Source organism: Carassius auratus, chromosome 16 (genome assembly GCF_003368295.1).
Source record: "Carassius auratus strain Wakin chromosome 16, ASM336829v1, whole genome shotgun sequence".
NCBI classification, from domain to species: Eukaryota; Metazoa; Chordata; class Actinopteri; order Cypriniformes; family Cyprinidae; genus Carassius; species Carassius auratus.
In genome coordinates, this window is record NC_039258.1 from 16,294,595 (window position 1) to 16,366,683 (window position 72,089).

At 36.9% G+C, this 72,089-nt stretch overlaps 1 protein-coding gene across 2 annotated transcripts; it reads left to right on the forward strand.

Moving 5' to 3' along the window:
• The first annotated feature begins 3,703 nt into the window (after positions 1-3,703).
• LOC113116313 (ankyrin repeat and IBR domain-containing protein 1-like) lies at positions 3,704-33,674 on the forward strand. 2 transcript variants are annotated; one of them, XM_026284400.1, is made up of 21 exons: positions 3,704-3,868; positions 9,433-9,697; positions 10,722-11,022; positions 13,577-13,759; positions 13,951-14,068; positions 15,921-16,129; positions 17,450-17,538; positions 17,646-17,790; positions 19,439-19,605; positions 20,475-20,563; positions 20,686-20,816; positions 22,740-22,874; positions 23,022-23,108; positions 23,393-23,459; positions 23,707-23,852; positions 23,941-24,119; positions 25,305-25,356; positions 25,541-25,615; positions 29,105-29,216; positions 31,980-32,023; positions 32,114-33,674. In XM_026284400.1, exons 2-21 carry the CDS (start codon positions 9,510-9,512, stop codon positions 32,882-32,884), a joined length of 3,288 nt encoding a protein of 1,095 aa, XP_026140185.1. In that variant the 5' UTR covers positions 3,704-3,868; positions 9,433-9,509; the 3' UTR covers positions 32,885-33,674. The 2 variants fall into 2 exon arrangements, with proteins under 2 accessions (XP_026140185.1, XP_026140186.1); XM_026284401.1 differs by lacking the exon at positions 25,541-25,615.
• The last annotated feature ends 38,415 nt before the right edge of the window (positions 33,675-72,089 follow it).

The following is a 72,089-nucleotide window of genomic DNA, read 5'->3' on the forward strand; positions in this document are numbered from 1 at the left end:
CAAGGAACTGAAACAAGAATTTGAAAACTAGAAACTAACACAGAAAGGCTTATGTATCGCAGATATCGCTAGGGGAGGGATATGTGCAGAACAATATTTCTGGAGAAACCGCAGCAGACGGCATCGCCTCTGGGGACACAGCAGCAAGTGCCACTACCTCGGAAAGTTCTGCAGCATTAGCTGCCACCTCTGGAGAAATCATAGTGGACTCCACCACCTCTAGAGTGTCAGTAGTGGTGCATGCAGCCCAAACACAATATAAAGCAATCCCCATCATGGGAAGCACTTCAGACTGGGGAATTAGTTCCTGAACAGGAGGGATTGAGCGCGCTGGTTTAGGGATAGCGGCTGCTCTTACCGATAACAGCGGTGGAACAGACAAGATGCGACGAGACTCCGGAAGTTGAGCTGAGACATGACGAGACTCCGGAAGTTGAGCTGAGACGTGACGAGACTCCGGAAGTTGAGCTGAGACGTGATGAGACTCCGGAAGTTGAGCTGAGACGTGACGAGACTCCGGAAGTTCAGCTTAGATGTGACAAGACTTCGGAAGTTCAGCCGAGACCTGACGAGACTCCGGAAGTTCAGCCGAGACGTGACAAGACTCCGGAGACTCCGGAAGTTCAGCCGAGACGTGACGAGACTCCGGAAGTTCAGCTGAGACGTGACGAGACTCCAGAAGTTGAGCCGAGACGTGACGAGACTCCAGAAGTTGAGCTGAGACGTGATGAGACTCCGGAAGTTGAGCTGAGACGTGACGAGACTCCGGAAGTTCAGCTTAGACGTGACAAGACTTCGGAAGTTCAGCTGAGACCTGACGAGACTCCGGAAGTTCAGCCGAGACGTGACGAGACTCCGGAAGTTCAGCCGAGACGTGACGAGACTCCGGAAGTTCAGCCGAGACGTGACGAGACTCCGGAAGTTCAACCGAGACGTGACGAGACTCCGGAAGTTCAGCCGAGACGTGACGAGACTCTGGAAGTACAGATTCCTTCGATGAATTCGTTCATCAGAACAATATTTCCCCGTGTGTGAGGGGGCTTTCACACTGGCAGTTTAGTGTGGAACAGGGCACGGTTCACATGAAAAATCGCTAATGTGAACGCTGTCATCGGACCCTGGTGCGCACTGGGGTACCGAACCCGAGACTACCTGGAGAAGGTGATCTGAGTTCGGTTGCTCCCGAACTGTGGCGCGGTTCGCGTGAATGTGCAAGCAACACGGACTTGGGTGCGCACTTGTTCAGGAAGTAAAGTATCCCGCGCATGCATAACACTGTTGATATCATTGTTTCCTCAACACAAGAGAGAGCCGAGGTTGATTCCACACACTCCTCAAAGCTCCAGCTCGGACCACAGCAAACGAGTCCAGTGTAAAAGCCCTCTTAGAATAAGTCCAATGCTTATAAGCATGTCTGATGATTTTGCTGTGTGTGTTTGTGTGTGTGTCTGTCTGTGTGTGTGTGTGTGTGTGTGTGTGTGTGTGTGTGTGTGTGTGTGATTGTTCTCAGGCTCATGGTGTGATTGTTATCAGGTGAACGTGTGATTGGTTCAATGGATCATGGGAAATGTAGTCCAGGGTGTACTATGTAGTGTGAAAGTCTGTGTGGTGAATGATGATCTCTGGTGGTGAATTAACAGAAGTTCAGTGACCAGATCATAACACATACATGTACACCAATGGAAAGCTTATTTATTCCACTTTCAGATGATGTCTAAATCTCAATTTCGAAGAAGGTTTTGTGTTCCAGGGTCACAATATGAAAACGTTTGTACACTGTTGCTACTTGCACATTCAGTTGATCAGCAGTTACTAGCCATGCAGCTGTTCTCTCTGATTTTATGACAGCTGGGCCTTTTATGGTTATTAGTAGAACATTTAAACATTACAATCTAGAATAAAAAGTTACAATCATTTAATTAAAAAATTATTTTATTTATTGTATTTAAAGTTTATTTAACAGGGACCATACAAGCAAACATAGTTACAATACAAAGCCTGTAACTGATGTGCAGCATATAGAATTTATAGCTAGTGCTAATTTTCAACTCCTGTCCCTGGTTGGGCATTTCTAAGAACATTATAAAACAAATACATACATAAAAACAAGAAATACTACAAAACTATGTATATACCTGTATAGACATACACATATATACACATATACACATACACACACATAGATACATAATCATACACAATTATAACAACAATTAAAAATGTATACAATTTTGATTTGTCTTTAGCCACAGCTTAATCCTGGAAGTGAACTTTTTGAAGTCAGATATGGCCTTAATATCAGATGGTAATGCATTCCATAGCCTACAGCTCTTAACAGAAAAGGCAGTCTGTGCAAAGCTTGTCCTACAGTATGGTATTGTACAGTTATGATTTGTACTACTTCTAGTAACTTTTTGGTTGATCTGTATTTCAATAAATTTACTAAAAGGCTCAGGTGCTAAATTATTAATACACTTGAAGATTAATTTTAGGAAACATAAATTACTTAAGCTTTCAAAGCTTAATATTTTATATTTCTCCAGTATGTAACAGTGATGATAGCAGATTGGCTTTTTATCCATAATTTTTATTGCTCGATTGTAAAGTGAACCAATGTGTTTTGATGCAGACGGAGCTGCTTGCCCCCAAACTGTCATGCAGTATGAAATATGTGAAAACACCATAGCATGCATGTACAGTAGGGCTGCCTGATTTGGTATATAGTGTCTGATTAATTTAAAACAGTTGAGATTTCTTTGTATTGTTTTAGAGATTTTCTTGATATGTTTAGTAAAATTAAGTTGAGGATCTATAACCAATCCAAGGTATGTGAATTCTGTTACAGATTGAATTTTTTCATTTTGCAAGTTAATTGTAAATCTTTTATTATGAATATACAAATTGGACTACATTTGAGCTAGTAGGGCTGTATAACCCAATAAAATTATAATGTAAGCAATGAGTTTTCAAAATATTTTTTTTATGCATTTGATGAATTTTCAGTTTATTTACAGCGTGATGCCGTATGAGGGTTTTTTTCTTACAACACTGCCATCTGGTGTATAATTTCAGCATTATCAAATTTTCAATCTAATCTCTTTTGCTTTCTAAAAATTGTACTTAGTTACGCAAACGATGTAGAGTTACGCACACAGTTAAACATAGTCTTAAATTTCGAACAGAACGATTATTCTATGTAGTGTTTAATCTTAATGTTTCATCTACTGAACTGCATCATAATTTTAGTCTTGAGGGCAAGAGCATTCTGGTGATGATGTATTTTACATCTGGGGTGAAGATGAGATTACAAATATATAAACAACATTTAAGACTTAATGCAACACTGCTATTTATTAAAATAGTTCCCGAAGGATTAAAGTTAAAATTACTTTTAAAGCAAATTCCTATTACCATTACCCATTCGTTGCTAAGGGAACAATAAAATAAACGGTTGCAGTTGTTATATAAAAAAAAAAAAAAAAAAAAAAATATATATATATATATATATATATAATTAAACGAATAACTTGGAACATATTTCGCTTTTTAGTACCATGTGTCTGTTGTGTGTGGAAAACTACCTTAGGTTCTAAAAAGCCATGCAGAAAAGAAGATCACCTTTCCTTTACGTGTTTCTCAGAGCTCTGTATTTTTCTAACAGGAGCGCAACTGGTGGGGCTTTTATTTTGAAATACTGAATTCTAACGAAGGCAACGCCGTGATTGAGGAAGGCTTCACGGCGGCCGAGGACCGTTCACAACAAAGGCGAGAGGCAGATTTTTGTTTAGAGTCAAAACAGTTTCATCAGATAAGCGCTAAATTATTCAGGGTCAGAAAGAGGAAAAACGACCGCTGTCGTGCTAATTGGGTAAGTAGGATATGTACATTTTGTTGCGCTTCATCGGAGAAAAGACTTGTTTGGAACGACATGCAGTATTATTAATACGCTTAACGTTATTATGTCACAACAACAAATCGACTGGTTGACAGCGATGAAATTGAATTTATTTGTTATAGTTATACGTTACATATAAACACTCTGTATCTCTTTATATGATGTAACATCTGGATATTGTCAAGTTTCCAAGCTAACTCAGTTAACGAGCTAAAAAAAGCGGACAGCTCCTGTATTGATTTTATAATTACAAGTAACATAACAGATGCACCATAAGGAATGCATGGAAAATAAAACCATGCACCAGTGGCCAGCTACTCCGCTGAAAACACGCCTCGGTGACTATTTTTGTCAACGTAAATAATAATGTTTTGGAGCACGTGACAGCACAGTCCAGTGGCTATTTTCTCGTGATTCGAGTGTGTAATCCAGGTAATGTGTATGTAAGAAGCGGACGCTGTAAACACCTCGCCCAGCCCCTTCTAGGAAATCGACGGTTATCTAAAAACAGCGCAAAGAATCTGGAACAGCACACAAACAACAGCTGACTTCCTGCATGCTGAGCATCTCACTCTCCAACTGCAGAAATTAAACGTTAACGTATCACAATACCCTTGCAGAAGTTACCATGGTAACCTTAGTTTCCGCGCCAAAATGTCATATTTGCTACGGATATTGTTGCTTCCGTAGAGGCGTAACGTTAATTGATTGAACTGTGACACAAGTGTTTTTTGCGCGTTTTATGCTAATAAAAAAAATACACCCATAGAAACGCTTTTGAGAATTTTTATTGAAATTATCCACATAAGATGAAGGCCCAACATAACTTGGGCTTCAAGAAAAACTGTTTTATTCTTCATGAAGAGGGTCTCCCACTTGTCGGTGCTGCCATGCTTACGTCACGTGATGTGTGTATATATATATATATATATATATATATATATATATATATATATATATATATGTATATGTATATGTATATATATGAATGCGTGAGACGTGAAATGGAGTAAAAGTATCAAGACTTGTTCTGCAAGCATTCAACAAGTACAGCTGTAAGTACAACGCTTTTGTGGGGGATTTTGAAGTTATTGTGGTTTTATGTCATACTAACTCTCAAACTCATAACACGGCTCTCATTTTATAGTAGGAACTATGCTAACCATGGCAATATATTTTTGTATGGTTAGACATGACAAGTGTATTACAATGCCCTACAGATCTGGGGCACTTGGATATAAAAAGAAAAGAATCATGTGTGTGTTTTAATCTATCATAACTGACTGGCTGTCTGTTTTCTAAATGTTTAATTTTTCATTGGCAGTTTGTTAACTAATGAATTAACTAAATGTTAAAAATGAAGCCCTATTGTAAAATGTTAGTTAACAAAAACATTTTAACAGTTTCAAACTATTTCTATGTCATGTTGTAGTCCATATTAAAATAGTTTATTAAGACTTAAAGGCCGAATTTTAACGAATTTGTGCAATTTGCTTGTTGGTAATAAACATTTAAACTGTTATCCATTGTATTTTATGTTGTTGGGTATCACAAAACGGAATATAATATGAAAAAGTAGGTAATATCTTACAGCGGTCTCCTTTCCCCCACAATGCATTGCATCATGTCACGTTGGGGAGAGAATTTACCAAAGCCCGCATTGAGAGTGACTAGAGAGACAACAGTATTCAGATAGCGCAGATTATAGATAGATAAATACATAGATATATATAGATAGACTAGATATATAGATAGATAGATAGATAGATAGATAGAGAGATATCGACCAACAGTGACCCAAACGCACTCACTTCCCTACAGCACAAGCTTTTCAATGTAGTTTCCATGCAACAGCACCTCCCACACAAGCACCTGCCAAACACAGCGACACACACGCGGCTACGTTTGCAACAACATTTTCACCAGAGGAAGAGATAAACTCTTAGAAACGTCCATATAGCTAGCATGGTGCCTTTTATTTCTAGATGACAAAGACAAAGTTTACCAGTTGTGCGACACTCTGACAAAGGTTACCGGTACTTATCTGAACTAACGTCATGATCACTGCCACTAGATATAAAGAAAACGTTGATTTTTCACTCTGTGCTATTCAGTGACAGTAAAAAATATATGTGTTGTTATTGTGCACTGCTGCTCGTAGACTAGCTCCAGTGCTGATTGCTGCGATGCTAAATGATAGCAAATCACCAGGACACTTCACCAGCTCTCCTCTCATTCTCCTCGGACCATGCATTTAATTGGCTTTGACGGACATCAGTTCTTGGCAATTCCTCATTTGCCCTCTCATGTCTGGCAGGTTCGAAATTACACGGCTGCGGGCCATCATACATGTTGGTTCTTGTGACCTCTTCCTCATCCCAGTCAATCGCTATAGTTCTGATGCTGCGTTCCAGGCAGGTTTTTGAGCTTGTAATCAGTATTTCATACCACGACTAACGACTTTGTACCATTCCAGGCAAGTTACGCCAAACTTTCTGAGCGCAAGGAATTGTAACTCGATTATTTATTTTATTGCAACGTTACATTGACCTAAAATCGTTTTTTCAACGTGTACCACTTGCATAAACACTGCATCCGTAGGCAGTATTATCCATAGGGGCTGCCATCGTTGTTTCGCGTGCTGTGTGACCTCGGAACTCGGAGTACATCGATCTAGTACGAGACACAAGTTCACGGGTGGGAAGTCACGGGTTTGACTGTCGTTCCAGTGCACTTTCAAGGGTTTAAGGTTGGAAACACACGGGTTACGGGTTGCCTGGAACGCGGCATCATATAGGCTGAGGCTACCTTTCCTCCACTTCTCCCCAACGTGACGTCATCACAGAGTTGCGTAAAAAAACTTTAATATCAAAAACGTAAAAAACTGGTCTTTAAGATCATTTTTGAGACATTTTAAAAATTATAAACATATCTTGAGTGATTTATGTACCCATTAATCGAAAGTGGTGGTTAACCTGCAACATGGCCTTTAATACTTAAGTATTTGGCACTGTGATGAACATCATAGCAAATACACAAATCTGATTGGCTATTTAAACTTATTAAATATGTTTTAGAAATTAGGGCAGCTGATTTATTTGTGGTGTTTCAAGGGTAAGGACTGCATTTTCTGCAGTTTAGCCCCATCTGTTGTGCATTTTGACCAGCTGATGGGAATAGTATTCTTAAAATGCATTCCAAATTCTGAATAATTTGTAATATATAATTATTCACGGTATTTAGAAGTGCCCGCAATAACAAAATTGTGCATATTAATTACCGTAATATATCGCATTACTGCATACTGGCACAAGTCTAGTGCACAATGGTGCACTTTGAGCAAGATGGAGTCGCAGTGCTTATGCGCATCTAGGGTGCAGAATGATGTGCTTGAAGAAACTACACTCCACACGGTACAAACAAAGAGAAGAGAAATGAGAGAGCAATGAACTCCATCAAGATGTCATTTTATGTGAATCCTCATACCTTTATCTACGCATCAAGTATTATAATGGGAATATATCATCTTGGAGGGAAAGTTTTACCATGCTGACTGTCATACCTAAATGTGACATGCTGTTTGAACGCTGAGCGAAAAATAACTGAGCTAAAGCTTGACAGCTAAAGCAAAAGGAAGATCAATTTCTGTAAACTTAAATTTAACAATACAAATATAATTCTTTCCTTCACATTAAGATATATAGGCTATTCAGTGCATGAAAATCAAACTGGTTCTTTTGGTGTATGGATCTCCCTTGTGCCGTATAAAAAGCACAGTAATCGCGGTTTTCTGAAACCACGGTTAGATGAAATAATTGCGATTAGACCGTTATTTAAGTATCGTGACAGACCTGCTAAGAAGTTTATTAAGAGAGATTTTTAATACTTCCTGTTTTACAGACACTCACAAACTTTGGAACAATTATATTTATGGAACTCAGAAAGGTATTTTTTTGTTTAATTATTTTGATATAGGAAAACAAGCTATGATTCTAGTTTCAACATTATTTCTTATATAGACATTCCCCTTTAAATACGTTAAGTATAAAAAGTGACCAACATTTGGTTTTTGATCACTGAAAGGGATAATACCAACAATCTGGACATTGAGACAAATTGAGATGCACCTATCTCTGCGAGTGAACTACATAGGGCCTTGAAAATTAAGATTCAAAAAGAAAAGTTTATTAGGAACCATAATCTTAAAGGACATTAAGATAACTTTCATACTTCTTGAGTTACATGCACACAACTTTGGAAAAGCCTTAAATGAAGATGTTAAAAGGAGAGTTTGTTAAAACCTAGGAGAAAAAAAAAATGTAAGTGTTTTTTTTCCAATTTTTTCTTTTCTTTTAACAGTACCCACTAAACAGTGACAGATAATGCAACATAGATTGCTAAAGTCGACAGATTTTACTCACTGGCCTACTGATCTCTGCGTTAAAATGACATAATGATGCTGCCATCTTTATTAGATCGTCATTATTAACCCCCTGTAATCTGGCTCCAAATCTTAGGTGAAAGTTGTAATATTTGGTTGTTATTTTTTGGTAACTCTTTGGTTACCAACATTTTATATTTCACAGAAGAAAGTAAGTCAAACAGGTTTGGAACAATGTCAAGATGAGCAAATAGTGACAGAAATGTTTATAGTTCACACTTATTGTTCTATATAAACCAATGCAAGACCAACCAAAAGAGGTTAACCATGAAACTAGGCCAGGCGAGTTGTTTTACCCATGAGGTTGCCTGTCTGTGATGAAATTGAGTCAGTTTTTGTAAATGGCCCTGTTTATTATTTCTGCAGTTGGGATACTATATTCATAAAGTTGGTGTAAATATGAATACAGCTGACACCTCCGGTGTCCATGTTGACAGATGGTATTTGTGGGGGCATAACTTTTGCCCTGCTGAATCCTGCCCCTCGACAGAACCTATTCGCAGTATGTCGACAGAAGTTGGCGAAGGGAGCCGGAAGCCCCTAGTGTTCCTGGAGGAAGTCTGTTTCGTTCCTCACCATCTCCTGTGGAGAATGAGTCAGGGTGTTGAGACAATTAGCCGTCTGCTTCTGATCCAAGACCTGCTTTCATTTTTCTCTCTGGAAGGTTGACAAGGATTTGCATAGATGTGCTGGTTTTAGATCAGCTCTTAGAAGCGGCTATGCTCTTGCAGGTCTTCTAAAGGGCCCACATGTAAAGTGGGACATGTTAAGCATCTGCTTCTGTCAGGCCTCTCTCATGTGGTTAAACACGTGATTTAGTTTTGTAAGTGCTGCTTGGATATGATGGAGAGTTAGTTTTCTTCTAATAAGCACTTCAGGTCTGTTCCTGCAGATTTTTACTGCACGTGACGTGGTATTAAAGGTTATACATTTATCACAACTTCAAATAGGATTTATTTTCCTTTGGCTCGTGTTTTGCTTATTAACATGCCTTGTGGTGGAGTTGGAGATTTCTCCGATGTTTACTGTATGATGAAGCTGACTCCTATCTGATGAAGTACAGTGGACACATTCTTTGCTTTATTCTTGTTTCCAGTAAGCGCACAATGTCAGCTATCTGTGGACCCACAGGCTGAAGAGGTCTGATCGTTCAGGAGAGCTGGGAAGCGAGAGATGGGGAACACGGCCACCAAGTTCCGCAAAGCACTGATAAGTGGAGATGAGGTTCTGGCCTATCAGCTCTACGAGGGCAACCCGCAGTTCAAAGAGTCTCTGGACCCCAACACCTCATATGGGGAACCGTACCAACACAACACCCCGCTCCATTATGCTGCCAGACATGCAATGACGCGTATACTCAGGTAAGACGTAGTTTTTAGTAATATTTAGTATTTTGGCATTCTGCTTATTTTTTATTTAAGCTATCATTGCCGAATGGCTTTCTGACTTCCAGATGTTTAATGATCTAATATTTAACTTAATGGCTTTGTTTCTTATTTGTATGTAAATTTTCATTTACAAATAATAAATAAAAAGATTGTCATTTATGTGCTCACCATCATGTTGTTTCAAAACTGTATGATTTTATTTCTTCTGTGCAACATAAAAGAAGATATTCTGAGATATTTTCAAAATTTTTTGTAGTTCATAGTTTTTATTTATCTGTAGCTGTGATTAATGTGTTAATAGCACTGTTTTATCATCATCCATTATTTTATTGAAATACATAAAAAATCCAATTTACATACAACGGCTTGAATAAACCTATGATATGCAGAATAAATATATTTAAAAATAATTTACATAATGATTATGAAATTAAATATTTTTTTCTTGATGGATAAAGGGATAGTTCACCCAAAAATGAAAATTCTGTCTCGAGTTGTTGTTACATCCTTCGGAAAAAAAATAAAAATATTTTTGATGAAATCCGGGAGCTTTCTTACCTCGCTTAGACCGCAATTTTAGAACCATTACTTGTTATTTACATACAGTGTAAAGCACACGCATGGTTCGTGGTACTCTCCAAAATGGCAGAAGACGGGATGAGGAGGAAAATATTTTTGTAATAAAAATAAATAAATAAATAAATTGTTTCTTTGTGCACAAAAAGTATTCTTGTAAATTTGTAAAATTATGATTGAATCACTGATGTCACATGAACTGCTTTACCTGTTTCTGGGCTTGGGAACATTTCAGTTGCATTGATGTCTATGCAGGGTCAGAAAGCTCTCGGATTTGTGAAACTCTTTGGCCTAAAATTGTTATTGTCAGAATTTCATTATGAATACATCCCTAGAATCTGGTTTCTTAAATCAAAACCAATTGAGAACCAATGACTGCTAATTTTTTTCGTTTGTCATCCACCATGCCATAATTTCACAGGTCCTTCCTGTTCAGCAAGGACGGGAACCCCAACAAACGTAACATGCACAATGAGACCACACTGCATGTGTTATGCATGGGGCCAAATATCTTCCTATCCGAAGGGGCTCTGCAGCCGCGTCTAGCCAGTCCCTATGAAGATGAACGCAGACGTGCTGAGTGCCTCCAGATGATCCTAAAGTGGACCGGCGCCAAACTGGACCGTGGTGAATATGAGAGTGCTGACATCAGTGCCACCGATAACAAGAAAAACACTCCACTACACTACGCTGCTGCCTCAGGGATGAAGACATGTGTGGAGGTACATATAGCACAATTATCAAACACTGTCGATACATTCACGGACACAGTTGTTGGGTTCAAAATCATACAGAATCACTCTTTCCATTATAGTAAACTCTATATAGTGAATGGGGAACAATTTTTGGACACAGTTTCTGACTAACCCAGAATAGGTGCAGCACTAGCAATCTCTCTGTAATGACAAAACTGTGGAGACATTTTAACTGTTCATGTTAATATCGTATTGCACACCCTTATCTCCAGTCACTTGGTTATGTATTTTTGACCACCTGGCTAGTTGGCAAAAGGGGATTTGAAATTGAGATCCCTGGAACATTTGGGAATCTTTGTTCTGACAGTAGAAATGATTAAACAGTTTTAATTATAAAAAGTGTTTATTGGGCAACACTTTATAATAAGGTTCAATAAGGTTAACATTAGTTAATACATTATACATAAATGCATTGAACAGCATGCTTTTCTTTTAATTATTCTATAGGTAATGTTAAATAATAAATATAATATTGTTAATTTTTAGTTTGTTCATAACGGATTAACTAATTCAGGGTTAAAATGTATTCATGTATGAACAAATAAAAAAGGCAATTTAGATTTACATTTTATTAATAAATGCTGTAACGTTTTTATGAATTTTCATGCTGATTGTTGCATTAACTGATTTTAACATATAGGGCCCTATAATACACCTGGCGCAATTCGACGCAAGGCGCAGCGCAAGGTGTGTTTGCTAGTTTCAGTCTGGTGCCGTTCGCATTTTCCAGTCCAGCACCACGTCGTTTAATTAGCAAATGCATTTGCGCTCATTTGTGTGCCAATGGGCGTGCTGGTCAATAGACCAACCAAACCTGGTCTAAAGTCTGGCGCAATTTTTTTTTCTTTGTGATTTAAAGAACGTGTTTGTATAGGCGAGTCCACAACGCGTCTACACGCTTCTAATTAAACACAGGGACGCACAGCAGCACACAAACATGCCAAATATAAAAAAATTAAAGGATTGCAATGCATAAGAATTTTTTGTAGGCTAATTAAATATATATACAACTGGCTCTTAAAGGGAATGGAAAATGAGACTCTGATTGGTTTATAGCATGTTACGCGCAAAAAACACATTTAGAGAATAGGGACAACCCATTTAGACCATGCGCCCGGGCGCGCCAACTGTTTTTCCGCCGTTAAAATGGCAAAAGTGGATTTGGACACGACCTGAGTGCACCTGCGCCGTGCTCTTTACACTTTGTGTTTAGATCGTTAAAATAGGGCCCATAGAACTTTAGGGTTGGTCAAGTGCTGGCGAAAAAGTAAATTTATATTTAATCATTTAGCAGACGCTTTTAGCCAAAGTGACTTACAAATGAGAACAATAGAAGCAATCAGACCAACGAGAGAACAACAACAGTATACAAGTGCCATGACAAGTAGTGGTCAACCAATATGTTTTTTGATAGCCGATGCCGATATCTTGAAAAATAGAGGGCCGATATAAAGCCGATTTTTTTTAAATTAATATTAATATTTAAGAAATAAATATGTAAAATAAATGTGTAAAATAAACCTACTTTTGATGACAAAGTATTTTTCACAAATGAATAAATATTTAATAAAATGTTTATTAAATAGAAGTAAAAAAATGTAATTAAAAGGAAGTAAACACTGTAACAAACAGAACACTCAGTATTTTGGGAAGTTTGTGTGCATTGGGAATCATATTTTTCAAATAAAGCAAGGGTAATACTGGATAAAAATGCATACTTCACAATATCTCACCGCTGGATTCGACTTAGTTTGCAAGGTTTCTGAAATTAAATGTTCATTAGTCACTCAAAGACTTGTTTAAATTACATAAATGCATATTTGTTTAATGCTGATGGCAAACGAGAAAGTATTATAATGTTTGCCTTTCTATTACTAATAAGCCTAAAAAAAGCAATCATTATAATATTTTCTGTGTACATTAATTCCTTTGTTCAACCATTCTATCTGATTATTAGACAGACTTCTATCCGTATCAGACCAAACAATTAACGACGATGATGAACAAGAGAGAGAGTGTGAGCAATGTGTGTGCTCCGGTGCTTCTGCTCTCATAAAAGTCCTGCCTCGAACTCATCGGCCAAGCAGAATAACTTTTTAGAATACAGAATACAGATTTGTAAAATGCCAAATATCAGCTGATATATCAGCCTTAGCGATATATCGGCCGACCACTAATGACAAGTCCCATTTAGTCTTGCGCAGTACACAAAGCCGTTTTTTATTTTTATTTATTTTATAGAATAGAAAACGTAAGTGCTAGTATTAGTTCGTCAAGTACTTTTCCATATTGTAAAATATAACTATTTATGTTTTGAAACTTCCTCGAATTGATCTTGACAATTCTTCCACATCTATATTTAACAAGAAAATGTGGCAAATATTGATATTTGTGTTTAATAGCGTATGTTCCAAAAGGTACTGTATGCTATCTTAGGTCAGTTAAACCTTATCTGGTACCTCATGTCATGACCCTGTTAATCTTTTCTCTGTATATTAACCATATTTTCCTCTTTTTGCAGCTTCTGGTGAAGCGTTGTGCAGACCTGTTTGCAGAAAATGAAAACAAGGAGACCCCATGTGACTGTGCAGAAAGGCAGCACCATAAGGAGCTTGCACTCAGTCTGGAGTCTCAGATGGTCTTCTCCACTGACCCCCATGCAGAGGATATTGAGGCAGAGTATGCAGCTTTAGACCGCAGGGAGGTGAGCTCTCCAAATAAACTCTGGAATTTCTTGTGACATTAACATTTGCCTCAAGCCCTGGTGTCCAGATGTGTCAAAATGTAACCTGCTTTGTTTTAAGACCAATAAAAATAGAAGAGTTTGATGCAGATGTCTGAATACTGATTTCGCTATGATTCAATGTTTAACATGTAAGCGTGTTACTGTTTCAGTTTTATGAAGGTTTACGAGTGCAGGACCTCAGGAGACTGAAGGACATGCTGATAGTGGAGACGGCAGATATGTTGCAAGCTCCTCTCTTCACCGCAGAGGCTCTTCTTCGGGCACATGGTACGATTGTGTCCAACACTCAAAGATATATTCAGTGCTGTTGGCTGGCCCAAATTAAATTTTGGTCAAATTTGTTGAGAGTTTGGAGCTGAAAAACTTGGTTTGGTTTGGTTTGCTGGTAACACTTTAGTATGGACCAATTTTCATAAACTAGTTGCTTTTTAGCGTGCCTATTATTAACATATTGGCTGTTTATTAGTAGTTCTAAAGCACATATTCTGCATGACCATATTCTTCATCCCTAATCCTACCCCATACCTAAATTTAACTACTATCATACTAAATATTAATAAGCAGCAAATAGTAGTTTTTTCGTTTGTTAATAGAGAGAATTTGACCTTAAAATAAAGTGTGACCGGTTTGCTTGGTTTGGTTTATTCCTGTTCATTTGTTTTTTTTTTTGTTTTTTTTTTGGGACAGCCAGTGACCATCATGCATTTGTATTTAATGGAAAAGAGCAGCTGTGACATTTTGGTTAGACTTTATAATAGGGAACACTATTTATTATTAACAAGTTGCTTATCATCATACATATTACTAGCATATTGACTGTTATCCACGTCCACTTTACTCAAAAACCTGATAAGGCCTGTAATTTGGTTTGAACGGATACAGTGCTTGTTCTGACTATTAGGGAAATTATTTAGCAAACAAATATGCGAGGGGCAGGAAATTTATAAAATGTTGTGTGGGGTCATGGCCGTTGAATTCTGTGTACATCTGTGAGCACATATTCTGTGCAGGCCTACTTATTAGGTTCATTCTGACGCAATCCTTCCAGTTCCTAACTCATGAAGAATATATCTTCATGTCAATTTACAGCTGTTGGAAACCGGTATGGCATTGTCCTTGGAGAGATCTAAAAGCATCCATGCTCACAAAGCAGACCTAGATTCCTACAAGAGCACTCATGTTTAGAGCTGCTAAACTCTCTGGCAAAAGACTCATAATTGGATCAGTGCTTTCTTTTTTTTAATCTCCAGCAGCCTGTCTAGCAGGCCTTGTTCCAGATGACTAGAGCCCATGGGAGAAAAGGGCAGAGCTCTGATTCATGTGCGCTGCTATTATTGCCACGGCTTCTCTGGAGACCGCCAGGCGAGGCTCAGATATGCAGTTTCACCTTCTTTTAATCTTAAACCCACATTCACACTCTTGACTCCTGAAACTACGACGGTAGAGCTCAAACAACTGGTGTAATGCACTTTGAGGATTTTCATTTGGGGAAATCTCGCACTTTTCTTTGCAAGCAAGTTTAATTTGGTAGTATTTTGTCTGTGTTTTGCCTTGGACTTTAGTCTGTTATCTTGCCTTCAGCGTCTGGAATCTGTCTCCAGGATTTCCTTTTGGAAGTGTCATTTCTTATCTTTTCTTACCCCAGCACACTTCATTGATGTTGACCGATAAGTTCATTCAAAGATATCAAAGCATATGTCCTTTTTAAATGCCGCCACCGTCTCTTGAACTAGAGGAAGAGGAAACTGGAGCCTAAAAAATAAGTGAATGTCTTTGCACCTTTTAAGTAATGAATGTCTTAACATGCATTTTAATGGTTACTCATTATTGCTAAAAGCATACTTCCTTTTTTTCCCTCCCATGTGGGTGTATACCAGCCACGACTGGCAGGTTTCATATCAAGACAAATAAGTGCTCTCATATCATGTGGGAAAACAGCCTTCTGAACATCTGGGTAGGTTTTTCCACCCGGAAGAACAGCTTTGTTTAACTCTCGAATCAGTTACAATTCCACTGAAAAAGGCATTTGATAGGTGAATTAATGTGTATTTTTAGAATCGTGTAGCTCTTCATTTTTTTTTGCCATGCATACTTACCCATGTTTCCCTTTGAAATTTAGACTGGGACAGAGAGAAACTCCTGGAAGCGTGGATGTCTAATGCTGAAAACTGCTGTCAGCGCTCAGGCGTTCAGATGCCAACTCCCCCGCCCAGAGGCTATAACACCTGGGACACCCTGCCCTCGCCCCGTACGCCTCGCACCACTCGCTCATCCATCACCTCCCCTGACGAAATCAGCCTGACCCCGGCTGATGATGATCGCTCCTTGGTGAGGGTTCAGATTTGGTCCTCTATTAGTGATGTAACAACCTCTTCTGTGGAGAATGATGTACAATAGTTAGTCTTAATTTAATTAATTTTAAGTTTTGTCTCGAGTTAATTTAAACGTTTGTGAAAGTAAATGCACGAGTATCTGGATTTGAACCGTGCATTGTGTCCAAAGCTGTGCTATTGTCACTATTGTCATTAATGTTAATCAAGCAACAAAAGAAAGAAAATCACTCGCTTGCTCTTGACTGAATAACTTTTGTAACTTTAATCTGTTTTTAATTTACGTTTTATTCAATTTTTGTACCTAAATACTGTCGCTGCTGTTAGACCAGAACAGTTTTCAGGTCCTGGGTTTAACTGACAATATACAATATTCAGTGATGTGGTGATATGTTCTCTGCTTAAAGTAACGTCTGGCCCAGTTTTAACCTGTACTTCTTATTAAAACCAAATAGAAAGCAAACAAGTACCATTTAATAGGCATTTCAGTTCACATGTGCAATCATACATTTGAATGCATTTTTATTCTTATTGTAAAATAATGCATCATTAGGTACCGACTGTAAACTGTCACCACGTTGTCTGACATCATTAATTTTAAAATGATTGGCTAACATTTACATTTATGCATTTAGCAGATCCTTTTTATCCAAAATGACTTACAGTGCACTCATACTTTTTTTTTTTTTTTTTTTTTTACCAGTATCTGTGTTCCATGGGAATTGAACCCACAACCTTTTGCGCTGCTAATGCAATGCTCTTCCACTGAGCAATAGGAAAATTAATTATTTGGTCATTTAATATTGTCTCAAAAGTCATGGAAATTCATTGGTTAAAATGTGTATGAACCTTGAGTGTTAAAATGACAGATTAGTTAAAAAGTACGTTGATTTGGGCACAAGCTTACTGACATATCACACAACATTGACTATAATTTCCAAGAGACCCGTAGCTTTGTGAGGCGAGCTTGGTTCATGAGGGATCAGACTCAGTATGTCGTAGCACAATCAGTTCTTTCGTGTATCAATAAAAAGCCTGACCCTATAGCCTAAAAATAGGTGCATGATCACCACTTTCACAATAAAGCCACAGTCTATGCTAGAAACAAACTTGATAATTGTTAAATAAGCTCGAGGAGTTAGACAAAATCTCTTGGCTAGTGTAGTCTGTCACTAAATGAAATGGCCAAACTTCATTTTATCAAATGTTTATAATTCTGACCCATTTTATGCTGCTTCATGTATAGAATGAATTCGAAAGGTATGTATTTTATGTAGATATTTTCTCACAAATGTTTTTCTTTGTTCTCCGCTGTCAGTGTGGCATTTGTATGTGTGCAGCCTCCATGTTTGAGGAGCCTGTTGATATTCCATGTGGTCATGAGTTCTGCAGAGGATGCTGGGAAAGGTGAGGGTGTTTTCTGTGGAGGCTTTGATTCAGTGCTTTAGTTCCATTACAATCACTGTCAGTTCTCACTACTGCTTTAATGATCATTTGTACTTTGCCCTTGGCAGTTTCCTGAATATGAAGATTCAGGAGGGGGAGGCCCACAATATCTTCTGCCCAGCCTATGACTGCTTCCAGCTGGTTCCTGTCGAGGTTATTGAGAGCATTGTGTCCAGAGAGATGGACAAACGTTATCTGCAGTTTGACATCAAGGTATAATTACAAGATTAGATGCACATTAGTCTTAATTATGTTCATGGATACTGTTGTAATTGTATTGTTCAGTGATGTGGTGAGTTAAACAGAAAGATAGATTAAGTAATTCAGCAGTCAGTCAATATATTAGGCCCCAGTTTTGATTCAAACCCTGTGATTGTGAGTTCATAGGTGGTTTTCACAGACACACAGATCAGTCCTCAGTGGAGTTTACGTGTTTAGTGTTATTGTGAAGTCAGTCCAGAACGGTGGAGCATTGAAATGGGAGCTGAGAGGGTTGAAGTAACTGTAACAATGGCAGCTCTCATCTGAGAATGTCTGAGAATGACACTTCTCACGCTGTGGAGTCCCAAGGCTTTCATTATGTTGCCATGGAGATGTTGAATCTTCCAGGGGCGTCTGAGCTCTGTTGTTGCCATTTTTAGGGTCAGAGTGTACTAACGGACTTCTGGAGTTGTTGGTAAAAATTAACTCCAACCCCAGCATCATAACAAGACCCAGCAAATTAGATGAAGCGAATCGTTGCACTCAGAAATCATTCAGTTTCATCTGAGAATGATTAATGTTTAAGTAATAATGTACAGCCAGCTGATTATTTTATTGTAGAATAAATCCTGAGAGAAACCTGGACTATACTTTATCCTACCTATTATTTACATGTACTTACCAAATAAATAGATATACACATGTGGGAATTTTACAAATTACATTTTTAATGTATACACACCACAAATCAGAATTTTGGGGTCAATTAATAATAATAATAATAATAATAATAATAATAATAATAATAAATTATGAATAAGAATTAATTCAGTTGATCAGAAGTGATTTAAAAGTTAATAGCAATTTTTTTTTCAGGTAAATGCTGTTATTTATAACTTTATATTCATCAAAGAATCTTGATTTAAAAATGTACCATTGTTTCCACAGAAATATTAAGCAGCATAATAAGACATGTTTCTTCAAAAATCAGCATATTAGAAAATTTTTTGAAGGATCATGTCACACAAGACTGATGATGTAATGGCTGATGAAAATTCAGCTTTGCCATAACAATAATAAACTACATGTTATAAATGAAAATATAAACCAGTTAATTTAAAGTGTACTAATTTCCCAATATTGCTGTTTTACTGAATTTTGGATCAAATAACTTGGTCAGTCTTGGTGGGTACAATAGACGTATTCAAAAACACACACACAAACACAACAATTTGACCCCCAAACTATTGTACAGTAGAGTAGTATAATATAACAATATAAGTTCATATATTTTTAAAGAGAATTTTAAGTTACCCCATCTAGCTTTTTGTATCTGTTGCTGATTTGTTGTTTTTAAAACCAGTGATACTGTTTTCTTGCTATTTACTAGATACACAAACCATTAAGTAAAGAATTCGCTATGCTATTCAATATTTTTGTTGTTAAGAAAAAAAAAGAGGACATGAGATAAATGTTGCATATTGCCGTTTAAAATGGTCGAATATGCAGTTCAGTTATTTTACATCAGAATCAGAGAATTGCAGAGAGCCACATATTAAAAGATAAGGCAGTTTCTTGCATATTAAATGCCCCCCTTACTTGTTTTCTCCTTTATTGTTTCTCCATCCTCATCTTTACTGTTTTTCTTGTTCTTCTTCAGGCATTTGTGGAGAATAATCCTGCCATCCGGTGGTGCCCGCGGGCTGGCTGTGATAGAGCAGTGCGATTGGCCGGACAGGGGCCAGGTGCCAGCACCTCTGACCCTCTCAGTTTTCCTCGCCTCCAGGCCCCTGCTGTGGACTGTGGCAAGGGCCATCTTTTCTGCTGGTCAGTGCCAGTCACTGATACAAATCTCTCAAGTCATTATACCATTATACCATGTGGAATTCTGAACGAAACCTCCAGTTCACTACATAATTTAACATGATTTAAAGGAAAGATGTTAATAGTATTGAAATAATATTAATCGTATTTCTAAAGGACTCATATTCTGCACTTAATTATTTTAGTAATGCAAATTCTGTTAAAGATACATTGTCAAAAGGTCACACGTGTATTACATATATATAAATGAAGGAAGAATGTGTGTTTGTATGCATGTTCTGCTCACAGTGGTCTCTAGCGATGCAGCTGGCTGAGTTTCTCTTTCCCACAGCTCTGGCCCTTATGTCCCCAACACACAAACACAGACATGTACACACACCCACACAGTGGGCTCGTATCTCATCACTGCCTGTGCCAGGTCTGAGCATTGCATTTGAGTCAGAACACCCTCCCCTCTCTCACATATTTAATCTATCTGAGTGAATATGGACTTCATCTAATACGTAAGGAGCTGCAATTTAAAAGGCGTCTGTGGTCAACAGTCTGCCAGCATTGTTTTGTTTCAGTGGTTCTCAGCTGGTAGGTCACCATCCTAATTGGGTAGTAGATATCAGGGAAAATACCATGGTAAATGTTAAAAAAGAATGCCTCAAACTCCTGAACCTGGTGTGTACAAGGAACCGATTGAACTTGATAAAGTACATTACTTTAAAATAAGTTAATCTTTCACTCATGTTTGAAACACATATTTATCCCTACAAGCCATTCCGCTATCAACAGCTAAAATGCATGGAATAGAAATAAAATATTCACTAGGAATGGAATTTCCTTCAAGATTAGGCCTGACATCACACTGGTGTTTCTCCCCACAGGGAGTGCCAAGGAGAGGCCCATGAACCGTGTGACTGCCAAACTTGGAAGATGTGGCTCCAGAAAGTCACTGATATGAAACCAGAAGAATGTGAGCCTGTTTTGCTGTACTTTAAGTGACTACTAAGATACATTTCCTAAAGTAATGTTCCTACCTGTCCAAAAATGGTTTTGGACCTCAAGCAACTTTATTTCGGTCTTTTTCCATTTCAGTGGCAGGTGTAAGTGAGGCGTATGAAGATGCTGCCAACTGCCTGTGGTTACTCAGCAACGCCAAACCCTGTGCTAACTGCAAATCTCCCATTCAGAAGAATGAGGGCTGTAACCACATGCAATGTGCCAAGGTTATTTGTGTTATAATATTATGTATATACCAGGTTAAGAATGGGCGGAGTCATTGAGTTTTTCCATATCAAAGGTGTAGAATGCAGGGTTGACAAGAGAGTTGGTGTGAACTTTGAAAGTGAACAAAGGGTCAGATATGATACCAAGGAAGTTTGAAAGGGATTGACAAAAACTTTAAAATCAATACACAAATCTGAGTTTTGGCCAACTTATTTTTAAATCTCCTTTGTATGTGTTTAAGAAAATTCCCAGTGCCACTGACCGAAATGAGTGGGAGGTTGTGTATCAGAACAGGTGGTAGAATAAATCTCAACAAATCAGTGATTACTGAGACCATGATGGTTGGTGATATGACAAATAAAAGGTTTGTAGATTATGAAAATGAAAGGGCCAAGAACATAACCCTAGGGGACTCCCTGAGTGGAAGAGTTGTGTTTCTCAAAAGAGATGAAATATTATCTTCCAGTAAAAAGTAAACTGAGGGAATTGTACCAGTATGGCTTGTGAGCCTTGTGAAGAGTAAATCAAGACTTTTTTGGATGAAACCCTAATTTGAAGGCTCAATGTGGATTATTAGAAAGCATTGAATTTAAGTTTTGCTGCTTGTCTTTATGGCTTTTTATGCTAGGACAATCATAATTATTAAAAGGTTTGTTCACCCAAAAAGGCAATAAATTACCCTCAAGGCATCCTAGGTGTATATACGACTTTCTTCTTTCAGACGAATCCAGTCCGAGTTTATCTTTGATCTTTCAAACTGTTTAATGGAACTCAGCGTGTGCTTCAGTCCAAAAGAAGTGAAATAAGAAGTGCCCATCCAGTAAAAAAAAGTGTCTCACAAAGCTCTGGGGGTTGAACATCGGCCTCCTTTAGTGAATCGATGCGTTTTTGTAAGAAAAATGACCAAATTTAAAACGTAATAATCAGTTTAATCTAGTTTGTGCTCTCTGTTGTACATGAAAGAAGTTCCGGGCGAATGACGTACGAGGTCGGTTTTGCACATGGGCCGCTCAGAGGTGATGACTGCGGAAGCGCAGGGAAGAGATCAAAACAAAACAACGGTCACTAATTAGAATAATTACAAAATGAGGATTGTAAAGAAGAATGTCAAGAGGATTTGGATATAGGCCAAAAGAAGGTTTTCCTTTGCTAAAGTAAGAAAACTTTGCTTCCTTTGCTCCATTTAACAAACGTTGGTTTTCACGAGATTAACTAGCACATGCACAACACTGACATATTACATCATCCTCCCGGAGCTGCTTCCGTGTTCTGTTGTCCAACCACCCCTGAGCAATGTGATACAATGTGATACACTTTTTTTAATGGATGGGCACTTTTTATTTCACTTATGCACTGAAGCACTGCAACACCTGCTGAGTGCCTTTAAACTTGAAAGCTTAAAAAGATCAAAGACAATTTTTTATATAACTCTGACTGGATTCGTCTAAAAGAAGAAAGTCATATACACCTAGGATGCCTTGAGTAATTTATGGCCTTATTTTCATTTTTGGGTGAACTAACCCTTTAAGATTAAGATTTGTTTCTAAAGTTCTGCCTCTGTAACGGTGGATTGATATTAAATCATTAAAAAAAGATTTAAATTAAATAAATGATAAAATTCAAAGATTCAAAGAAATGTTCAAGAAATGTGTGTGTGGTTTAGGCAGAAATGCATTACTGTTAATTCAATCTTGATAATCCTGCAACAAGGTTACTAAACAGGGAAAGATTGCAAATACTAGCACTCCAAAAATAAAAAGTGAGAGATGGTTTCCTAGCAACACACTTAATCCTTGCTCTCAGAATCCCACAACTCCCAGTGTGATGCCTGCTAGACCGCTATATGCATTTGCTCGTGACATAAAAGTAGTCCAATGGTTTGTTTTAATGTAGGTGTTAATCAAGAATGTATGTGTGTGCAGTGCAAGTATGATTTCTGCTGGATCTGTCTGGAAGAGTGGAAAAAACACAGCTCATCTACAGGAGGTTACTACCGCTGCACACGCTATGAGGTCATCCAGCAAGTGGAGGAGCAGTCTAAAGAGATGACTGTTGAGGTACATATATGCTCGTGCTGTTTTGTCTGTAAGAGTTATTCTAGAATTTTTAATAATGAAGAAAAAAAAGATCTCACAACTGTGTATGTCTGATCCTGCACATTTACACACCTTTTTTGATGTTGTTGTTTGGTTTGTATTTTGCAGGCTGAGAAGAAACACAAGAACTTCCAGGAATTGGATCGCTTCATGCACTATTACACACGGTTTAAGAATCATGAGCACAGCTGCCAGGTAAAAAAAAAAAAAAGGAGTCTAAATAAATCTGCCTGATTTGACATAGTCTCAAAAAGTAATTGACTAAATGCCATGAAGTCTGGTTTGCAATGTTGAATGGTCAAAAACCGGAAGAAATCATCTGGATATAATTTAAACCAAATAACCAGCCACCATTTTTTTTTTAACCTGCCGTTTATGCATCATATGGTCAGTAAACAGACATTTGGCAGTCTGTGGATTGACATTAGTTGTGACATAATGACTCAGATGGTCTTTATTTGTATTATCTTTTCCAACAGCTGGAAGAACGCCTGCTTAAAACGGCCAAAGACAAGATGGAACAGCTTAGCAAAGTTCTGAGTGGAAGTAAGATGCAAAACCTCAAGCATATAATCAATGTTTATAAATTATTTCTAAGCTATGTTAATGCATGGTCAACCTTGTATCGGTTGGTAAAATGAGTGAAAGTACTCTATAGAGAATTAAACCTGCTTTTCCATTCACACAGTGATTCCTTCTACATTTAGCAGTAGATCAAGTTAAATACTTGGTGTTGTAGACTTTTTTTTTAATTAGATTTTAACTCCAATATTGTGTTACTGTGTTGTTGCAGGAGAAGGCGGACCTCCAGATACTACTTTCATTGAAGATGCAGTGCATGAACTACTTAAGACTCGTCGTATTCTCAAGTGCTCTTACCCATATGGGTTCTTTTTGGAGCCCAAAAGCACAAAAAAGGAAATATTTGAACTTATGCAGGTTAGTAACACACATGGTAGTTATGGGAAATGCTTACCTTGGACGTTCTAAGTTAGCGACAACTTAATACTCTTATTCTTACTGTTAGACTGACTTGGAAATGGTGACAGAAGATCTTGCACAGAAAGTCAACCGGCCTTACCTCCGCACACCTCGTCATAAGATAATCCGCGCGGCCTGCCTGGTGCAGCAAAAGAGGCAGGAGTTTTTGGCCTCCGTGGCAAGAGGTGTGGCACCCAATGATTCGCCCGAAGCCCCTCGACGCAGGTAAGAGCCTTTTCCTGAAATACAGACTGTTAAAAAAAATAAAATAAAAATAATGATGTTTTAATGGTCATACTACAATTCTTTTCTTTTTTTTTTTTTGAAAATGTAAACTCTTGTTGAAAACAGAAAAAAACAACAACATATATAAAACTAGTTTTAAACTATATTTTTTAAAGAAATCGAACACAAATTTCTATGAAGTAAAAGGGATATTTCACAGAAAAATGAACATTTCGTCAATTACTCACCCCGGTGTCGTTCCAAACTCGCAAGACCATCGTTCATCTTCAGAACACAGATTATGATATTTTTTAAATCCGAGAGCTTATTGATCTTCTATAGACAGAAATGCAACTGAAATGTTCAAAGCCCAGAAAGGTAGGATGCATCGTCCTAACTTTGATGTCACACAACTGATGTCACATTGGACATCGTTATAATATCATGTCACATCAGTTGTTCAACCTTAATGTTATGAAGCTACGACAATATTTTTGCACGTAAAGAAAAGAAAAAGAATGCATTTATTTAATAATGTCTTCTCTTCTGTGTCAGTCTTCAATGCGCGTTCATGAGAGTACAACAACACATGCGTTTACGTTCCTCTGATTGAAAACATGGCACTGCACATCCAGGTTCTATTTCAGAACGCCGGCTTCTGCGTTAGTTGCATCATTCGCATGCATCATGATACTCTTGTGAACAAAGACTGACACGTAAGAGTATAAATTGTTGATTTAAAGTCATTTATTTTGTTCTCTTTGCACACAAAAAGTTGTAGGTTGTAGCTTTATGACATTAAGGTTGAACCACTGATGTCACATGGACTATTTTAATGATGTCCGTAATACCTTTCTGGGCCTTGAAAGTTTCAGTTGCGTTTCTGTCTATGGAGGGTCAGAAAGCTCTTGGATTTCATCAAAAATATCACAATTTGTGTTCCGAAGATGAACGAAGATCATCTGGGTTTGGAACAACATGAGGGTGAGTAATTGACAGAATTTTAATTTTTGGGTGAACTATCCCTTTAAGTTAAATAGGGTTAATAGGGTTTATTTTACTACTGTATTTTAGTTTAACAGTAGTATTGTATTTATTTAGTTACTTTATTTGTAACACAACTGTACCTGCAGACTAACAGTGTATAGGATCACATGGAACCTACTTTTTTGTTTGCGTTTGCAGTTTTGCCGGTGGGACATGGGACTGGGAGTACTTGGGTTTCGCTTCTCCTGAGGTAACTCTTTTGTTTGGTTTGTTTTGAGACTTTGGGAATAGCTTGTGTCTACGTTAAATCTACTTAGCTGGTACCTGAAGTTTTGGCAGTGCATATCAGCCTATAGAACAAGTTGTAGTCCTGTTGCAGCAGTTGTGAATATGTGAAGACCTGTAATGTACCGCTATTTTGTTCTAATCTAAAGATCCAGAGGAGTCATGCCTTTCTCGGGGGAATTGATCCGAGAGAGCACTATCAGTATACAGGAAGCCATCCCCAGGTATTAAAGAATCCTCATTAGAGCCCATCTCAGGAACGGCTAATCAAACAGTGGAATGGCGCCTATCATGTACACTCCATCACTTATGTCCTTGTCCACTTTTTTTGGTCGCATGTTTTATTTGTTCTGTTTGTTCATACTCTATTGCAGGGTTATTACAATCTTGCCCAGGAGGGCCAATGCAGTGCAGAGTTTGGCTCCAACCCTGATCAAAGTTTTTGGGATCATTAGAAAATCACAGGCAGGTGACTTTGATCATGGTTGGAGCTAAACTCTGCACCGCATATGCCCTCCAGGGCAAGATTTTAATAACCCTGCTCTATTGCAGCTATTCATATATTCCAAATGATTGCGGTGCATTCCAGATTATGAATTCTGATGCCGTTCATCTGGAAAGCGAGATATTTTTCTTTTCTGTTAATGTATCCCGACACGGTCTTCTAAAAGATGCCTTTGGTGCTGTAACTTCAAAAGGAAGTTTCCTGCTTTGACTGTTCCATGAAAGGTCATGAAATATGTTTTTTGCAGACGTTCCAAGGTGAACCAGTCTACCACTTCAGTCGCTGCTCTTCTTTTGAAATCATGTATGCAGGCTATGGCACAGTTTCATTTTGCTATGGATTTATGGCTTGTAGAAAGATGAATTTTATTGATGCTTGAGCGGTGCCTCTCAGGAATGTTTTCCTAAATGTACGTTTTCTTTGAGTATGCTGCCGTTATTGCATGCTTACTGCATGCAGCTTCAGTTTGGTTAAATTTAAGACTTTTTATTTTTATTTTTGGTAGTTTGTCGACCCATGGTGAAAATACATTTGGAAGAAGTGCAGTTTAGAATTAGATTGGTAATTCAATCTTAAATAGATTATACTGACATATACCCCGTATTTTGTCGGACTATAAGTCGCACCCGAGTATAAGTCGCATCCCACACAGCAAGCAATTTCGGCCCAGAACCGGCCCACATCTGGCCAGTGTTAAATCCATGCGGGCCAAATGTGGGCCAGATCTGGGCTGAAACTGCTTGCTGTCTGGGTATCAGTCCAAATGTCATGATGAGGTAAAACATTACCGCAAGAGGGCGCTCTATGCTGCTCAGTGCTCCTGTAGTCTACACTGAAAACATAGAGCGCCCTCTTGCGGCTGTAGATGGTAATGTTTTCTATCGTTAATTTCTCTTGGTTCATTTCTCTCGGTTCTTGTCTAATTAATTTTGATAAATAAGTCGCACGACCAGCCAAACTATGAAAAAAAGTGCGATTTATAGTCTGGAAAATAGAGAAGGGTCTGGCTGCAGACTTGCACTTGCACTCTCAGACTTGCACTCCCAGACACTTGTGCTTCCGCTAGCGACGTCACTTGCAGTCTTTATTATTATTATAATTCAGTAGGCATAGCCTATATGTCTTGTTGTTGACTCAAAGTATATACAGACCAGCAAATATGAACGTGCATTATGAAATGCGTTAAGTGATTTTAAAAGGATCAGCTCCGTACAGGCAAGCAGACAAGTACAGAACGCAGTGCGTTAAATTGTACATTAAACGTTTTCCTCCTATAGAAAATAATTATAAATAAAACACATAATGTAGCTTAATGGACAAAGACAGTGATATAAATGAGTTGTAGACAGTTTATTCTATATGGAAAAATACTTAACGCGAAACTTTGCGCATTGCGTTTATTCACCACCACAGCTTCTTGTCATCATTGGCAACATGAGCGATTTGTGTCCATTGCAAGTGTCACAGGTAGCAGAGAGTGAAAGTAGCGATTGCAAGTGATATTGTAATTTAGTTTATTTTTTTCTTGTCTTTGCCACCTGGCTACTGTTATAAAATGTTGGGAAATTCAAACAAAATGTAAAAAAAAAAAATCAATAAAATAAAAAATAAAGACTGCAAGTGACGTCACTAATGGAAGTGCAAGTGTCTGGGAGTGCAAGTCTGAGAACGCAAGTCTGAGAGTGCAAGTGCAAGTCTGCAGCCAGACCCTCTTGGGAAAATACGGTACACTGAAATGCTATTTCATGTTGGTTTTGTAGTAAATTTCATTACAGAGTGATGATCATACTGCTCAGGCCACACCCACGGCCGCTGACGGTGATTTCTGTATTAGCATATTTCCGTCTTCAGCCAGTTGTACTGTTTTGGCTTCCTATAATCAGAGCCGTTTTTGACAAGGTAAAAAATAATGTTTTTTACATGATCATTGAGGAAGTTTGAACCAAAGTGTTTTGCAGACATTTCACAAAGATCCTAAAGAATCATACCAACTTGTGGAAAATTGCCATCAGATTTCCCCTTTAATAATGCTGGTCACTATTTTCGATGCTGTTGCACTACCAGTCAGAAGTTTTTGAACTGTAAGATTTTTTAATGTTTTTAAAGAATTCTCTTTGGCTCATCAAGGCTGCATTTATTTGATCCAAAATACAGCAAAAGCAATGATATTGTGAAATACTTTTATATTTAAAATAATGAAACCGTAACTTATCATGTGGTCAAAGCTAAATTTGCAGCATCATTACTCCAAACTTCAGTGTCACATGATCCTTCAGATATCATTCTAATAAGCTGATTAGCTGTTCAAGAAACATTTTGTATTATTATCAATATTTAAAACAGTTGAGTACATATTTTTTCAGGATTCTATGGGGAATAGAGAGAAATTATAGAAAGAAACTATTATTATTATTATAAATTATACTTTTATGATATTATACAATTATATAATACTTTTATTTAGCAAGGATGCTTTATATTGACCAAAAGTGATGATAAAGATCTCTATAATGTTACAAAAGATTTCTATGTCTGATAAATGCTCTTCTTCTGAACTTTCTATTCATCTTAAACACCTGAAAAAATTGTACTCCGTATTTTTCCAATATAATAAGAATAATAAATGTTTTTTGAGCAGCAAATCAGAATATTTGAATAATTTCTGAAGGATCATGTGACCGGAGTAATGATGCTAAAACATTCAGCTCTTTTGAAATCCCAGGAATAAATTAAATTTTAAAATATATTCAAATAGAAAACAGTTATTTTAAATAGTACAAAATATTTAATATATATTATATTATATTATATTATATTATATTATATTATATTATATTATATTATATTATATTATATTATATTATATTATATTGTCTTCTGATGCCATATTATAGGTTTGTGAGATTGTTTTTTTTTTTTTTTTTACATTATTAAAAATTATCCTTAAGGGTTTTGAATGTAATAATGCCATAATTTTCATTTTAGTTTTGAACTATTCCTTTTTGACTTTACTCAAAGCATCTGTCTGTTAATCTGACATGACGATGCCAACAGCCCTGAACTTTGATGCTGCTGCACAGCAGATTTCCTGTTGAGACATGTAGGGTTCCTCAGAGATTCTGAATTTTATTCACAGGGTCCAGTGGGAATATAGGTACTCCTTCTGAAGCAGCTTTGAAATGCGGTTGTGTGCGTTTTTGTGTTGTAGGCGTATGCTGAGTTCCAGTACAGACGCAGACACAGGCAGCACAGGAGAGGAGACATGGCCAGCCTCCGCAGCAACACACCCGACCCTGATGACCCAGACCACAGCACTTTAGGTATATCTTCAGAGTTTTCATTTTGGTGCCCATATTTGCTGGTACATATACATATAAGAATAGTGGTGCTCCATAGTTAAAGCAGCTGCAAGTAAAGTTTCAGGATTTTTTTTGCTGTCCTCTGCACACTGGAGTAAGCAGAAATTTCACCATAAACCCATTTATCACCACTTTCTTTTGCAGTATGGACTTTTTTTGAGAAATCTGTATGAATGAGGTGAATTTCTTTCACATTGTTTGAGAAAAGATGTCTGTTAGGCCTGATGTTCTGCATATGATGATATGGCACACTAACAACACTTTGTAAGTCTGTAAATCTGACTGAATCCAAATCCAAAACACTTCTTTTGTCTTTGAAATAAGGCTGACGTGTACTGACAAATGTACTGACAAGCATTTATGAAAACTAAAATGTACTTCATACTTTATGCCATTTCTACTGAAACGAGAGATATAAATATACAGGTGCTGGTCATATAATTGGAATATCATCAAAAAGTTGATTTATTTCACCAATTCCATTCAAAAAGTGAAACTTGTATATTATATTCATTCATTACACACAGACTGATATATTTCAAATGTTTATTTCTTTTAATTTTGATGTTTATAATTAACAACTAAGGAAAATCCCAAATTCAGTATCTCAGAAAATTTTAATATTGTGAAAAGGTTCAATATTGAAGACACCTGGTGCCACACTCTAATCAGCTAATAAACTCAAAACACCTGCAAAGCCTTTAAATGGTCTCTCAGTCTAGTTCTGTAGGCTACACAATCATGGGGAAGACTGGTGACTTGACAGTTGTCCAACAGATGACCATTGACACCTTGCACAAGGAGGGCAAGACACAAAAGGTCATTGCAAAAGAGGCTGGCTGTTCACAGAGCTCTGTGTCCAAGCACATTAATAGAGAGACGAAGGGAAGGAAAAGATGTGGTAGAAAAAAGTGTACAAGCAATAGTGATAACCGCAACCTGGAGAGGATTGTGAAACAAAACCCATTCAAAATTGTGGGGGAGATTCACAAAGAGTGGACTGCAGCTGGAGTCAGTGCTTCAAGAACCACTACGCACAGACGTATGCAAGACTTGGGTTTCAGCTGTCTCATTCCTTGTGTCAAGCCTTCAATAGGACTGGACTGCTGCTGAGTGGTCCAAAGTTATGTTCTGTGATGAAAGTAAATTTTGCATTTCCTTTGGATATCAGGGTCCCAGAGTCTGGAGGAAGAGAGGAGAGGCACACAATCCATGTTGCTTGAGGTCCAGTGTAAAGTTTCCACAGTCAGTGATGGTTTGCGATGCCATGTCATCTGCTGGTGTTGGTCCACTGTGTTTTCTGAAGTCCAAGGTCAACGCAGCCGTATACCAGGAAGTTTTAGAGCACTTCATGCTTCCTGCTGCTGACCGACTTTATGAAGATGCAGATTTCATTTTCCAACAGGAGCAGTGCCACAGACTTATCGACTTCATGCCATGCCGCATTGCTGCAGTAATTCATGCAAAAGAAGCCCCAACTAAGTATTGAGTGCTGTACATGCTCATACTTTTCATTTTCATACTTTTTAGTTGGCCAAGATTTCTAAAAATCCTTTCTTTGTATTGGTCTTAAGTTATTTTCAAATTTTCTGAGATACTGAATTTGGGATTTTCCTTCGTTGTTAATTATAAACATCAAAAATAAAAGAAATAAAAATTTGAAATATATCAGTCTGTGTGTAATGAATGAATATAATATACAAGTTTCACTTTTTGAATGGAATTAGTGAAATAAACTTTTTGATGATATTCTAATTATATGACCAGCACCTATACATTTAAGGAGAGCTGTACTTACACATTTGTACTGATGAAGTTTTCATTTAGTAGATTTTGGATATATTAACTTTAAATGTAATATAACGCTGTTTAAAATTATATAATGATTTAAAATATAAAACATTTCATTCGACATAATTACAAAGTGCAAGTGTGTTAAGAAACGGTCATGAACGAGCAAGTACATTTAAATAGTTTTTTAATTGTTTAATTAATATTATAGTATCTGCGGTACAGTTTTTGAAATATACTTTTAAGCTTTGAAGTGTACTATTAATTGTGCATTCAATACAGGTAAATGCAAATTTTTCATAAAAGATAGTTCAGATTAAGTACATTTACTTGTTTGATTGACCAGTTTAAATTAGTGCTGTCAAACGATTAATCACATCCAAAATTGTATCCCTGATTTTTGTGAAGTTTTTCATCAAATATTTGCCAATTTGTCAATATTAGTAATTATATTAACACGAAATAGCAATGAGCAATATATTTCTACAGGATTTATTAACCTTTGTTAATGTTACTTGGTGAAAATTTTCATATTCATGTTAGTTCCCATGCATTACTGTTTGATTTTAAAATGTATTAGATGTTGAGATTAATAAATGCTGTTCATTGTTAGTTCAATTTAACTGATTTATTTAAAGAATGTTATCAGATGATACCTTATTGTAAAGTGTTACCGAGCTCGACTACACAAAAACACCTATAAAGATACTCAAGGTCACACTACCGATGTCAAATTTATGGCTGAAGGAAATACTCAGTGTGGTAACTAAGAAATCATGGCTTGCAGTGGGTATCAAATCCTTGCGTTTTTCGCACCATCATTATAGATATCAATGATTTTACAGTGAGTATATAAAAAAAAGCTTTAAAAAAAACAATACTGCTTTAGTAATCAAACGAAGCAAAAGATTTTCTATTTCTCTTCTCTTACAGATGCACAAGAATTTGGTGGTGGTCAGAGATCGGGTTTGCCTATGGTGAGTTGAGACCCTTTTAACAGAAGTTCTATGGTGGAACGTCACAAATCCTCCGCTGCGAGTAACGGAGTCTTATCTTATTCCCTTCAGCTTCACGGTTCTCTAGATGAGGATGATCCCAATATCCTGTTGGCCATCCAGCTTTCTCTGCAGGACTCTGGGCTGACTGCAGGCGGTGCTGGCATTGATGCTCAAGAGATCCTCACAAACGAAGCATCTCTTGGGGCCATCGGAACATCCCTGCCCACACGGCTGGACCCAGTGCTGTGTGAGATAGACGTGCCCCGTGCTGCCCTGAGCAGCTCTGAGCTGTTAGAGGTGGGTGACAGCCTAAAGAAGCTCGGTAATATCAGTGGCCAGAATGTCCCTCCGCGTTATGACAATCTCAACAATCCTTCCTGTGAGGCCACTGAGGGCCCCTTTCAAGCTCCTTCAGGACATACGGAAACCTCTGATTTCAGTTCAGACAACGCCAACCTTCTAGGCAACATCATGGCTTGGTTTCATGACATGACTCCGCAGAATATCAGTTTGGTTCCTTCGGCTGGTGATTTTGGCGTTCAGTCAGCGAGAATGATGACAGAGCCGACCGAGTGCGCCATTCCACAGTGGACACCGGGGGGCGATAGAGAGGCGGAGCACGAGTTTGACTCCGCTATCGAGCGTGAGCCCGTCAGGCCCACACAGTTAGACCTGGTAGGTCTCCATATGTGTCCGGTGCCTCCTGCGTCGTCCGTCGAGTTGGGCGAAACTCCAAGCGGTTTGAATCTGTGTCACTCCGACACCCCAAAATGTGACTCGGACCCTGACCAGCCTAGCAGTAGCTCCCCTGAATGGGAGGGTCAAGTACATCTTGTATGAAATACTGACTTCACTTATTAGATAAGGCACTTTTTTGATGAAGTAGCTGAACCCGAGGAACAAGATTAATCATGATGAGAAGCTTTGCATTGTCAGATATGTAGTTTTTGAGTATCCGCTCAGGCCTTTGTGCTTACGAGGCATGTGTTGTTTGCTCACTAAAAAACTCGTTCCGATCCTGGAGTGTTTAACACTTTTTAAAGAGTCAGCAACTGAACCAGAAAGCGCTATGAAGGCGTGACAGGAAGTGAGATAGTCTGAAAAATCTACTATTTAGTACAGGATGGTATTCAGCGCGAGTTCGACTGATGTAAAAGATACTGTAGGTGCCAAAAAACACTGGCTAGCACATGCCGAGTGGACAGTGTGCTGATTGTGCCTGCTGCTGAGGGCCTAGCCGCCCTATCAAGTACACTATCCTTCCTTTAAACTAGACCTGTAGTATTAGAGAAGTTCACAACAGCATCACGCTCAGAAGAGCTAGGCTGATAATCACAGTAACTAAAAGAAGAGTAATTCTAGTTGCAGTCGACTTTTCTTTTTCTGGTCAAACGTAATCACTGTAATCCGTCACCGGCTAATTAGAACGGGAAAGTACCGGCGAGTTTAAACGCCGCGCCGGATCTGGAAAACGTTTCGTCTTTGCAACTTATCACAGTGCCTTTTCTGTGAAACTTCTCTTTATTTATAGCCGCTCTCTTGTGCTCGAAGCCCAGAGTGTGGGAAGTTTCAATACACATCTTACTTGTACTTTCAGGTGGCGGTTAAGCAAACTGAGCTCAATGTTTTTTTTAAATACATTTTTATACACGTTCGGTTGTCCTTTAGCATGCCTCTTGCCTCTTCTCCCAGGTTGTTTTTAAAGCAGTTGTTTAAATGAACTTGGACACATTTACGGATTAAATTGATCTATATTTAATAAGATGCTATTCATTGTGTGTTAAGATGTGATTTCCACATGGCCACATCTAAAAATGTAATTCTCAAATTTAAACATGTTAAAATGTGATGATTTCCTGGTGCATCTCTTTTGGAAAGGTTTTTTTTTTTTTTTTCTAGAATATCTAAGAACAGCCAAAAGCTGTTTTAGCTTCAGATTTACATATGGTGAAACTCAACCACAATTAAGTTTTTTTTTTTTTTTTTTTTTTTTTTTTTTTTTTTATACAATAATTTAACTGTGGTATTTCTCTACACAAAAATGATGGAAATGAATTTTCGATTTATTTAAAATTTATTGTCCTTAAAAATGAATGAAGATGAAGGTATAGTTGGTGATGACGAAATATATATATATATATATATATATATATATATATATATATATATATATATGTATATGTATATATCAGACTGTAATAACACCGTGCCACTTTTCAATATTTGCTTATTACTTAAAACGTGTCTGCAGAAATAATTGTTCAAAGCCTTTTAAACGAATTAACCGAATGTTTTTGATTTTTCAATTTTCATTGCGAACACCTGCCCAACTTTTCATCTGATGTAACCACTAAATCGCAAGTTTTAAGCACTTCAGAAAATTTGCACAAAATTAGCTAACATTTTTCAGCTATGGAATAACAGGTTTTAGCTCATAGGTTTGCCGTTATATTAGCGTTTTGAGTGAGCACGCCTGATGTTTTCCTGTGGGCTTGATGTCATATGTGTGTTGATTCTGACCTATTGTCCGGATGAAGTATTGCACTGCATAAACTGAAAATGAAGGCAAACCTGTCCGTTAAAGGGTATTTTGGTATCATTCCATTTGTTAAAGTTTGGGGGAGTGCACACACAAGTTTTTTTTCTGGATTTACAGTTTGTATGTGTGATCGAAATGGGTTAAGCTCACTAAATCGCAGTATTTCTTCAGACTAATGTATGTCGCCCAAGGTAGAGGTGGGGCTAATGTCTGTTTAAATGAAGCATATGATAGATCTGTCCAAAAAAAAATAAAAAATAGCGAATGACGGAAGTTGTCCTATATGTGACAGTATGCTGTGCATTGAGTAATTATAATAAAAATAGATCATGTTTTCTTGACAAAAGATAAAAGTTCAAGTGTCAAGGCTATTGTTTGGGGGATTGGGTGGCTAGTGTTTGTTGGGGTGTGGGGGGTGGGGCACATTTTGTAACCCATTACAGATTTTATATTATTAAGCACCTAATCATTGAAATGGTATTTGCACTTTCATAATCTTTACTTGATGCATTCCCAGTTTATATGGAAAATACAAATGTGTGATGATTGGCCAATGAATTGGACCGATTTGAGTGTGAATCTTAATAAAGTTGCTAAGACAAATTCAGTTGTAAAAGTGGTAGTATTCTTTAAGCACAACACAGTGAAAGCCCAGGTGCAATGATGATAATAATAATAATAATGACATGTTCTATAAAAACTAGGCCTATATTTAAAGGCAAGGTGAGGCTACAAATATGATTTTCTAATCCTTCTAATTGAGATTAAATTCAAGCGGAAATGTAGTTTCCAGTAAACATTCCAGCTGCTAGTAAAACAGCAGTTTTATGTAAAGAAATTTGATAATATTAATCTGGCACATGCAGAATGATTGTGGCCAAAAGAAAATGCATGAATTGTGTGTCTATTTATTGACTTGGTCTGATGCCTAGGGGTCTAAAGTTAGGGGAATACCATGAGGTCACAAGCACAGTGACTTTGTTGAATAAAATGTCAGATGGGAGGAAATTTCTATATTTGCAAACTGCTATTTGTGAGGGCGGTTTTATCATCTTGTGATCTAAATGTCCGATTTAGGACCAAGAAGAATTTACTTTCCATAATTCACTGGTAATACTACAGTATTTGGATCTGTAAGCTACATTTAAACATGCATTAATATAATTATTACCAAATATATTTTATATAATGTAGTAATAAACCAAGCATTTTTTTTTTTTAAATAAGAAAGAAAAGCATGCACACTATAAAAGCTGTCATGCACCAGCGGTCCAGTAGAGAGTAGTAAGTTCCCAGAGAATGAGGGAAGGTTTCGCCACATTTCTTTGAATTGCTCTGGCACGAGGGCGTCTGTGTTACTGGCAAGCATTGTTGGCACTCTCCGTCCCAGACTCATGGAAGCGATTCAAGACATCATTTAGAGGAGGAGGAGGAACTCTAAGGTTCCTCAAGAGGCCATTAAAACATGTCAGCAGAACATCCTGCTTTAGATTCCCACAGTCAAAACGAATTCATGGTAAATCATGTCGTTTTGAAAGGCACATGAAATTGCTGCTATTGTATTTCTGTGTTTATGGAGATGCATCTCTCATGTTTGCATGGGGCTATTTATAACTGATTACAAAATAGTTTGACAGTCGTTTGTTTGGTTCTCTGGTGTAGCACAAAGACTTTTCACTGGCTCAGTTGGAATTGATACCACAGGAAGCATTTTGGTCACTTATGGAATTCTAGAAACAATAATTCTCACATGAAAATCGCTTTGATTCTAAAACTGGGCTGAACTGTTGTCAGTCATGCAACACTCATCCATCTATTTTTTCATTAAATGGTTCGGAATCACATATTTGTTCACTTTCTAGTATTACTTCATTTTGAGACTCTATACATGATTCAAGATCATCTTTTAAAGTCAAAGACCCGCGGTGAACTGAGAAGTATTGTGCTTGACTCTTACTAAGTGATCCATTCATATCGGGAATGAAGGTTTCCAGACTGTCTGAATGGTTACTGTAATATGAGAGAGATGTCTGAGTCCTTCTCATGAAGTTTAAACAGATAGCTCTGACAAGGCATCTCGCTGGAGGATGTTATCATAAGGATTATCCAAACTTTACTGGCTGTGAGGCATCGTTCGGTAATAGCACAACAGAAAAGCAGCCAGATAAATGAATAAAGGATGAATAAGAATGAATACTTGTCTGAGCGAATTAAGGAAATCCCAAAGATCTTATCTGGTTAATGATTACACATCCTTTGAGACTAATATTGAGTCAGTATTCCATGTTGTATGTAAGGATAGATAAAATTGTTGGCGAATTTAGTGTTCCATTTAGTTTAGGTTACAATGTATGTATTTATTTGCCATTTGTTTTTGGATTATTGTTGGTTTTGTTTTATTTTGTTTTGTGTGATACCATTGACTACTTATGACTGTAACTAGCATACTTCTCTATTTCAGTTTTTCCATGTTTTTCCAATATCTCTTTCATCAATCAATCAATCAATCAATCACCTTTATTTATATAGTGCTTTAAACAAAATACATTGTGTCAAGGCACTGAACAACATTCATTTGGAAAACAGTGTCTCAATAATGCAAAATGATAGTTAAAGGCAGTTCATCATTGAATTCAGTTATGTCATCTCTGTTCAGTTTAAATAGTGTCTGTGCATTTATTTGCAATCAAGTCAATGATATCGCTGTAGATGAAGTGACCCCAACTAAGCAAGCCAGAGGCGACAGCGGCAAGGAACCGAAACTCCATCGGTGACAGAATGGAGAAAAAAACCTTGGGAGAAACCAGGCTCAGTTGGGGGGCCAGTTCTCCTCTGACCAGACGAAACCAGTAGTTCAATTCCAGGCTGCAGCAAAGTCAGATTGTGCAGAAGAATCATCTGTTTCCTGTGGTCTTGTCCTGGTGGTCCTCTGAGACAAGGTCTTTACAGGGGATCTGTATCTGGGGCTCTAGTTGTCCTGGTCTCCGCTGTCTTTCAGGGATGTAGAGGTCCTTTCTAAGTGCTGATCCACCATCTGGTCTGGATACGTACTGGATCCGGGTGACTGCAGTGACCCTCTGATCTGGATACAGACTGGATCTGGTGGCCACGGTGACCTCGGAACAAGAGAGAAACAGACAAATATTAGCGTAGATGCCATTCTTCTAATGATGTAGAAAGTACGGTGTTATGTGAAGTGTTTCCGGTTCCGGTTTACCTAATTAATGCAGCCTAAAAATCCTTTAACGGATTTGGATATTAAAAGCATATTAGTATGTTATGTGTATGCCAGGTTAAAGAGATGGCATGAGTTTTGAGAACGTAGCGGACGTAGAGGAGTATAATGTAAAAGGAGCTCATTCAAATACTGAGGTGCTAAACCATTCAGGGCTTTATAAGTAATAAGCAATATTTTAAAATCTATACGATGTTTGATAGGGAGCAAGTGCAGTGTGGACATGACCGGGCTAATATGGTCATACTTCCTGGTTCTAGTAAGAACTCTTGCTGCTGCATTTTGGACTAGCTGTAGTTTGTTTACCAAGCGTGCAGAACAACCACCCAATAACGCATTACAATAGTCTAACCTTGAAGTCATAAATGCATGGATTAACATTTCTGCATTTGACATTGAGAGCATAGGCCGTAATTTAGATATATTTTTGAGATGGAAAAATGCAGTTTTACAAATGCTAGAAACGTGGCTTTCTAAGGAAAGATTGCGATCAAGTAGCACACCTAGGTTCCTAACTGATGACGAAGAATTGACAGGCATGAAAGCCCGTTTCCGTCACTCAAGAAAAAAAAAAGAAGGTCATTGCAGCTTTTATCACACAATTCTGACTTTTTCCCTTGCAATTGCGAGTCTACATCTTGCAAATCTGACTTTTTTCTCAGAATTGAGTGATAAACTTGCAATTGCAAGAAAAAAATAGTCTGAATTGTGAGGTAACTAGCAATTGGGACTTTTTTTGTGCTAATAATCATTTTTATCATGCTATTTTGACTTTTTTTCTCAGAATTAAATTATATAAATTGCATTTGAGAGAAAAAACTCAGTAGAAAATAGTCAGAAAATAGTCAAAGTACAATTCTGAGACTGAAAAAGTTCTCAGAATTGTGAGTTTATATCTTGCAGTTCTGAGAACAAAAGTCACAATTATAAAAATGAAACGCATAATACTGACTTTATAACTGGCAACTGCAAATTTTTATCACGTAATTCTGAGAAAAAAGTCAGAACTTTGATTCTAGAACTGGGCTGCAGAACGTTATAACTTGCAATTGTGAGTTTATATCTCACAATTCTGAGAAAAAAGTCAGTGATTTAATTTTTTTTTATTCAGTGGTTGAAGCAGGCTTCCATATCATTAGATCTGAAGCTTTGAAAAGCATTCAAAAACACTATAAAAATGGTCCGTGTGACTAGGCCTTCTGAATCTGATAGCAGAGCTGAATATATTACTTACAAATTGTATTATAACTTATTACCTTAAAATCTCAGGTTTTATTTTTTCCAATTAAATTCATAGGTGAACGTAATGATCCAGACGTAATGGATTAGAAACTGAAAACAACTTGTGAAAATATATAATGGGTTTTTGTTGCGTGTCCCTTTAGGCAATCATTTCCATAGATTTTGCAAATGGAGCCATGACTATCACTACCAGCCTCTGGTAAAATTCACTATCCATAGAGGATAGAAAGATCCACAGAGACAGGGTTCAGAATGTCAGTGAAATCAGCTTCAACAGCTGCCTGGGAACAGGTGGTCTACATCGCAAGTATACAGTCTCGGTAACTGCTCTTTTCAAGTTGTAGTAAAAAGTGACAAGAAGGACAAATCTAGGCTGAAACATTGTGATAAATGCATTGCACATTTCTTTCAAAAGTCCACTGAGATCCAGAGACTTGTTTGTTTTCTTCAAAGACAGTACCGACGCCATTAAGGCCAGTGACTAAATGTTTGTATAATCAATCCCAGTCTTGAGAACAAGACTTGTGTTGTTATCATAAATAAAATGATTTATGTAATACAGATTTGTTAATGAGAGACATAATGAGGAGCATAACTCATGCTCCATTTCTATCGCAATCACCAAGTTATATGAAAAAGAAGTGGTCAGACTTCTGCCATCATTACACCCAGTTGTTTTTTAGCGCAGAATGGATGATTCATGGACACTCTTTGAATGCCATTTTAGTTACCTGATTCTTAAATTTCACAGGGTACCCAAAATAAGTGGCACAGTTGGTGGGAAGAAAAAGCAAAAGTGTTGTAGACACCAACTGAGAGGCCCATAGGCAATGCCAAGCCCCTGGAGATGGGGCTCAAGACGTTGTCCCGAATCATGCTTAGTGTTGGATTACTGCTCATAGTGACAACACGATTACCACACAATGAATGTGCCTGGGCAAAGAAACTCAATATCTAATACCTGCCAGGCTTTGTTACATTGAGAAACCTGCAGCGAAGCACACACAAATTCATATGAGCCGGATTCATCCACTGAGGAAAATAGAACCCAGCTAAAGTAACACTGGGATAAACATGCATGCTTTTTAACAGTATAGTTAGTGGATCTATTTCTGAATGTTATGTAATTGCACATCGATAAGAAATGTTTAATAACAGTAACACTTTAAGGACCAATTCTCACTTTTAACTAGTGTGGATATTACTAACATATTGGTTGTTTATTAGTACTTATAAAGCACACATAAATACCTTATTCTGCATGAGCATATTTTATTTGCTTAATGCTACCCCATACCTAAACAACTACTTTACTAGCTATTAATAAGCCGAGGAAAAAGTCAGTTAATATTAAGAGTTGAACCTTAAAATAAAATGTCATAAAATATATATATATATATATATATATATATATATATATATATATATATATATATATATATATATTATGATCTATTAATATAGATAATATTTCTTTTGGAAGCACTTGTTTTAGCAAAGAAATTGAAAAAGTAAAAAATGTTCCAGATAGGCTAATATTTTTGAACATTTCTTACAAGGGCAGTATAAAGACAGGAACAATTAATTTTGTTGTCTTTTTAATGTAACATTTTACAATAACAACCTCCTTGCACGTTTTTATTATTATTATTAATATATATATATTTTTTCTTTTTCTTTTACAATAGAATATACAGTATACACTGCTGCTGGAAAATTTAGGGAGATTTTAACAGATTTTTTAAGAAGTCTCTTATGCACCCGAAAGCTGCATTTATTTGAACAAAAATGCAGTAAAAACAATAATATTTCATGCAATTTAACATTTTCAATATTGATTTTAAAATGTATTTTATAACTTTCAGAGGCCATATCATGATATGCTCATTAAGAAATCCTTTTAAATATGCTGATCTGGTGCTCAAGAAACTATTATTTTTATTATTATTATTATTATTATTAAGAACAGTTGTGTTGCTTATAATAGTTGTGTGCACCATGACAGAATTTATTTCTAATAGGAAACTTTTGTAACATTTTAAATTTTTTTTTTTTTTTTTGGTCTTTTATTTTTATTATTTTTTTTATTATTATTTATTTGTAAAAAAAAATTATCCATTTAATACATCCTTGTTGAATAAAAGTACCAATTTAATACATTTTATTTCAGGAAGTGAAAGAAGATTTAGGAAGGGTCTATCATTATCCTTGGCATCAACAAGTTTAAAAATCACTGACTGAATCAACTGAGAAAGAATGACAGTATATGCGTTTAATTAATATATGTGCCAGATGAATAGTTGTTTGTAGAGCTTTGACCTTTTGAAGAAATATCACTGTAAAGACATCTGAAATGACTGATGTTTATAGCGTCTATAGCTGATAGACTATAATGTTTTTCAAAGGGCAATGTGTAATGACTGATTTATGTCTCCTGGACTCCTGTGAAGGTACCAGGAGATCATTCTCTGCAGGGAAAAACTAAATCCTGTATGTAAACTACCTGGGTCATACCATCTGCTCTCTAACACCAGCCATATGGGGAAATGGCAACCACATGTGGTTTTGATAGGGACACAGTGTTAGTCCTGCTCCATGCATTCTCTGAGCGGTTACCACAGTGCAGGACTGTTACATGGGCAAAACCAGCCCAATCTCACAGCGACCACATGCAGAGAGGACTGAAAAACCAACACACATGTTTGGAGTAATATGAAGGAGATCTCCATGTATTAAGTTGAGGCCCCATGCTTCTGTGACTCACTGAGAATTTAGTTTCTCGGTGGAAGTGCTGTTGATCTGATCATGGGGGTCCATCACTGAAAGCTTGATAATTTGATGGAGGGGAACTAAATTGACAGATGTTAAAAATTTGTTGGAACTACTTAAGGTTTCTGCTTTCCCTTTCAAAGTGTGGTACACATTTACCACATTGATGCTCCAGTCTGGCTCCAGGTTTTAAAGAGCCACACAGATGGGAAATAAAAAATTACCTGTATTACAGTGTATGATGTAGCTGTCCATCAGTGTAAACAATGTGCAAAGTAATTAAACCAAAAAGTACACGATTTATAAAGTTATTGGCTTCTAAAGTAAGGAGTCGACTCTGAATCGCTGAAACGAGTCGTTATAGATTTCAAATATTTTGCCCATCTCTATGTACGTCACTAGAACACTTTGCATAATAATCTCCGCCTACCGTCTTGGGAGAAGCAGCAGCTCTGGTTGGTGTGATAGCATCATGTCGAGGAGACGGTGCGTTTTTAATTGTAAAGGCAAGTTTGTTTTATTTTCACTGCCAAAGAATGAAGATCAGAAGAACCAATGGCTAAAATTCATTTTTACCACAATACCAGAGCAGTACAACAAATCCTTGTTGTGTTCACAACATTTCACTGATGACTGCTTTTCTAATCTCGGTGAGTACAAGGCAGGATTTTCAAAGCGTTTGGCCATAAAAGATGGTTCATTACCAACTTTATTTAGAACAACAAGCATCTCCGCGATGTCTGTTTTTCATGTCTCCCTTCATTCTAATGTAACCACGCCCCCGCGCTGAACGCGCTATTCAGATTCAAACTGAAGCACGCGGCTTGAATACACACACACAGAAGAAAAAGCAGCGAGACTGTTCAAGTTTTTTATTTTACTGTTTGCTTCGCGGTAAGAGGAATAAGACATAATTCACCCCAAACAGATGCTAACGCATTGTTTACCGTGAAGTTGTGTGCGGAACAACCAATCAAAACTGTCAGTTGACCAATCAGAACACAGTATGCTAACGAAAGGTGGGGTTTAAGGAAACTGAATCTTTTGAACAGCTTCGCGCGAACTGTTTGGGGATCTCTGAGAATTGAGGTAATTTTAAAATTATATTTTGACAAAATGACAATGTTTTTTAACCTTGGATGGATTTAAACCTAATGTACAGGACTTATAAAAAGTGATAGGAAGCTTAGAATTTTCATCTTACTGGCTCTTTAATGGGATAAATGAAAATTTGGATATCATTTACTTACCCTCATATCATTCCAAGCCTGTATGACTTCCTTTCTTTTGAAAGACATTTTGAAAAAAACATATGCATGACACTTTATTTTACAGTGTCCTTCACTCTCAGAATAAAAGGTACAAATGTTGTCACTGGGGAAATATACTGTTTATTGCTCAATGACAGCTTCTGTAATTATTCTTACAAAAAAACAAATCCAACTATAACCTTAACCCCTACCCTATGTAGTTGTTGTTAAATAAAATTACTCAGATTTTTGCATAATTGAAAGTCAATGTGGTTAATGTGAAAGTTAATGTGGTCCATAATATCTTTTATTTCTGTAGAAAGAGAATCATACATTTAACCAAAATTCAAATAGTTAATTATTTATTGAGACATATATAAAGATTTTAAAAATAAAAGAGCAGATTCACAATGTTACTTAGTTTATATTGTATGCAATTTAGGTTAAATTGGCTTGCTAATTTTGTCACCTTGAAATTATGGTTCTAGCTGACATTTTTGTCAAAATTGAGTTATTCCCAAATTCTGTGACAAGTTATTTACATTATATAAAGTTTTGGGGCTGTTTATTTAGAAAACAACAAAGTTCTACCTACGATGTCGAAATGTAACTTGTGTTCTATTTGGGACCCAATCAGCATTTTCGAATTCAGACAAAAGGACCAATCAGGATCGGCTTTCTTTGTCATGTCACCAGACTGCTCTGTGACAGCAGGAAAGATTAAAAGTGAAATATTTTGATTATAAAATATTTTTTTAATTAAGTATAGTAAGTGAACATTTCTTTCAATGTTTATTACTTTGTAAAATAACTTTACCTTATAATTACAAATGGAAAGTGATTTTTTTTTATTTGTTTATTATTATTCATTTTAATTTTTTTTTATTAGAAGGTTCTATCTGCATTCCACGTGTTCCAAAAATCTCCATTTACAAATTTGAGAGGATTTTGACATACATTTAGAACACATTTAGGGTCTCTGTCATTTTATTTATGGAAAAGGGAATTTTTTTGCCATATTGAATGCAAAAACTTCGAAGCTCAATATCTCAAAACCACTCAGAATACAGATATATTTCCAAGGTGGTGATTTATGTCATTTTGTGCAGTTGTGGGTTGTATTAATATGTTTATTTTGGGTGCATAAATATCTTTATCCCCAAATGCATAGGATGTTTGAGTGAGTTCGTTGCTAGGAAAGCACCTCAGTTTACCAGGGTTTATTCACTGTTCAGCTTCAGCTCACACAACTCAAACAGATAAATCCTCAACATTATTGACTGATTGAAGAGATGATGCTGACCCCTCAGAGGACTCCAGATGATGCTAACCCTGGAACAACAAACAGAACTAACAAATATTGCTACATGTGTGATTGCATCATATAATAATTGCTGTTAATAATGTTCATCATTCTTCCTGTCATATGCACTTAAACTGACAGTCACCACTTACAAGCTACTACTAAATATTGTAGAAACGTCAGATACCAAAGAACACCTTCACAGGTCTTGTGGAGTTGATACATCAGAGCTGTTTCGGCAATATTAGACAATAGGTTTTATAGTTGTAGCTGATCAGTGTATAAGCATTTTAGATGAGATATTCACATGAAATGCACAAAAACACAAAAAAGATGATGGGAGTTTTCAAGGAAAGTGATGTTTCGTTGGACTCATCGGTCACCGGTCTAATTCTGGGACTTTCTCACAGCTGCAGCATCTGACGTCGCTGTGATCATCTCTTTCAGGCCAACAGCAGCTTCCAGTTTCCGCTAAGCGGTTCAATGAGTTTCTCTAGAGAGGGAGATCTGCACACACTTGCTGAATAAATGAATTGAAATTGTCTCTTCGGTGCTATCTTCGACCTTCAGTCAGCTGTCAGCTTTCAGAGACACTCCACATGGATTACGAGATGGGTGGACCAGGCCAGGTCATGCTGAGAATCATGATGAGAAAATTATCTCTCCAGTTTTAGTTTTAGCACAAAAGACACCTCAATTTCTAAAAACGGTCTAATGATATACTTAAACCATCAGAATACAAAAATCTTGTTCTTTGTGACTAAAATGATATGGACATAACTTGCTTCAGCTCAGTGTATTATATGGAGTTTAACCAAAGTGTTGTTATAAGATTGTTATAAAAGTATTATTATAGTGTTATTATCTCACCTAATTGTGTAATTGATGCATTCATCTAAAAAGACCATCAAAGTAATATCTGAAGCAGTTTTTTCATGAGAGCCAACAATAATCACTGGGCTGTAATGAATCATTGACGTGATTCATTATAAGTCTGTGAAACTGTTGTGGGAAACAGTCCTATCAGACAGAACTATGAGTGATTCCACAGTCATCCTTTACTTTAATCGACTGGAAATTTCATTTTCGCCCAGAAGATGGTTAGCTAGAAGATTGTTCAATAACTTGTTCACAGATGTTGATTTCAGAATATATCATATTTCATATTTATGTGTCTGATGGGACAAAGTTGAACTTCCGATAGCAGATTGTTCAGTATGGCGTGTGAGAACTTCTTTTTACTCATGTTGAGACTAAAATAGTTCTCTGGTGTTTGTTGTACACCACAGCGAGTAACTTTAATTCATTGGGGTATTCGTGTGCAGGTTTAGTGAGGTTTCTCATGTTCGGGCCTCTGTGGCTAAAGTGGAAATGTTGACACCTTAGTGAATGTCTGGAAGTGAGAAAGAAGATGCTTAAAAAAGATCAGGAATAAAAAGAGAAAAAAAAATCAGTTTTGTATTTTAGACATAAATTTCATTTAAGCTAAAAGATAAAGGTCTTATGTGTCATTGTTTCTGTTTAATAGGTTTAATAAAGCTGAAAGTACTGAAGTACCAGCAGTTAAGAATCACTGATGTAGGTCCTTCCTAATGTGAACAAAAGCACCATGGTGTCAGTAACCACTGTCATTGCCTTCGTCATTTTATGACAATGGAGTGTAAATCAGTGTGGTTGTAAATGTGTGGTTGAACAAAGGACAGGCAGGAAGCATTCTTATTATTTTGTTTTGTCCTGGTGATCAAAGCAGCTGGAGAACCATTTGGTAAGAACAAATGAAACTGGTCAGCTGCGGATCTCCCATGTCTTCAGCAAAACCTCACTGTTTGTATGGGAACCAAATCGAGCATTGAGCAGTCATTGTCATTTGTTATAAGCAATAACCATACACTGTAATCAATATAATCTAAACAATATAATCTAAATGTCTAATATTTAATTTCTTTAATCTCAAATAGTAAACCATAAATGTGAAAAAATGACCAAACAGTAATAGTTGACATGTAACAGATGGAGACTGGAATGAAAGACTATGTCCACATTCCTTGAAACTACTAAATACAGCATGAATAACATTTCATATTGGTTTCAAATATATATTTAACAAAATGTTTATAGTTGATAAGCAGAGAATGACCTAATGCATTTTTTGTATTTATTTATTTATTTATTTATTTATTTTTTTCAGCAGCTGTTCTACAAGAAGAATATAAAAATTAAACAATGACAGAATTTTTATTCATTTTAGCACTTTAAGGTTTAGGCTTTGCAAATTGATGGAACCCTTCTACATCAGTTAAATCAGAGACAATTTATAAGAGACATGCCACTTCCTCAATCCTCAATACAACTATATAAGGAAAGCCCGTAACGGCAAAGATGGCGGTTGTATGCAAATGTCCCGCCCCTCCCGCTGGAAAGCCAATCATATGCTTTTAACAGACAGGCTGGGAAACATTTAAGCCTATCGTCTGGTTCAACTGACATATGCGCACAGTTGAGGAACCCTTGCGCATGCGTAAGTATAACCTGTGGGGAAAAAGGCGTTTTAAACCTTATTTTGAGGCACAGTCATCAAAAATTTTCAGCCATTTTTATTATTTTTTACTGCTGTTTCTATATATGCAGTTTTTATGTCCCGGTGACCAGTGAAAGTGCAGTTCTGACTGTATGCCCATTCATTTAGATAGGAGCCTGTTCTTGTTAGTCTGAAATAGCTGCCCGGAGGCGTTGCCAAGATGGCGGCTGAGTGGCACGACTTGCCCAAAAGGACTTTGGTTAAATGCAAATAAGAATTCAGTCAGAACTGAAGTAACTATTATAATGTCAAATTAGGTCAATTCAACGAAGTGTGAATAAACAGTATGTTAATCTTATTTATCTAAATTCCATAAAATCAACCCTATTAATTTAACATTTGACAAACCTAAAAGGATTCAAAAACATTTTTACATCTTTTAAGTTGTTTATATGTAAAAGGCTTACACTATAATTGGACATTGTTAATAATGTCTGTCCCAATGTAAATTTTGTGTGCTCAAAATGTGCAATGATGCAAATGAAAAAATTATTCACAATTTTTTTTAAATAATAATAAATAAAATAAAATAAAATACTGTTAAGTGGATCATAATAAATAGCCAAACTTTGGTCAAAATTGGTCAAAATAATGTATTTGAATCATTTTCATTTGGGGACTTATCTGAAGAAATACATGCATATGAAATTGACATACATAATAATTCTTCTTTTCACATTTTTCATAAACTAAAAGCTCTAAAATGTATTTTCAAAGCATTGTGAACTTTAAACTAATATGTAGTCTAATGGCAGGTCCAGAGAGCGATGGTAAACTGACATTGAATTGTGTCTGACAGAACAATGGGGCCTTGACAAAAACTTTCCTTTAAAAGTCAGCTCTCATGTAGAGTTTTAAAGTGCTTGATTGCCCATCTGTAACTTTCTTATGGCATCTGTTTTCTTTTTATTTCTTCCTTGAGCGTTTGAGAATTGACCTCCCCTATGGTGCTTGGCTGTCATCTTCTCCTTCACGGGATGGATGAGCACTCCCTCGTTGTTTCTGTTCCATCAGGGAGAGATGATCAGAGACAGGAGTGAGGAAATCCAGGAAATTTGAAAGGAAACAGGCAGTGGGAATGTTGTATTTCATGACCAAGCATCAGTGAGTTTTGCATATTAGCAATCGTCTCTTGCCTCCTCAGTCACATTTATCTTTATAGTAACACAATTCACCTAACCAACTGTAGCCACCTGATTCATGCTTCGTGATGCATCGATCTGATGGCTAAACAGAAGGAGACAACCATACATCTATCATGCCCATAACTCATAACTAATTCAGGTTTGGACAGTGCATTGAGTATTGTGGAAACGCTGGTAAGAGGGTTGAACTGGAGGTTAAAATGGAGGTTGACCTAATTTCCAAATTACTGTGCAACCTCAGATGTGTTTTATTTCCAAGACAAGATTTGGGTGGTCTCAGACTAAATGAGGAGAAAGCAGAGAATTTGCAGGGACATTGGTTCCTGTAATGATGGTCCACTGCAAGTTGTAAATGAATTCAAGTACAGATTTATTATACAGAGTGTAGTCCAAAAATACAAACAAAACACAAAGTTTTGACATACAGACATGAAACAACTCACCAAACAGAAGTTGATACGTTCAATACATGACAAGAGACAAAAGCTACATAAGGGCTAGAGAACAATAAGTGTCACAAGACGTAAACCAACCAATGAGAGACACATGACTTGGTCAATCAGTCAGAACTGACACAATTAACAAAGGAATACAATAGCAGGAATACAAGAGGGCAAAGGAACCATGACTAAACTCCAAAATAAAGGACATGAAAACATGAACATGAAACAAACCTCAAAACGAGGCGTAACATACCCCCCCCCCCCACCCATCAAGGGCCACTTCAGATGACCAAACAAAACCCAACAAGTCCAGGAGGGTAGTGAAGCTGTGGTGAAACAGGGGGAGTGATGAAGGGCCAGGCCCATGAAGAGGAACAGGACCAAGAGTCATGGCATCGATCATGGAACAGAGGTGGGCCTGTGATGCACTGACGGGCCTGTGCCGGATCAATGGAGGACCTGGGCCATGGATCAGATCAAGAGGAGCATAAAGCCATGGCGAAGCCGGGAGAGCAGAAATCCATGGTGGAGCAGAGACATGGATAGACCACTTGACTGTGACAGAGCAGGCAGAGAGTTATTGAATGGCCTCCTTGGCAGTGACAGGACAGTGTGTGAGTTTGTGAACAGCCTCCATGGCTGTGATAAGGAAGATTGAGTTTATGAACGGCCTCCATGGCTGTGATAGGACAGACCTTGAGTTCATGAGTGGGCGCCACCACCTTGGGAGGTTCTGCAGTGGAAGCCGCCACCTCTAGAGGCACTGGAGTGGATTTGTGAAAAGGAGAGGCCTCTGAGGCATATTCTTGGACAGGAGAGGCCTCTGGGGCAGACTTGTGGAGAGGAGAGACCTTAGGAGTGCAGTTTGCAGCCCACACACTCCAAATGGTTACTGCCATCCCAGGCAGCACAGTAGACAGTGGCATGCTCGCCGGGTTTGAGTGTGTTGAGACTGTGAGGCTTGAAAATGTAGAGATGCCAGCAGTGACAGTGACACTGACTTCAGTGGCGAGTCCATCACACTGGGGAAACTTGCATGACATCCATGGCATGATGGGGTTCTTGCAAGGAGGTCATGGCATGACAAGGCTCTACCGTGGCAGCCATCTTCACTGTAGGCTCAGGCGTGGTAGCCATTTTGGCTGGGGACTCAGGCATGGCGGCCATCTTGGGATGAGGTTCTTGAGTGGCCAGCATGATGTGAGCAGGCTCTGGCTTGACCGGCATGACCTGAGCAGGCTCTATCTTGGCATACGTGACGTGTGCAGGCTGTGGTTTGGTAGACGTGACGAAAGCAGACTTTGGCTTGACAGACATGACATGAGCAGGTTCTGGCTTGACAGGCATGACATGAGCAGACCTTGGTTTGGCCGGAATGACGTGAGCAGTAATGGCAGCCATCTTATGAACAGACTTTGGGATGGCAGCCATCTTAAGATGCTCTGGCATGGAGGCACAAACTGTTCTTGACATGACAGACCTCTTGTGGGGAAACACTGATGTGGGGGCTACTGCATGATTGTGTATTCCCTCATCCGCAACACCCACAGTATAAGCATATCCACTCAACAACAAAATAATCTGCTGGATTCATTGTCTTGGTCGTGTATTCTGTAATGATGGTCCACTGAATGGCAAGTTGTAGATGATGAATCCAAGTGCAGATTTATTATACAGAGTGAAATCCAAAAATCCAAACAAAACACAGAGACTTGACTTGACTAGACTTGGCTTGACTTGACTACAGACATGAAACAACTCACCAAACAGAGGTTAATACATTCAATACATGACAAGAGACAAAAGTTGCGTTTGGCCAATCGTGAAACAGATGTGTTATCATCAAACAATGCTCTTGAAAAACTATTGCAGTATTTTGATGCCACACGTGACAGTGAATTGGCATTGGTGCCAGTTCATGTCAGAAAAAATATCTAACTGGCATCATAGGCGGAGAATGAACCAACTCTAGGGTAAGGCTAAAAGCAGCCAAATGTATTAAACATCATATTTTTTTGGCAAGAACCAGACATGGGTGTCATGTAGGCAAAAAAAAAAAAAAGTTTAATGGGACTTTGTATTTAATTGTGATTACAATTTAATAAAAATGTTAGAAATCGATAATTATATAATGTTTCCTTTCCATGGTTATTCAAACAGCGATTCAATTATATATAGAAAGTGTCATTATCACTAACATTGATATATCGCAAGTTATAGCACTCTCAAAAAAACTAAACTATCATTATAATCACTGAAGCTGCATACACTGTGAAATGAATCTCTTGCTAACATTGTACATACAGTACATCTGCGCTTTTGATGTTTATGATGAGAGGATTCGCAAGAGTTCGGAATCCAGTCAGCGAACGTGCACACACTCAACAAGTTTGAATGATGACTAATCTGAATGCTGATTGGACATTGCGTTTCTAAGCTCAAAAGAATTGTGTGTGGTTGGTTAAAATACGCAACTCTGTAAAACAAACGCCAAAATTTAATTTAATGTCGCAGTCGACACTGTCTATTCATATTCACATTTTTAGCAACATATGTAATAGATTTAATTTGTTTGTGCAGTTTGTAAATAGATTCATTAATATCAATGATAGTGCGATGGTAGGTTATATTTAAAAAAAAAAATCCAGCCTGGTGCTTCTGATCTGAAGGATCTCCGGGATATTGGTTTGTTTTAACTCAGAGGGACTGTCAGCCACATTAAAAAAGTTAACAGTTTAAGTCATTTGTGGATTAATGCGTATTGGAGACGCGAGCCATTTAAAACAATTCAGTTCGATTTGGTGAACTGGTTCAAAAAGATCCGGTTACATTGAATGATTCGTTCATGAACCGGATATCACAAACTGCTTTGTTTTGAACTCTCTCTCACAACAGACACGGAAGAGAAAACAATGCTGAATAAAGTCGTTGTTTTTGCTATTTTTGGACCAAAATGTGTTTTCGATGCTTCAAAAAATTCTAACTGACTCTCTGATGTCACATGGACTACTTTGATGATGTTTTTCTTACCTTTCTGGACATGGACAGTATACCGTACACACAGTTTCAATGGAGGGACTGAGAGCTCTCGGACTAAATCTAAAATATCTTGAACTGTGTTCTGAAGATGAACGGAGGTCTCACGGCTTTGGAACGACATGAGGGTGAGTTATTAATTACATAATTATGATTTTTCAATAAACTAACCCTTTAAGGCCTTGATATACTTCAAACGAAATCGAAAAATGAACTGATATGCATCATTTCCAACAAAACTGGCTTCTAAACACCTTTGAGTTTCTATTGGTCTGTGGCAGTTACGTAGTCGGTGGGTGTGTTCTGAAACTCCACCTTCTTTGACATGCAATTTTTTTACACCGGTTCGTTTCTCATTCAATGGAGGTCAGGCAAGAGAGAAAAATGTCTCCGGCCTGGTCACTAGCAGCATGAATACACTGTCGAATAGCTGAGCTGGCTCAAATATATCGGCACTTGTACGATCACTTGCCGAGAGACTTTAAAGATTCAGAGAAAGCATTTAAGTCCTAGAAAGAAATTGTAACGAAGCTTGGTGTTGACGACTAGGAGTTATGCAAAAAGCGATGCAGAGAAACATCCGAGACAAGTTTTCCAAAGCCATGAAAAGAATGAAAGGAAGAGTAAAGATATAAGGTAGCAAGTACCAAATACATGTGTTTCAAATAAATGTTACACCATACTGCTGCAACTGAATGTTCTTTCAATAAGTGAATTTAAAGGATATACAATAAATGAAATGCCAAATAAACATACAATAATACACCTTTGTTTTTTTTTTCAAAAGTAAATCATGACACCACATAAAATATAAAAAGATGTAACAATTTATCCAGTTTAATATAATAAATGCACACTAATAAAATAAAGTAACAAACTGACTCCTATATTTTTTTTTCCACATCATGCTAAAGTTTCACAGACTATGAGCCATTCACACTTCCCATAAAGGACTCATTATGGTTATTTTGTATTGCAAACATGATACTTGACTCTGAACTGCAGCTAATCATTTTTCTTTTGTTTATAATATTCTGACCATTGGTGCCCGTCTCACACCTAAATTGCCTACACTTCATCTTTTAATCGTTTTGTTTAGGGCATATGCGCGAGAGTCACGAGTCATGTTTACATTAATCTACACCCGTCGTAATGTTCGAAAACAGTATACCGTCGTTCAGCCTTTTCAAACTTCTTTTTGACCCCCAAACGAAGAACGAAAAAAACTTTGAAGTATACTGGGGCCTTTATGCATGCCTTGCTACAGTATGAGGTTGCTAATGTTGCTAGTTGATGGCTAATGTGTTAGATGTTGCTAAAGTGTTCCGGATGCTGTTGTTAAGGTGCTTATTGATGAGAAATAGACAGAGAAACAGGCAGATAGACAGACAGAAAGAAGAGAAACAGAGAGAAAGACTAGACAGACCAGCAGGCAGATAATAAACAAGTAGACACACAGGCAGGCAAAGAGACATATAAATAGACCATTAACTGACAGAGATAAGAGACATTCAGACAGACAGGTGGGCAGACAGAAAAGAAACAGACCATCAGCTTCACAGACAGACAAACAGACAAACGAGAAACAGATAGACAGACAGACAAGAAAAAAAATAGTCAGACAGAAAGACAGACAGACAGACAGACAGATAAATAGACAATGGGTCTCATTCATGAAACACGAGCAGAACGAATTTTTGTGTAAATCGCGTGTAAAGTGGTTTTGGCGTAAATTTTCGGATTCATTAAAACGTTCGTATTTTCCAAATGTTAGTTGGTACGAAAGAAATCTACACCTGCTCCCAGCCACGCGTAAATAGTGCGTTTAACGTCTGAACGTTTTGCTCATTAATACGGCTGCATTTTAATTCACCTTAATCGGGTACATATTTACACAGCATTTTGAAAAAAAATATTATATATATTAATTACATACGGTTTTTCTTTTAACTTTTATTATGAGAGCCAGTAATAGGATCTGTAATATACTGCCAAACTTCCTTTTTTAGGACCTGATACGCCACTAGTAGCCTACGTTTGAAAATAAAATGTGGCGTTTTGAATGAACTTCTGATAATAAAACTTCAATTTCTGCAGCTGAGAAATGTTTCTTTTTCAGTCGCTTTTGAGAAGACATGTTGAAATCCTTCGTTTGGTGTCATAATATGATGCTCATATATAGTTGTCAGTCGGATTTAATAGGCGGGATTTATGGTAATTGAGAGTGAGCGTGCACGCGCGTCCCATTTACGACTGATTGGAATTCATTAACACACACACACATTTCACTATCACATCTGACGTTTACGAAGTTTTTGTGAATCAGGAGAAGAGTTTTCGGGAAGTTCTCTTTACGCGCAAATCACTCAGATATTTACTCGTATATTTACGAATGTTTCATGAATGAGACCCAATGAGTGGACAGTTAGACAGACAAGAAACATAGCAGACAGACAGACAGACAGGCAGAAAGATGAGAAGCAGACAGGCAGACAAACAAGAAACTGACAGACAGACAGATAAATAGACAAGAAGTGGACAGTCAGACAGACAAGAAACATAGGAGACAGACAGACAGATGAGAAATAGATAGATCAACAGAAAGAAGAGAATCAGACAGACAGAAAGCAGAGAAAAGATAGAAACACAGACAGATAAGAAACAAATACACAAACAGGCCGGCAGACAGACGAGAAACAAATAGACGGACAGACAGACAGACAGGTGAGAAACAGATTGACAGGCAGATTGATAAGAAACAGACAGGCGAGAAACTGACAGACAAGAAACAGATAGATAGGCAGATGTACAAGCAAACATATGAGAATCTGACAGACAGAGACAGATGACAAACAGATAGACAGGCAGACTGATAAGCAGACAGGCGACAGATAGATAGATAGATAGATAGATAGATAGATAGATAGATAGATAGATAGATAGATAGATAGATAGATAGATAGATAGATAGATAGATAGATAGATAGATAGATAGTGTGTGTATGTATGTATAAAATGAATAGTGTTTTATTCATATTAATTAATGTTATTAATGTAAATTATTGTTAGTCAAAAAAAAAAAAAACTCAAATAGAGCAACAGCAGTAGTGTGACAGTGGGCAGCACCAGAGCCACTGCATCAGTCAGAGCAGCTGTGAACCCCACTTCAGACCTCCACGCCTGGCACAGGTAGTCAATAAAAATCTGTTCCGTGCTTCATAAAAGCAGCACACGAGCGTAATGTGAGAATGGAAAACTGAAGCCCATCGGGTTTAAAGAAGGAGAGTGTGAAGACCACAGTTACACAGTGAGTCAGGTGCCACATCGACACAATAATAAAATCTCGGTGTTCATGACCTGGCAGAGGCTTTCACACCTGCACTTACACCTCTCAGCCACCGGTGGCTGCTCTTGCTCAACGAGCCGAGCGTGGCTGTGCACCCCAGACTTTGACTCATGAGATTTAGACATATTCTCATTTCATTCACCTTCTTGTGATTGCTGAGTTAATTGGCAGGCCTCATAAAATTTAAATGGGGAAGTGACTATTAGTCTCAAGCATATTTCAACTAGTGGCACTAATGAAATATAACATTAGCCATTGGACCTTTAACATGCTTAAACTGCTACATGTGTGACCCAATCCCTTAATACTTTTACGTTGTGATTCTCAAAATGAAAACGTAATCCGATAAGTCTTGCTTTAGAATGAAAATATACACATGGAGTTTGATTCTCATTAATTCCCAGAAGCCACTTTGTGGTTTTTCCATATGGAGGAACATCTGTGTACAATACAACAGAAGAAACCTAATGCATGATACAGAGCAAAATAAACGCTGGATTATTTCCAGCTTCAACAAACTGACAAATACGAGAACATTTACCATTTAGATAAAGTGACTATGATGGAATGAGAGGTGTTGTAAACATTTAATTATAACATCTCTCTGGTTATTCCCCAGAGAGGAAGGAAGACTGAGGGGTTCAAAACAAAAACCGCAGCTGTGGAAAGGTAATGTACACCATGAACTCCAAAAGAGGTGAAAATAAATATGACATATTTAATTAAGTTTGATAGGATTTGGAATGAAAATTTCTGAGCAATGTAGCACTTAGACTTATTTCTTTAACCATTGATTTTTACAGCCAAATACAGCCTTCTTCTAATTAACAAGTTTGGATATTTCAGCTGTACCCATTACTAACAGGTGCATAGAATCAGGAATCCAGCCATACTTACGCAACCATTTACTCAAGAGTATGCTCTCTGTTCACTTTCATTCAGACACATGCAGATGTGGGATAAACACAGGCTCAAAGATATTTTGACTTCCTTTGTATACCAAAGATCAACTTTGTATGTTTTGATTGTTAATTTGCATTGCATAAAGATATGAGTAATATAGGTTGCGTAAAGACCTCTTGGCTGACTTAGAAAGAACACATCAACGTAATAAAAATTCACGAGAAAGAGGATTCACTCAACTTTAGGCCATCCAGGATGTAGCTGAGTTTTTTTTTTTTTTAATTTCTTACATTTTTACATCATTTACTCACATGGATTTTATGCAGTGAATGGGTGCCATCAGAATGAGAGTGCATGGGTTCTTAACTAGTTGCTTATTAGCATGCATATTAGAATATTAGCCATTTATTAGTACTAATTAAGCACATATTAAAGCCTAATTCTGCATAAGCGACATACTGGCTAGTGGTATACCTAGTAAATTAAATCCTCTTGCTGATCTATATTTTAAAAGCTAATATGTAACGGACGACTGGGGAGGCGTGTGTCTATTCATATGGGAACTGTAATGTCAGATTCTGAATCATAGCATATGCACATGTACTTTCTGTCTGCTAAATGTGGCTTATATGCTTCCCTCAACAATCTGTTCATCCACTTGGATCATGTTGCGTTCCAATCCAATTATTCAGCCGATACAGCTTAATTTGTCACTTGAATTATTTCAGCAGCACTATCGTCAGCAGAGCTGTGTCCCGCTGCAAGGAAGCGCGGCGGGGAGCAATTTAATGGAACACAGCCCTGCCACTGCTCTCCACTGTTACACTGATCCTCACACTTCACTGCATTAAAAAGAATGTTTTGATCTAATAGAATGTTCAAATCCAAACAGGAAGAAAATTAATTTTCAAAGGAAAGTGATTGAATTGAATTGATGACCAACTCTAAGCTGATTTTTTTGAGGGACATTCATATATATTATGCTATTTTGAAACTGTTATAAATATAGATGTCAAAATAAATGTGTTTTTTGCACTGCTATAAATTACAAAAGTTCAGAACAAGTATTTTTCTTTTGCACTGGAAAGGGAGAGTTTTCATAGTACATCAAGGTCTTTTATTATTTGATCTCTTCAAAAACAGTGGATTGTAAATCCAATACAGATCCAACACAGTTCTTATTCCTCCAGTGAACATAAAATTAAGGCGTCAGTCTTGTAGTTTTCTCAGCATCCCAGCTACATATGAGAGCCCCAGTTGTAGTCCCAGTACGGCAACCCCGCCTGCCACTACAGAGAAATCCAACCCAATACACAGAACTCGGGTTAGCGGGACTCATGAACTTGGTCCTGTAAAATGACATGGTGGCCCTGGAAAGTGTTCAGTTTTAACTTTGCACAGTGATAACAGTCTGGACTAATAAAGGGACCAGGAGTTGAAATACTACATGACAAGGTAACAGTGGAAAAAGCCTGTGCCAAACAAATGTAAATGTTTGGTACAGTAATATATAATGGAACCTCAGCATAATGGGGGATGTTGGGCATTTTTTCATGTTTTTGACATTGAAATGTATTTTCATTACCAATTAACTCAATAAACATAGTGTTAGAGATTTTAGGTTAAAAGTGATAAATTTTACATTTTGCCTACAGTAGTTCATTTTTATAATCTGAAGTGTGACAATTGAATTTTGGTAACATTTTATCGTAAAGCTGCTGCCTATCAATAATTGCATTAGCATGCCTATTATTAACATAACGGCAGTTTATTAGTGCTTATAAAGCACATATTCTGCAAGACCATATTCTACATACCTAATCAATACCTAAACTTACTTTAATAACTATTAATAAGCAGCAAATTAGGAGTTTTTTAAGTGAATGGTTTGTTAATGGTGAGAGTTGGACCTTAAAATTAAGTGTGACCAAATTTTTTAATTATACATTTTCCATGTAGTCATGATTAGTATTTTTACATAGTACTGTGAGTATAGCATGTCACAGCCCAGAAGTATCTCATGTCAACTACCCACTTGTACAAATACAAATACTTGTACAAATATTAGCTAATGTAAAGCAAAGTAAAAGTCATCAGGAACCATGAAAATTCCAAAACACTGAAGTTATTTTGGACCCCTTGTAGAGCCAATAAAAACATTGACCGTTGGTATTGGCACTTTCCTCTGGTGCTTTTCTGATAAATATTGCAAAATAGGGACAAGGGAACACCAAGTTAAATAACAAAAATCTTTCAGTTCATTTGCATTTATGAGGGGATGATGTTGTTTTTCAATGGTTTGGTGGAGCCCGAGAGGATTTTTATGTGAAAGACACCACAAAACTTTTCTAAGAATCCTAGTTTCATATGGAAAATCAGGATATCTTAAAACATCTTTCTAATATATATATTCTCAAGAGGGTTGGATCTCCAGCTCACATTTGGAAAGAATATCAATCATTTGGTTGCATCATCATTCTAATAATTGTCATGCAAGATAAAAACAAATGTTTTTCAAACCAATAACCACACTGTATAAAATGTATGACTACAGAAGATTGTCCCATATAATATCACATCCCCAAAATGACTACATTTATCTTCATTTAATTACAGTATACAGTCATGTAAACTACTTCAGTAGGAATTACACAGCTGTACTCACAAACAATCAGGTTCAAATTAAATGCCTAAAGGTCATACAACTCAGGGTAAGCATAATCATGAGCTTGACAGAGCTACGGATGCAAAGAAAATGGTTAATGTGTGCTGTCCTCTGGGATGTAGAGATAATAGGGAAATACAAGAACAGCTGCTGGGCAGCTCTTGGGCTAACCTAAAGCCTAAACTGAGAACAAAATAAAACATAACTGCAGAAGATCAAAGAAAACAAGAATAGCTGTAGTGCTGGCTCTTATGTTAAATGAAAGCTAAATTTGAGCAAAAAAATAAATAAATAAAAAATAAATAAATAAAATAAAATAAATTAATTAATAACAAAAAACAAAACAAAAAAATGAAGATAAATGTAAACAATTTGACAAAAATGGGAAAAATTTAACAAGACAAATAAAAAGCAAGATAAAAGAAAACAAAATGAAACAATAAATAAGATCACAAAACAAACAAAAAGGAATGATCAAGATAAAAGAAAACAAGACAAAACAAAACAAAAAAGATAATCTAACAAAAATAGAAGAAAAAAACTAAACTAAACAAAAAAAAACAAAGCCAGACAAAAAACAAACAAACAATAAAACAACAAAAACAACAAAGTAGTTTTAAAACGTGTTAATCATTTCAGGTAACTATAAAATGAATCGACAAGTGTGCATCTTGATTATTGCATGAATTCCTCATTTTTGTAATAGGATACTAATTTCCACGTAATAAAGACCTTCATACTATTCCTTTATCTTTATGTTGTAGGCCTTGCGTTAGCAAGATTAATGATCTCTTCAGTCAGCTGTGTGTGATGGCTTTAGTTCAAAATAACAATCAGTGTACCACAAATCCAACACTTAGTGTTAATGATGTTAAAATCACTCTCCCCTCTCCATGTATCTCCCCCTTTAGAGAGAAGAAGGAAGCAAGCAGAGCAAAATTGAACAAATTACATTGATTGATTTCGTGACTGTAAAAGCACCAGTAAGGTCTGTGGCAGATCTCATTAAGTGACAAGGAAGTCCAGCCCTGAGCGAGATCTTTAAATCCCGGGCCAAGAGCGAAAGGGTGCAGAGCGTAACTTAGAAATAAAGTCAACATGGCAATTACAGTTCTATTACAATGCACTCGTCTGGCTTCACGTCCTCCATGTGTTCCAGAGGGACACACCCGACCCCTCGACGTCACGGAGAGCAGTTCTGCTCCTGGTCACACTCACAGGAGGATTTGAAGACGTAAACAAGAAAAACACCCACGATCAAGCTCAATCAGCCTGTGGGTGGTGCTTCTAATTTGACCGCAAGTTCCAAGACAACAAACATTGAAAGAAATAAATAAATCCAGACTTATGGACAAATTGACCTAAAAAAACCTCGCCTCTAATCAAATGCTCAACAACCAAGGTCTGCTCTCAAAGATCGCCATCTCCCCCGGTGCAGGCCGTGTGACTGCTGTTCAGAGATCGTGATGTTAATAGGATAACATGACCCAAAATCACTCCCAGCTCTGTGTGAAAGGGAGCGACAGCAGGGGATGTTCCTTCCAGTAAACAGTCATAGTGCGCCAAACATCATCTGGGGTTTAATTGGCTTTAAGGTGGGCAACAGGGCAGTGAGTACATGCCAGCATTTAACCCCAGCCTGCGAGATTTGTCAGATCCATCAAACCGGTTTGAGGAGGGGCGTCTGATTCATCTCCAGGTCTCTAACTGTTGCCTCTGAGCCTGTCAAACTCAGCCAAGCATAAAGAAACCGTAATAAAGAGCCACACATGATTTTCCTTTCTTTTCCTCCAATGCTGTGCTGTTTTGGTTGTTTGAGATCATTTCCAGTCAGTCGAGCTGGTGCTAACATGCTGAATATGACGGACAGCTACAGTACTGATTGGGAGATTTCATATGTATGGGACTGACTAATGATGATTTCCATTATTTCCCCACATAGTATTCATTATACACATTTTAGATTAACAGTCACTTTTTAAAATAACACTAAAGTCATCAGAATATGAAATAAGTGGAGGTGTGGGATTTATGTAGTGACCAAAATGTGTACACAAATCTATATATCTTAATTATATATCTTCAGATCAGTCACTCTCAGGCCCTTTGACTCCCAATTGTTCAACACAATATTTAAAGGCCCGCTTTTTGATGAAAATATTTTCTCGTGCATTTCTGCTGTTGATATGACAGTTACTATCTTCATAAGCATAAACTGAGAGTACTGATATATTTAGGGTATGTTTTTGCGTACAGGCAATGACAATGTAAAAATTATTTCCATTTAAATTGATCCATGAAGATGAGTTAAAATGTTGTATTATAGGCCACATTATCGCATTATGCAAGATTTTTTAAAACTTGTCTTGTACTTTCCAATGCATTTTTAAAAGTCTGCATTTTCAGGCCTCTAAAATGCTGAAGTGCTAAAGCACATATAAAAGCTTCCATTTTAAGTTGAAATTGTGTCGTCTGAACACCCCAATCATTACATGATTACATTTTATTCACACAATAACAGTACATTATTCATAATCTGATTCTCTCCAATTCTTTCATCTTTAACATTTTCTATATATATATAATATATATATTAACCCTTAACCAAACCCTAATCCTAACCTTAACCATATTAAGTGCATGTATTAATTAATATTGCTTAGTACATAAATGTATAATTACACTGTAACAAGGACACCTTAAAATAAAGTGTAACCCAAACTTTGGAAGTTTTCTGAGGCCCCTGGTTGAGAACCAGTTTTGGATTCTTCAAAGCTGCCACCTTTTGTGTACATTCATTGATCCTAGTAGTGAAATGACTCATTTTAGTTGATACCAGTCATGTAAATGCAGACACCAGGCCCTTGAGGAATATAGTTACCACAATCACATCATGTACTGATAAAATTGAGCTTTTCTTAATAATATATGCTTGTGTCATACCTCCTCTGAAGTATGAATCAAAGCCTGGGAGGTTCATTTCATGTATATACTAGATCAGTCTCAACATATTTATGTCATTATTTGTTGGTAAAAGATGAGAAGCTGCTACTGCCTGAGAGGCGTGAACATAACAACCTTTTTCATTGGGAGCATGTGTTACAAAGCTTGGTCTGGATTTTGGCACAGAGACTTGGACTGAAGCCCATTTGACATTAAATCTACAAAGCCACACAGATGCAGTTTGCAGTATAATTTTAATGTACAACTACGAAATATATAATTTATAGAAAATTAAAGCATGACTGATAATGATGAATAATCTGGCTGTAAAGCTGGGAAACTCTCGAAGACATCAGATAGAATTGCTAAAGTAATATTTTTATGTGACATTAATATGGTTACTAGAACAGACAGTAGAATGTAAACTATATAATAATTAAATATAAAAAAATCTAAATCTAATAAAAACCATGATTAAAATAATCAAAGTAATCATTCAATTATTCAATCAATTATAATAATACAATCATATTTTTTAATAGTGATATATATAAAATTAAATATATATATATTTTTAAATATCATTATGCATATATAAATGCATATAAAGAATCAATTTCATGCATGTTAAGTTCTAAATTTTTGGGTTTCATTTTTGTGCTGCCATCACACAACATCAAGAGTATCAATTATAATTTTAGGCTGCATCAGTGGGTCACACTTTCCGCATAGAGTTGATCTAATAATACAACCCCCCTAGAATCACTCAAAGAATGAGAATAGGGTTTCATGTGCTCTCCAGAACACCGTAGGCCTGTTTTTCTATTGCTAAATGTGGTGATCTATGCATGTAATAACATGCACAATCACTCACCAAGGAGCAACTGCATACTGCAAACATACACTGTGTCAAAGCAGGCTTTATTGGCATTTAATGTGAGCTGGGTCCAATCCAGACCCTGAGGGGTTTCTGTGAGAATAAGAGATCCCTGTTGCACAAATATAGTGCATTAATATTCAGGCTCAAAGGCCGGGGCTGAATCACTGAGGAAATGATGGTTACTTAAGTGGTCAGTGTTGTAAAGTAATTGTCAAGCAACCTTAAACCTTGCAATTTTCATGCACAGCTATTCCGTGTGGCCAACACAACTATGGGGAATTCAGTATAAACTTGAGCTCTGCACACAGCTCAAAATGGCAATAGAAAAGTCTGTATTTCATTATGCAGTTAAATGTTGCAACATCAGAATTGCATCTAAAAACAGTGTAGAAACAGCTGGTTGTTGAAGGTAAAGTACTAGTTGGCTGGTTTGTGAGAAGGTCATTGTGACCTTGTGTGGCACCATGTGAGATTCAAAGGGAAAGCCAAAATCTTAGCTACTGAATATTTAGAAAGGGACGAAGAAACCACAGTCATTCAGGGGGGTCTTGGACCGACCTGTTTGTCTTTTGAGAGGGCACCAATTTGTCAGTCTTGGCAGTCCTCATGCTATTCTATACAAAACCTGTCCACAAAAAACCAGCACACTGCGTAGTCTTTGAGTGTTTTTACCAAAATATACTAAATTCATTTATATTATATATATATATATATTATAATGTTAAAACTGTCAGAAGTTGACATGCTAATTATTAGCTATACATTGTGATATTTGTTATTATTATATTTCAAATGGAATGAAATCCACTGTGCAGTTGCATATTAAAAATGTGGATTTCTCCATCAGGAGTTGTGTTTGCTGATTGTAATTGGACTAATCTAGCTTTGTTTTGATGGTGAAAAGGGGTCTTTTTTCACTAGATGAGATACTGTACATGATAAAAATAAAAAACTGTACAAACTCTAACATATGTTCATGAATTGCAGCTGAACTTTGGTATCTTTGATATTTCTGTGATAACTTCTTTAGTGTTGCGTGACATGGTAATTGTATAATTGATGACAGAATTTTCAGTTTAAACCAAGAGATCTGCGTACTCGATGGACTAAATTCAGACATATGAATGGTTAATATATTAAACAGCATTTAAATGTCTTTTTAAAGGGATAGTTCACCCCAAAAAAATGAATTCAGTTATCATTTACTCAACTTCCACTTGGTCCAAACCTTGCTGAACACAAAAGAAGGTTTTAAGGAATGCTGGTAACCAAACAGTTGACAGTAGCCTTTGACTTCCATTGTATTTTTTTTTTTCTTTATGCTTTGGAAATCAGTGGCTGTTGTCAACTGTTTGTTTACCAGCATTCCTTAAAATATCTAATTTATATATATATATATATATATATATATATATATATATATATATATATATATATATAAATTCAAGATTTATAATGACATTGATTGGTGGTCAAAATTTTTAAGCCCAAATAAGTATACCCATCTATGATAAAAAAAGTGCTCTGGACTCACTGTTTATACGTAGGTATTAATATGTAACATTTACAAGCACAAAACGTACATTTTGCAAATGTTTTATTGATGCTAAAATGTACAATTTAGACGTATTACATCGTTTAAAACTTTCAAATCACTATGTATTTTTAGCAAAAAAAAAAGTGAAATATTTATGCATCTTTTATATCGTATCAATGCCTTTTTCATAATTTTATCAATAAGCGATTTCGATTTTTAGACCTCTTAACTTAGTTCCAAATCTTAGCCTACCTATTTTATAGCGAATATAAAATAATATAAAATGTATTTGATAAATATGCATGGAAATTACCATTTTAGTAACAATACAGCATTCAAAAATATTTTATAGTCTGTAATCCCATTCATACCTCTAAATCTAATATAACTATATTTCTGTACAATATCAGATAAACATGACAGACAGATAAATGCTCAAATTTCAAAAGCAGTACCAAAAGCAATCCAAGTGACGATTCTTTGCAGCCGCAGTCAGTAAGTTTGTGAGGTGCAAATTGCAAATTGACATTTTTAGAAAGGTAAGAGATTTTGAACATGTCCTTGGTTTCTATTTTCTAAAGTAGCTAATGTTATATCCATATGCTATGTTTTGTATTATCAGTGCCGTTACACAACAGACAACCAGGGAGGGAAAGAGCAAAAACATTTACCATTAAATCATATTAAATCATTTACCATTAAATGATAACTTTTATAAAAAATTGTGTTAAATGATGGAAACAAGTTTAAGTAAAATAAGTTTAATCATTAACATTTCTAAAACTGAAATGAAAAATAAATTTAAAAAAAGCTAAATAGCAATAATAAAAAATAACAAAGGCACATAAAAATAAAATTAGCTGAAATATGAATATAAAAGCTAAAAGCTCAAATATTAATAAGTAATACAATATTATAAAAAAAAGACAAAAAAGAACTAGCCCTGAGCTTGAATAGGTACAGTATGTGGTTGTTTGCTCATGCTAATTCATGTGGTCATTAATTTTATAAATGCTTTAATCATTATATTATGTGCTGTCACTTTAACTGGAATAGACCAAAACAATAAACATGTGCAGCTGTTGATTGGGGGATGCAAGTCTCTTTCTGACCCTATACACATTATGGCTATTTACCCTGATTTGTTGAAAGCACATAGTCATTACACATAATGCGTTCATAATTTATTGGAGGTTTCGCAGTGTCTTGATGTTTTTATAAAGACGGGCGTACACGGTGCGATTTTTGCTGTCGTACGAGTTCGCATGCTATTTTTTTCAATCGCGTGGAAATCGCGTATTCTCGTATGGTCGCGGCTCGTATCATTTGCGATGAATTACGAGCCGAGCAGAGTGGCTTACGAGCACTTCCCGACCTCCCGATCATTTTTAAACATGTCTAAAAAGTTCGTGAGCTATCGGTTTGAATTCGTGCCATTTGTGCGGTTGAACGATCCGATTTGTTGATTTATCTGAAGTTGACCAATCACGAACTAGGAAAACCACAGAAGAAGAAAGACGAAGACGGCAGCGCCACGGCGAATGTGGACTATTGACCAGGAGGATAAACTCGCTGTATGGAACTGTATGATGTTTCTAGCAACGCGTACCATTCTTTTTAATTCTCTCTCTCTCGCTCTGTCTCACACACACGCATATGTAGTTTACAGGGACTCTCCATAAACGTAACGGTATTCTATACTGTATATCCCATACCTCTATCCATCACGGAAAATGCATGTTTAAAATTTCTATTAAACACCGTATAGTATTTTTTAAAGCCATTTGGTTTACGAGGGCACAGGAATTGTCCTCACAAACCACGTTTACATTGTAATACCTATTTTAGATATTTATTAATCATATACAAGAACACACACAGAGGTTAACCAAACGTCCCGGTTTCCTATTGCTGAAAAATAACCTGTACGTGTAGGAAACAGTCACGGCTCGTATCAATATTTTATATGCAGTTATGAGAGAGGGAGAGCAGTTATATTAGGCGCGTTCCACTTGAAGCACCACTGTACGCACAGAATGATCACCTGTATGACATCAAAGTACCGCGAGAGCGATTCGAATGCATTGGATATGGCTGCATCCGAAAACTTAGGCAGGTGACTTGCTGCCTCGCTGTCTTTTCAGACAATGACTTTGCAAGCAGCGTTTTTGCACGAAGGCACCTCACGAAACTGATTTCGGACAGGCTTCTGAGGCAGTGTAATGGTTTAATGATCTACAGCAAAATATAGAGAGCTTTGTTGATAACTAATTGAATATTTCATTACTGCAATATTGATTTCTCGCTAGAAATGACATCAAAAGTGGAAAACGTTGATCAGAAACATACATTTACACACAAACTGACCACCGACCACAACTTTCAGACGCCATCTTTATTTAGTTTGCTTAACTCTCACAGAATGTAACGCACAGGATTGTGGGATATCAAAGGCAGCGAAGGATACATCTATGCTGCCTTCAAAAATCGGCCAGATGAAGGCATCTCAGGAGACAGGAAGTGAAGCTAACATTGAATTCGGACATGCCTTGATGCCTCATGTCCTTGGAATGCGTCCTCCGAAGGCAGCATTTTTCAGTTTTCGGATGCAGCCTATGTGTGCTCTCTTATCGCTCTCGCGGTAATGTCATACAGTGACCCTTCTGTGCATGCAGCGGTGCTTCAAGTCGAACGCGTCTATCAACTTCGTGCGATTGCTTCTGGAATTCGCAGGTTGTAAAATCATGTCGTATATCATCTCGTCCGTACGATTTTCAGATAAACTCACTCGTGCCGTGTGCGTGGACATACGATCTTCCGACCATCCGAATTCGCACCGTGTACGCCCGCCTTAAATCAAACAATGAAACTGTACAAGTTAATATACAACTCAAGTTTCAGTTCTGTCATTTGAAAAGACTGTAGGACCATATTGCTTTGAGACACAACACACACGTTTATCACAGCTTAGACACACTTCTGCCACCTGGGTCAGCAGACTCCTCCTTCCCAGCTAAATTACTCAAGCATCGAGCTCTTCTGTGCGGAGGTTCCCTCAAACTCTCTGTTCATTTCAAGTCTCTGGGGAGAACATTGAGTGGCAAGACATATGTGTTTACAATGGCCATTTCATTCTGCTCCAAAGACAGTCTTGGGTGGGTGGCTTTTTGGGAAAGATCGGCTGTTATGGAATGGACCAAAATCTGGTTAATTCTCCCATGTGAATGAAACAGGATGTTAGTTTTACCAAACTATGAAGAACCGAACCACATGACAGATTCATGGACAAGCTTTCAAAATTACTGCAAATTCTCAGAAAGGATCATATGGTGCAAATGTGTTGCATTAAAGGGATGGTTCACCCCAAAATGAACATTTTCATGATTTACCCACCTTCAAGTTGTTCCAAAGTTGTTAAATCTGCTGAACACATAAGGAGATATTTTGAAGAATGTGGCCAACCGAACAGTTTCTGTTCCCATTGATTCCAATTCACCCCCCCCCCCCCCCCACCCCCATCGAAGTCAGCAGGGACCAACCAAGCAGTGGTTCAAAATATCTTCTTGTATGTTCAGAAGAAAGACACTCATACAGATTGGGAACAACTTGAGGGTGACAGAAATGTAAATGATATACAGCATGATGTAAATAAATGATGTGCAGTAAATGATAACAGAATGTTAATTTTCCATTTTCATTTTCACCTATCAATTTAACTTAAATTAAAGTGTACAGAGTCCAAAATTCAAAATAAAATTCTGTCATCATTTACTCACCATCATTTAATTCCAAACTGGTACACAATAACACAAAATTGTTATTCCTTTCAATAAAGTAAAAATATTTACAAAGCTTTTGAGCTCAAATAGGTTGGTGGATTCGTAAGAGAAGGTTCTATGTCTGATATGTAAATAAATCGTTGAATGAGCTGAAGTTTTTCAGTTAATCATTTGATCCAGTTCAGAAGTTACTCTGAATGATTTATTCTCACACTGGACTGATCTGGTTCTCATTTCAGTTCAATGAAGAGGAATATCAGTGAATAATGACCTAAATTTCAATCTATTTTTAATAAAAAGCTATCAATCGACTTCAGAAAACTGAAATACAGTGCACAATTTATGACTACTTTTATGATACTTTTTTTTTTTGCTTTTTTGAAGCTTCTATATTTAAACATGCACACTCTAAGCATATCTCGAAAGAAATGTATACCGTTTTTTGCCTCAAAAGAGCACTGACATTGCATTGTTAGACTGTCACAAGCAGTCCAGCATGCCGAGTGCAGATTTCTGTGCATCCTCCCCCAGTGTTTCTGTGCTCATATGAGCTCAGCTCTCCTGACAGCTCTGATGGGTCTCTCTGACTCAGAGCCAGTCTGCGCTGCGGCTCTCATTAACCCAACCCTCTGTGACTTTCTTTCTACTTCTTTGTTACTCTCCCTTTCTCTTATATTTTTTTTTCACTTGTGCATTTCTCAAGCTATTCTCTCACACATCCCTTGTTCTCCAGTTTTTCAAAATACTTAATAGAAAAATAACAAACCTGTCATCATGTTGTCCCAACCCCATGTATTGTCACTTTATCTATGCAGTACAAAAGGAGATTGTCACACAAAAGGATTCTCACGCAGTTCTTTTCCAACAGTTCCTTAAATGTCCACATAAAAGGTGCTATCTTTATTTGAGAGCAGTAAAAGAATAGAAGATTTTAAGTGGTTAATGGCTTTTGCAATCAAATGGCTTCAAAAGATCACTTACTGTAGGCTACTTTAATGGTCTGTTCACAGCAAAACAAATGTTTGGCAGGAAAATTAATTTTTCACACAAAGTATTATTATTTTGCGCATGATTTTTTTTTTCAGTTCAGACCAATGCAAACAATGCAGACTGAATGAACATGCAAAACCACTCTCTGACAGAAGGTGGCACTTATGGAAAAGCAGAAATATAGCGGTTCACAAGAGCATCTTAAGCAAAAAAAGGAAGCCAAACACTATTTACATATTTTCAAACAGCTGGCCAGATTTTTGTATTCATTATTATTTTGATCAAAACGTACCATGTACAAAAGTACACAGAAATGAGAGCTGGTTCTAAATTCATCGTTTATACTGTACCTTAGGGTACTGCTCAAATTACAGCCGTACATTTTCTTTCTGAGAGTGTATGAAAAAGTTATTAGAAACCCTTTCTGAAATAAAGTAAATATTTGTCCATCTAAACAGAAGCACTAACAACCATTCATTTATCTTCTTTCAGCATTCATCTTAGTGTAAACCTACCCTTTCTGTGTTTGTTGAAGCTTGAAAAAAGTGGTAACTGAATTAGTGTTGTAAGGAAAATATAGCAAAATATCTTGCTATATAGGTAGTACAGGGTAGTGGAAATCCCCCTTTGTTTAAATGGCTTCTAAAATGCCTCATTGCAGATAAGGCCTGCTTCATTTTGACTGCAGCAGTCATTTAAAAAAGAAACATTTTCGCATGAGTATATGCATATCATTCTTAGAGGAGAGCGGAATAGATTTCCCCAAAAGAGTGAGAGAGCTGATCCAGATGTTGAGCAATGTAAATATGTAGGCTGTGAAGATGGATTGCATTTGCCTTCGCTCTGCCAGATTTGAGACATCAGTTGCTTCTGTGACAGGATAAAGAGTAACAAGTCTCTCTACAAGATCTTCTGAAGTCGAAATTAAACACGTCCATACATGGGGCTGTTAGGAAGCCGGCAAGACTCTTGTAGGATCTGTCGATCGTGTGACCACCTCAGAAGTCACGTAAGAAACTTGTGTATTGGGCTGACAGGGATATCTGTGACGTCCCGTCACGCCTTTGCCTTGTTGAGCCAAGCTGAAAATGGAAGGTAAAAAAATAACTCACAGGTGCTGTTCATCCACACACCCCTCCAAACTACACAAATGTCAGCATGCTGGAGCCAAAAGGCCCTTAGGGTTTCAATTCACTTTACACCATAAACTGTTTATATTATATCCTGTTGGTGTTGTCAGACTGGATGAAATACAGAGCTTAAAGCAGAGCTGGGCATCAGATCCCGTAAACCTTCCAAACTGCTACTTATTTAAGCATGAGCTCAATTATATACGCTTGTTGCACAAACTACGCTTCCCAGAAAGTGCATACTCAGAACTGAGTCAGTATGTAAAGTGGTAAGGTTTACATTAGCTGGGTATATCATTACTTTGGCCTGTGAAAAAGAGTTTAGGATCTGAGTAATAACTCACGTGGACAAGAGGGACATGATCAGTCCAAAAGGATTCTGAGCCAGGTCCTGTGGTAGGACACTTCCAGAATATTAAGAATTTGGATTATTTCCAGTGTGAAATGATGTACAGGGTCCAAAGTCAACACTGTTTCGCTCTACGTCAACTGGGAGATTTGTGTATTTATGAAAGAGGGCTTATAGAACCGATGCTGCTTTAGTTTTCTAGAGTCCTTACGGAGTTGAGTCTGGGTTTAAGAAAGTCTTGTTTTGGAACTGTAGTATACAGAAAGACGTCAGCTTTAAGCCTTTTGTCAGACAGCTGAATTTAGCTCTTAAATACCTCCTTCACTTGCACCATGCAGAGACAAATTGTCTTTGATATTCTGGATATAATTTACACAGGTTAACCTGGCTGCCTCTCACAATGGAGTATTGTTTGAAAAGCAGTTGGGGGTTTCTGTAAGGAGGAAAAATTGTGCTTGCGCAGGATATCTCAAAGAGCCAAAACTACCAGCTGACAGACTTTCATTCATTATATTCCCCGAAGGCTCTCTACTAGGGTTCTTCGTGAGTGGAGAACCAGAGACAGACCACACATGATTCCTCATTGACGTCATGAGGTTGTTGTCTATTTGTTTGAGGAAAGACATAAAATGCATCATATAAATGGATTAATGATGCTTCTCTTGTCTGAAACAGAAGTGCACTTAATTGTAATGTATATGTACTTTCCAATAATGTCAAAATACAATAAAATAAAAAATTCTAAAATCACGATGCTTTACTTAATCTTTTATCGTGCTTTAAATAAGGATAATTTACTAATAAACCTACACGTTTAACTTAAATTACATTTAAAGCAATTGCAACTTCATCATTATAAATGTGCAATTACAAATATATTTAAATACATGACATACAAGTTTTAACAGAAATTACACTAAAGTATATTTTACTTTACCATAAATGTCAGTTAATTTGACAAAACCATATGTCCAGAACAATAGAAGTAATTATAAAAGTGGATCAAAAAACACGAATTCGTTCTGATAAATGCATTAAATATCAATTTAAACTGTAGTACGTTTTCATTTAATTGTACATAACATGTTATAAAGATTCTGAAAGCATACTTTCAGTTCGCACTTGAGAATATTCTTTCAAAGTATATTATTTACATACAGTACACACAAGGGAAAATTTGCTGAATTACTTAATTATTTTAATACCGCTAACATTGTTCATTCATTAAATGTATGTGAGAGTAAATATAACATGAAGTTCTAAGATATTATTAAAGCCTTGAAAACTGTTTATGAATTATCCAATTGTCTGATAGGAACATATCAATCAGTGAAATTTAGCAGCCAAAAATACATGGACCCACTTTATATTAAGTGGTCTTAACTACTATGTACTTACATTTTTATTAATAATTTAGTACAATGTACTTATTGTGTACAAACATGTTTTTACATTGTACTTATATTTAAAAAAAACTACATGTAATTACATCTGTATTTAATTTCTGTAATTACATTTATAATTATACTGTTGACCCATACTTTACACCTTAACCCACCCTTAAACTTACCCATACCTCCAACCCTCTCCCTAACCTTACCCCTATCCCACCTCAATAGCAGCAAAAGTGTTTTACAATACAATATGAACACAATAAGTACATTGTACTTATTTTTTATGTAAGTACATAGTAGTTAAGGCCACCTAATATAAAGTGGGACCAAATACATTTAAAAATAATGAAAGAATATATTTTTTTTCAGAATATATGTGAGCCTTTTCTTTTAGGATCTGCAGCTTTGTTTTGTCTTGTCCCGTCCCAGGTGATCTAGTGTAGCTATCGATAATATATTAAAACTATGTATTTTATTTATAATGGTCTTCAACTAATTTGCAAATCTCGTTGGAATGATCATATGGTCAGTCTTTTCAACTTTGCCTGACCTCACATATAAAATGTTTTCTTTTTGGAAGACATGAACT

Excerpts from the sequence above, each read along its gene's own strand:
- LOC113116313 (XM_026284400.1), top strand. The coding sequence starts at position 9,510 with ATGGGGAACACGGCCACCAAGTTCCGCAAAGCACTGATAAGTGGAGAT. Across the intron at positions 13,760-13,950 it reads CAGCTTTAGACCGCAGGGAG|TTTTATGAAGGTTTACGAGT; the intron begins GTGAGCTCTCCA and ends TTACTGTTTCAG. Across the intron at positions 29,217-31,979 it reads CCCAGACCACAGCACTTTAG|ATGCACAAGAATTTGGTGGT; the intron begins GTATATCTTCAG and ends CTTCTCTTACAG.